Source organism: Alternaria postmessia (genome assembly GCF_024291825.1).
Source record: "Alternaria postmessia strain BMP 2775 chromosome Unknown scaffold_119, whole genome shotgun sequence".
In the NCBI taxonomy this organism is placed as follows: Eukaryota; Fungi; Ascomycota; class Dothideomycetes; order Pleosporales; family Pleosporaceae; genus Alternaria; species Alternaria postmessia.
Genome location: NW_026260192.1, coordinates 141 through 67556, shown reverse-complemented (window position 1 = coordinate 67556; position 67416 = coordinate 141). Strand labels below are relative to the sequence as shown.

General features: G+C 51.2%; 23 protein-coding genes across 23 annotated transcripts in view; 13 read left to right on the top strand and 10 right to left on the bottom strand.

The window, feature by feature from the left end:
• J4E82_010314 (uncharacterized protein) overlaps positions 1-1319 on the top strand; it is a gene marked incomplete at both ends in the record, with an annotated part of 1475 nt that extends 156 nt beyond the window's left edge. The window contains 2 exons of the mRNA XM_051736529.1: positions 1-268; positions 325-1319. The exon at positions 1-268 is cut by the window's left edge and continues 156 nt beyond it. Coding sequence (XP_051583733.1) covers positions 1-268; positions 325-1319 — 1263 coding nt within the window. The remainder of the gene's footprint in view (positions 269-324) is intronic.
• Positions 1320-2728: 1409 nt separating this feature from the next.
• On the top strand, positions 2729-3718 carry J4E82_010313 (uncharacterized protein; the record flags this gene model as incomplete). Its single annotated transcript, XM_051736528.1, has 1 exon — positions 2729-3718. The coding sequence occupies one exon, from the start codon at positions 2729-2731 to the stop codon at positions 3716-3718; it is 990 nt and encodes a 329-aa protein (XP_051583732.1).
• Positions 3719-4466: 748 nt separating this feature from the next.
• Positions 4467-5577, bottom strand: KAE1 (putative tRNA threonylcarbamoyladenosine biosynthesis protein kae1; the record flags this gene model as incomplete). Its single annotated transcript, XM_051736527.1, has 2 exons — positions 4467-5176; positions 5226-5577. 2 exons carry the CDS (start codon positions 5575-5577, stop codon positions 4467-4469), a joined length of 1062 nt encoding a protein of 353 aa, XP_051583731.1.
• A 738-nt stretch (positions 5578-6315) lies between these two features.
• On the top strand, positions 6316-7855 carry J4E82_010311 (uncharacterized protein; the record flags this gene model as incomplete). The annotated part of the gene is made up of 2 exons (XM_051736526.1): positions 6316-6436; positions 6543-7855. 2 exons carry the CDS (start codon positions 6316-6318, stop codon positions 7853-7855), a joined length of 1434 nt encoding a protein of 477 aa, XP_051583730.1.
• A 437-nt stretch (positions 7856-8292) lies between these two features.
• J4E82_010310 (uncharacterized protein) lies at positions 8293-10166 on the bottom strand (the record flags this gene model as incomplete). The annotated part of the gene is made up of 3 exons (XM_051736525.1): positions 8293-9072; positions 9127-9930; positions 10005-10166. 3 exons carry the CDS (start codon positions 10164-10166, stop codon positions 8293-8295), a joined length of 1746 nt encoding a protein of 581 aa, XP_051583729.1.
• Positions 10167-11077: 911 nt separating this feature from the next.
• Positions 11078-12068, bottom strand: J4E82_010309 (uncharacterized protein; the record flags this gene model as incomplete). The annotated part of the gene is made up of 4 exons (XM_051736524.1): positions 11078-11268; positions 11327-11643; positions 11706-11974; positions 12027-12068. The coding sequence occupies 4 exons, from the start codon at positions 12066-12068 to the stop codon at positions 11078-11080; spliced, it is 819 nt and encodes a 272-aa protein (XP_051583728.1).
• A 1031-nt stretch (positions 12069-13099) lies between these two features.
• Positions 13100-13945, top strand: J4E82_010308 (uncharacterized protein; the record flags this gene model as incomplete). The annotated part of the gene is made up of 1 exon (XM_051736523.1): positions 13100-13945. One exon carries the CDS (start codon positions 13100-13102, stop codon positions 13943-13945), a length of 846 nt encoding a protein of 281 aa, XP_051583727.1.
• Positions 13946-14350: 405 nt separating this feature from the next.
• Positions 14351-16129, top strand: J4E82_010307 (uncharacterized protein; the record flags this gene model as incomplete). The annotated part of the gene is made up of 2 exons (XM_051736522.1): positions 14351-14896; positions 14966-16129. 2 exons carry the CDS (start codon positions 14351-14353, stop codon positions 16127-16129), a joined length of 1710 nt encoding a protein of 569 aa, XP_051583726.1.
• Positions 16130-17378: 1249 nt separating this feature from the next.
• On the top strand, positions 17379-20211 carry J4E82_010306 (uncharacterized protein; the record flags this gene model as incomplete). The annotated part of the gene is made up of 6 exons (XM_051736521.1): positions 17379-17387; positions 17495-17502; positions 17627-18030; positions 18143-18295; positions 18350-19545; positions 19609-20211. 6 exons carry the CDS (start codon positions 17379-17381, stop codon positions 20209-20211), a joined length of 2373 nt encoding a protein of 790 aa, XP_051583725.1.
• A 2729-nt stretch (positions 20212-22940) lies between these two features.
• On the top strand, positions 22941-23989 carry J4E82_010305 (uncharacterized protein; the record flags this gene model as incomplete). Its single annotated transcript, XM_051736520.1, has 2 exons — positions 22941-23273; positions 23348-23989. The coding sequence occupies 2 exons, from the start codon at positions 22941-22943 to the stop codon at positions 23987-23989; spliced, it is 975 nt and encodes a 324-aa protein (XP_051583724.1).
• Positions 23990-24929: 940 nt separating this feature from the next.
• On the top strand, positions 24930-26882 carry J4E82_010304 (uncharacterized protein; the record flags this gene model as incomplete). The annotated part of the gene is made up of 2 exons (XM_051736519.1): positions 24930-26541; positions 26590-26882. The coding sequence occupies 2 exons, from the start codon at positions 24930-24932 to the stop codon at positions 26880-26882; spliced, it is 1905 nt and encodes a 634-aa protein (XP_051583723.1).
• Positions 26883-27590: 708 nt separating this feature from the next.
• J4E82_010303 (uncharacterized protein) lies at positions 27591-28958 on the top strand (the record flags this gene model as incomplete). Its single annotated transcript, XM_051736518.1, has 3 exons — positions 27591-27675; positions 27731-28593; positions 28668-28958. The coding sequence occupies 3 exons, from the start codon at positions 27591-27593 to the stop codon at positions 28956-28958; spliced, it is 1239 nt and encodes a 412-aa protein (XP_051583722.1).
• A 273-nt stretch (positions 28959-29231) lies between these two features.
• Positions 29232-30410, bottom strand: J4E82_010302 (uncharacterized protein; the record flags this gene model as incomplete). The annotated part of the gene is made up of 1 exon (XM_051736517.1): positions 29232-30410. One exon carries the CDS (start codon positions 30408-30410, stop codon positions 29232-29234), a length of 1179 nt encoding a protein of 392 aa, XP_051583721.1.
• A 1603-nt stretch (positions 30411-32013) lies between these two features.
• J4E82_010301 (uncharacterized protein) lies at positions 32014-34770 on the bottom strand (the record flags this gene model as incomplete). Its single annotated transcript, XM_051736516.1, has 1 exon — positions 32014-34770. The coding sequence occupies one exon, from the start codon at positions 34768-34770 to the stop codon at positions 32014-32016; it is 2757 nt and encodes a 918-aa protein (XP_051583720.1).
• A 1159-nt stretch (positions 34771-35929) lies between these two features.
• J4E82_010300 (uncharacterized protein) lies at positions 35930-37213 on the bottom strand (the record flags this gene model as incomplete). Its single annotated transcript, XM_051736515.1, has 1 exon — positions 35930-37213. One exon carries the CDS (start codon positions 37211-37213, stop codon positions 35930-35932), a length of 1284 nt encoding a protein of 427 aa, XP_051583719.1.
• Positions 37214-39095: 1882 nt separating this feature from the next.
• J4E82_010299 (uncharacterized protein) lies at positions 39096-40332 on the bottom strand (the record flags this gene model as incomplete). Its single annotated transcript, XM_051736514.1, has 2 exons — positions 39096-40228; positions 40281-40332. The coding sequence occupies 2 exons, from the start codon at positions 40330-40332 to the stop codon at positions 39096-39098; spliced, it is 1185 nt and encodes a 394-aa protein (XP_051583718.1).
• An 839-nt stretch (positions 40333-41171) lies between these two features.
• On the bottom strand, positions 41172-41876 carry J4E82_010298 (uncharacterized protein; the record flags this gene model as incomplete). Its single annotated transcript, XM_051736513.1, has 1 exon — positions 41172-41876. The coding sequence occupies one exon, from the start codon at positions 41874-41876 to the stop codon at positions 41172-41174; it is 705 nt and encodes a 234-aa protein (XP_051583717.1).
• Positions 41877-43324: 1448 nt separating this feature from the next.
• On the top strand, positions 43325-47209 carry J4E82_010297 (uncharacterized protein; the record flags this gene model as incomplete). The annotated part of the gene is made up of 6 exons (XM_051736512.1): positions 43325-44260; positions 44448-45364; positions 45413-46064; positions 46117-46290; positions 46347-46458; positions 46515-47209. The coding sequence occupies 6 exons, from the start codon at positions 43325-43327 to the stop codon at positions 47207-47209; spliced, it is 3486 nt and encodes a 1161-aa protein (XP_051583716.1).
• A 1480-nt stretch (positions 47210-48689) lies between these two features.
• On the top strand, positions 48690-50445 carry J4E82_010296 (uncharacterized protein; the record flags this gene model as incomplete). Its single annotated transcript, XM_051736511.1, has 4 exons — positions 48690-48835; positions 48898-50131; positions 50188-50296; positions 50348-50445. The coding sequence occupies 4 exons, from the start codon at positions 48690-48692 to the stop codon at positions 50443-50445; spliced, it is 1587 nt and encodes a 528-aa protein (XP_051583715.1).
• Positions 50446-51036: 591 nt separating this feature from the next.
• On the top strand, positions 51037-53724 carry J4E82_010295 (uncharacterized protein; the record flags this gene model as incomplete). Its single annotated transcript, XM_051736510.1, has 1 exon — positions 51037-53724. The coding sequence occupies one exon, from the start codon at positions 51037-51039 to the stop codon at positions 53722-53724; it is 2688 nt and encodes an 895-aa protein (XP_051583714.1).
• A 1390-nt stretch (positions 53725-55114) lies between these two features.
• Positions 55115-57826, bottom strand: J4E82_010294 (uncharacterized protein; the record flags this gene model as incomplete). Its single annotated transcript, XM_051736509.1, has 1 exon — positions 55115-57826. One exon carries the CDS (start codon positions 57824-57826, stop codon positions 55115-55117), a length of 2712 nt encoding a protein of 903 aa, XP_051583713.1.
• A 436-nt stretch (positions 57827-58262) lies between these two features.
• On the top strand, positions 58263-60156 carry J4E82_010293 (uncharacterized protein; the record flags this gene model as incomplete). The annotated part of the gene is made up of 2 exons (XM_051736508.1): positions 58263-58348; positions 58428-60156. The coding sequence occupies 2 exons, from the start codon at positions 58263-58265 to the stop codon at positions 60154-60156; spliced, it is 1815 nt and encodes a 604-aa protein (XP_051583712.1).
• Positions 60157-61472: 1316 nt separating this feature from the next.
• On the bottom strand, positions 61473-65630 carry J4E82_010292 (uncharacterized protein; the record flags this gene model as incomplete). The annotated part of the gene is made up of 2 exons (XM_051736507.1): positions 61473-61979; positions 63360-65630. The coding sequence occupies 2 exons, from the start codon at positions 65628-65630 to the stop codon at positions 61473-61475; spliced, it is 2778 nt and encodes a 925-aa protein (XP_051583711.1).
• Positions 65631-67416: the final 1786 nt, after the last annotated feature.

Sequence of the window (67416 nt, the reverse complement as noted above, 5' to 3'; positions counted from 1 at the left end):
GACGATGACGTCGGATACGGATGGCCAAAGTTTCAACATGAGATGATCATGCACGAGCTTCTCAAGGGCATTCCAACAATCAGGCAACAAGTAGACCGTATCCCACCCACAAGGGGTGGCCCGCCACGAATCGTGCTCGAGATTCTTCAATCTACCCTCTGGGATGCGCGAAGGAAGCGCCAGTTCAGTGACGTGGAACTCAAGGGCATCATGCGCTCGGCATTGTTGGGCCTGCGAGACGTACACGAGCGAGGTCTGGTGTATGCAGGTACGTTTACATGCAGTATTTACTTCAAATGAGCCAACACAGCTAACACGAACAAGACCTCAAGATGCAGAACATCCTCCTCAGCGGCTTCGAAAATGAACCAAGCGCCAACGCAGAGATCGGCGACGACCGCATCACCGCCAAACTCGGTGACTTAGGAATCGTCATGGAGCCAGCAAAAGGCCTCGTTCAGCCCATCGTATACCGCGCGCCCGAAGTGTACTTCCGCAACGAAATCAACCAACCAGCCGATATCTGGTCCTGGGGCGTGATCTACTGCCAGCTACTCGAAGCGCAAGCTTCCTTCAACAAATACGGTCTCTACGACGAACTCCTGCAGGGAAACTCAGGCCAGGGTCAGAAAGAACGCTCAGTTGAACGAGCTATAGCACATGATTTCGGACTGGGCGCCTTAGATTATTATGATGGGTGTCGACTTCCTTACCAGGACCGCTCACATCATGAAGGACAACACTGGGAACAACTGAAAGCCAAGGGTGTGCCGGAGAAGGAAATCAAGTTCCTGAGCTGGGTCCTCAACCCTGTCCCAACAGATCGGCCCACAGCCCAGCAGATTCTGGATGCGGGCTGGTTCACCATGGATACGGCCAAGACGGGCAAGATTGCCGACAAGTTGGAAGCGAGTGCTCAGGAGTCGAGACGCAGGAACATCCAGAGGAAACGCAGTGAGCCTTTGTTCACGTACTCAGCAGCGAAACAGCAGCCGACCGGGTTGTATACGAGGGAGCCTCCTACCACATTTTCTTCCACACATGCTTCATCCAACACTCCTTCGTGGTCTCCTACACCTTGGCAGCCACAGTCGTCGCAATCGTACTCGCATCTACCACCTCAATCCCAGTCGCAACAGCCGTCGCAACCGCAAGGACAAGGATACCAGCCTACGCCATACCAGCCCATGTCCTTTAAACCCGTTACTATCCAGGCGAGTGAGGAAATGGGGAACAAGGCAAGGCCTGTTACGCCGAGATCTAGTACGCAGAAACCGAGTGGCAGTACGTTTTTGAACTTTGGCTCTTTTATGCGTTGAAGAAAGAGGCTTATGGTGGGTTAGGTAGAAGTACTGCTGGGGATATTGCGATGGCGGTTTGGAGCTTGGGGTTGTAAGTGTACTGTAGTTGGGACGTTTTGTGTTTGGGGAAGGGAAGTGGAATTGAAGTTTTTTCATGAATTATGTTTTCTTGTTATGGAAGTTTGGTTTGATGAAAGGTGGAGTACTACTGTAATTTGGTATTCTTCTAAGCTGTTTTAGTCGTTAAGATATCCTCGACAAATTTTCTAGTCTCTTCACCGATACGATCAGGGTACCCGTCCTGCGGGAAATGACCAGAGGACCCAAGCCCAATGACTTTCGTAACGTCCATCCATTCAGAGTATTCCTTGACTTGGTACGGTGGTATCAGCATACCTGGCTCTACCCAAAACATCAGTTTTGGAACTTGATTGTTACCAGCCTTCAACCAATCCCAAAGTTGCCAAAGCAATATGCCCACCTCTGGCGAACGTCCTCCAAGTGGAATCTCGTTGGGAAACCGCCATATGGGTTCGCGATCAGAAGAGTTCATAGGTAGGACGATGTTGGATTTCTGTGCATGGAAACGACGGTAGATGCCGACGTGTTGGGAGTGCCTGTATCGATGTACGCCATGAATGAATCAAGGGTTTTGACAGTCTTCTTCTCGAAGGGAAAGTCTGGGGAAATTTCTTTCTGTCGCCATTTTCGATATATGGACAGTTGATGAGGCGCGGATTAAGTGGCGTGAGAGCAGGGAAGCAATTGGGGTTTCAGATATGACTTGAGCCCGGCAGCGTCGCGATGAGAGGGACTTATAGCCACGGCTTCTTCAATCCAAATGTTTGAGTATGGATCTGTAACTGTGCGAATGTGAACATGTCAATGGTATAATTTCAGCTTACTGTTCGATCACAAAGCGTGAAATGGTTGTTGGTAACGTCAAGACCTTGGAGCCATTGCTAATCATTCTTCAACGTAATGACACTACTTTTTAATCATTGTGCAAACCTCATCCTCTGATTGTCCCTGGGATACTACAGCAGCAGTGTGTAAATCGTTGTACGGCCGTAAGAGCCTCAGTGCGGAAAGGAACGGCGGTTCTCTCGGGACCCGGCGGCCCCGGTGTCAAGAGCTTCTAGGAATCACCAGGATCACAACGCTAGTTGCTTGGTATGAATTTACATCTCTCCAGAGCACGGAGCACACAAATCGAACCAGTTACGCCGTAGATATCCGCATGGAAATCAACAGACGTAAGAGATGGCACAGACAAGTTCGTCCGGTACTGTCTGCTCAGGAGGTACCTATGTCCTTGACCGATACGTGTCTTCCTTTATATTCCCATAAGAACGCAACACTCTTATCATGTACAATGCCTTCACCTCTTACTCCACTGCGATCGCCACACAAAAAGTTCATACAAAATGCCTACCCTCAAATTTCTCCTTGCCAGTCTTGTTGGCTCCGTCGCTTTCGGGCTACCATCAAGCCTCAGATCCGAGCCTAGGTCCGTATCCCAAACAACCTCGCACTCACCTGTCAACGTGGCTCAATTTGCCGTCGGGACATGGATCGAAAACCTGGCTATACGCCCGAATGGCAAAATCCTCATCACTATGATAGCTCCGTCTGAGATCTGGGAAGTCGACCCTTTTCAACCGCCTGCATCAAATGCCACCGAACTGGTCCACCGCTTCGATACTAGCATTGCCGATCATACTAGCGGAATCACCGAGACAGAACCAGACGTCTTCATGGTAGTAGGTGGAAATAGCATCTGGCGCGTCGACATGAACGAGGACCTTTCCAATCGCGTCTCCGAAGTCGTGAACATAGTACCCTCACGCCTCCTCAACGGCGTGACTACTCTCGACGCAAATGCTGGAATAATTCTTGTCGCAGACTCGGAACTCGGTCTCATCTGGCGCGTCGACACAAAGAGCCGGACCTACGAGATTGCTTTACAGGACGACACAATGGCACCAAGGGAGACTTTGAACCGCCTTATCGGTATCAATGGCGTGCGTGTCTGGAAGGATTACGTGTACTACAACAACAGCCCCCTTCAGCTTGTATGTCGTGTTCGCGTGGATCGAGCCACTGGGCAAGCCGCAGGGCCGTACGAAGTCATTGCTCAAGGCGTTTTGGGTGATGATTTTGCTGTCGATCAGGATGGTACAGTATATGTCGCTGAGATGACTGAGAATGTTGTTACGCGTGTTCAATTGGATGGTAGTCAGGCAGTTTTTGCCGGCAACCTTAATTCTACAGATGTAGCGGGCGCGACATCAGCTGTATTTGGGAGAATAGAGGGCGCTCGCAATGTCCTTTACGTTACTACCAATGGAGGGATCTCTGCGCCGGTGAATGGGTCGATCGTTGAGGGAGGGAAGGTCGTTGCAATTGAGTTGTGAGCGGCATCGATACTCCAAGTCGACTTTGGAGACGATGGTGTGAAATGCTTGACCATTCAGACCTATGAAGGGTAGTATTTCCTTTGACAGGACTTCTTTGAGATGCTTTTCATCATCTTCTTGCGTGCGAGCAAAAAGGTCAAATCGCTTGTCACCTGTATTTACTGGCACTTACGTAGTAGAATAAACTACACATATCACTAAATCTTTTGATCCACTATCGAGACTTTCTTCTATGACATAGTTCCGAAAGCTTGTTTTACACAATCTCAGATCTGTCTTACGCTAGCTACCTGGAGTCATCTATTAAATATGCCGGACAGGTCGAAAGCAATCATCAGAAGCTTTCACTGGTTCGATGTTCATGTTGGTGCCGAGCATGAGCCATCATTGGAGATCTTCTTGGTGTCATGCCTTACGTTGCAGCCACAGTCCGTAGTGGACAGTTCGTTCTAAGCGCCGCGATACTGGCTTCCTTGTGCCCAAGGTTACTGGAAGTTCAGCCATCTTCGCACCAAGAGTATACATATGCACCTTGGCGAAAAGGATGCGCCTTGGCCTAGTCTACATGTTCTTCAACCGTATATATGCCTCTCATGGAAAGGGTATGACGCCACAGGCACTTCGCATATCGCAATGGGCCGCGCTGGAATCCTATTCCGAACATGCAATCCACTGGTTTCCGCGTACACAACGAAATCGAGATCATGGGGTCGAACGGGGTATCGTATTAAGAAAAAAGCGTACCTCAGTCGGTCCTCCACCCAACATACACCTCGTCGGTCCTGAAGCGCTGTGTACATGTCGTATCTGTCAACTCCGTCTTCACTCCAGTACTGTATTCCAGCAACCCCGCATGTGCAATCATAATGCCGTTGTCGATACAAAACATCTCGTCTGTCGCAAACACATTTCCACCTCTGTCTCTTGCCATCATGCCCATCATTTGTTGTAGCCGCATATTCGAGCCCACGCCGCCCACGACCAGCACTTGCTGCGACCCGACGTGTGCCATAGCGCGCTCTGTTATCTCGACCAGCATGGCGAAAATAGTCTCCTGGAGAGAAAAGCACATGTCTGCGCGTGTAACCAGCTCCCCGTCCTCCGTCTTCAGTCGCTTCGCGTCCGGTAATGACTCGTCTAACCCACGCGCCAGCAAGTCCGCTGCAGCCAAAATACCCGAGAAACTCGCATCCATGCCTTTGACACCATATGGTAAATCGACCAGGTTCTTCCCCTTCTTGGCTAATTGTTCAACGTTGTATCCAGGAAATGGGTCGTTGGGGATCATCAGTGTGCGAGCGAATCGATCGATGCAGTTTCCTATGGCGATATCTAAGGTCTCGCCGAAGATACGATACCGTTGGGCAGAGTAGGCGATGACTTGGGTGTTGCCGCCAGATACGTAAAGGACGACGGGGTTATCGGCGCGTGTTATTGAGCGACCCATCTCGATATCTAGCATATATTAGCCAGTAGTTTTGACCGTGGAATCGCAATGACTGACGGCCGACGCAGTGGTTCACTCCCACCATGGGCTTCCCCCATAGTAGACTGATTGTCCTAGCTGCGAGCGCAACGCTTTGTAGTGGTGCACCCATGCCTGGGCCTTTGGTGTAGCATATACAATCAATATCCTCAATCTTGACTCCTGCTTGTCGCACAGCTTGCTTGATTAGCCTCACAACCCATGCTCGGTGATGTATTGCTGTGTCTTTGGGCAGGAAGCCTTCGCCGGGTGGGGAAACATATGTGTGTCGCAGGTTCGCAAGGATGATGGGAGGTTTGTTTGGGCCTGGATGAGAGATGACGCCCACGCCTATCTTGTTGGCGCTTCCTTCTAATCCTATGGCAATCATCGTGGCGGCAGTCGCGGTTTGATGTTGGTGTTTGACGCGTCGAGGCGGGGTGTCGTTGGAAAAAGCTATCGATAAGGGATGACATGCATGGTAGGGCTGAAGCCACCGCTCGGCAAGCAACAATGACCAGTTGCTCTGTCAAGCAAGCCGCATTTTTCGAATTGCCTCGTCCCTTATAGATTCAGAGCATTGACGACACGATACTTCACAATCGCAGATGTTGTTTGATCAATGGGCAAGATACAGCGAACAGGGCCGTCAGCTCGCGAAGGCGCAAGGATCTAGCAAAAGGAATATAAGACCAGTTTCTCTTATACACTTGGGAATCTACGCGATGGTCTCTTTGCCCGCACCCATCATGCCGCATACATTTGTGCGCATGCAGTGCGCATGCAGCGAGCAAACCGACGTTTGAAAAGTTCACGAGCAGACGTCACCGCCGTTAGTCATGTGCTGCAGGGTCTGATCATTACCGCAACAAAGTCCACTAATTACTTTACTCATCTTTACAATCACTTCAACAAATCCACGTCTTTCGAATTTCGCTTGCTCCATAAAAGCTTTTAAAATACAATCATTGCGGAGCGTCGCAAAACTTGCGTATCCCAGCCACAGCAATTCGTACTCCGCTCGGACCAAGCAGCCTCGGTTCCCCGTTGGAGCCGCTAAATAATATCCACCAAATATCCAATCCTCCAACTCTTCAAAACATCCCACATTGCACCAGAATCTCTGCGCATGGCAGACTTCGACGGCGCCAGTCAGAACTTTCTGGCATGGCTGAAGCAATCTGGAGCGGAAATCAGTCCAAAGATCAACTTAGAAGATCTGAGAAACAAGGATGCTGGACGAGGCGTTGGTAAGTAGCTACTCCACTCCAGTACTACGCCCCGACACCACAGACTCACTCTACGTCGCTACAAAGCTTTGCGACATGCGATAAACCTTAATGCTAATTCAAACAGTTGCAAACCAAAATATCGCCGAACATGAACTCCTCTTCCGCATACCCCGCGCCTCCATCCTCAGTGTCGAAAACAGCATCCTGAGTACCGAAATCCCCGCTTCAACATTTGCGCTTCTCGGCCCCTGGCTATCCCTCATCCTCGTCATGATCTATGAGTATCACAATGGCAGCGCCTCGAACTGGGCGCCTTACTTTGCCGTCCTACCCACCGACTTCAACACCCTGATGTTCTGGTCCGACGACGAACTCGCCGAGCTCCAAGCTAGCGCCGTGGTGAACAAAATCGGAAAGGAAGGCGCAGATGAAGTCTTCACGGAGCAATTACTACCCGTGATAGAAGAGTTTGCGGAGATAGTATTTAGTGGAGATGAGAGAGCGAAGGACAAAGCGAAGGAGATGCGCAGCCCGCAGAACCTGGAATTGATGCACAAGATGGGTAGCCTAATCATGGCCTACGCATTCGACGTTGAGCCAGCGACACCAAGCAAGGACGTGGATGACGAGGGTTTTGCTGAGGAGGAAGAAGACGCTGCACTACCTAAAGGCATGGTTCCGCTAGCTGACATGCTTAATGCCGACGCCGACAGGTGCAACGCGCGCCTCTTCTACGAGAAAGATTGTCTAGAGATGAAGGCGCTCAGCCCGATTACTGCAGGCGACGAGATTTTCAACGATTATGGTTCGCTGCCCCGAAGCGATTTACTAAGGAGATACGGCTACGTCACCGACAACTACGCACAGTACGACGTTGTTGAGATTCCCGCCGAGCTCGTCACTGATATTTTAACCAAGGAGGGTGTCTGGCACGCAGACAGGTTAGAATACCTGGACGAACAAGAGGTCATTGATACAGGCTACGACATCGCCGCCAGCACGCCCTTTACGCTTCAAGAAAGTCTCTCTCCCGAACTCGTCGTTTTGGTCGAAAGTATGCTTCTCCCAGCCGAAGAGTTCGAGCGCCTTGCTAGCAAAGACAGACTGCCTAAACCAGAGAAGATCACCAGCCAAGGAGTGGAGCTGCTACTGCAAATCATCCAGACTCGCATCGCGCAGTACGCTACAACACTGGAACAAGACTTGCAGACATTTGGCGAGGTTCCGCCTGCCGGGACGGCGTCGCCTAAGCAGCGAAGATTTGCTATGGCAAAGGCCGTGCGTATCGGTGAGAAACAGCTCTTGATGAACACGAAAGATGCGTTGGCAGAGAAGATTGCAAGAGATGGTGGTGCGGCGATGGCGAAGAGGCAGAGGGTTGTTGACGAAGAGGGAGATGTGGAGATGGGCGGTATGGGGAAGAAGCACAGAGCGTGATGAAGATCACTGCATGCATCAAACCCTGTCGTGAACCGCATCACAGATGATGGTTTGACAGAACGGTCACCAGGATCTGGCTTCCACCCGAAAATGCGAAACATAAGAGCGAGAAAAGAGATCGGAAGATAATTATGCGTAAGTTTCTTATTTTTTTTTTGTCGCCAGCCAAAGTCCTTGCGGCACTTCACCAGGCGTCTAAATATGTATATCCAAGTATCGACTTGCTGACTTGTTGTGTCCAGGTAACCTCCGCACCTCACTCCACGCGCACACCAACCATCCAGCATTGCCTCCTCCTCCCTGAATTTAAAAGGCTACTGTACATAACTTTGGTAGATCTTTGGAGCCAGCCCACCGAGCCAATAGAAAACAAAGGGTATAACTTGTCGATAAGTAAAGCGCTAAAAGAAGAAGAGATTGTAAACTGCGGGAATTTATCTCCCGGAAGAACCTCCAGCTGCGGCAGTTGTGGGTGTAGGAGGAAGAAGATGGCCGGACGCAGATCGATTGTGGTTTTCAATGGACCGGCGGTTTGGATTTGGTGGAGGCTGCTGAACCGCAGCCTTCTCACCCTGGCGCTCAATCATGATGCGATACCTGATGTGCAGATTGTCCGTCCAGTCGACGGGATATGTCTCCTCGTCTTCACTGCTGTCGCCGGAGAAGCGCCATCGATCGGCCAAGCGGTCGTCTACCCTCTCGGTCTTTTGACGCTTCACGCCTCGGCGATCGATCATCATACGCCCGCCTCGACCAATTCTACGACGGAAGCGAGATTGATCATGGAATGGAACGTCATCTGGAGGAGTGGCAAAACGTATGCGCGCACTTCTCCGGGGATCTGTCTGCTTACTCGACGGCACCACTGCTGTCGCATCAGCACCTTCACCATCAGACACGGACGCAGGAGGCGTGGGAAGCTGACTCTCCGTAAAGACTGTACGGAAGTCCGACTTCGCAGCAGGCGGCTCCAAAGGTGGCGTGATGGGCCGCCATGTTGCGTCGACCCAGCCCACATTCCACTTTTGGTGCTTAACCAGGTTGTCTTCGATGAAGCTATCGATGGCCTCGGTGCGCTTGGCTTGCTGCTCTTCGAGGTACACTATATCACCATCAACAAGACGCCCGTCTGGACGTGTGTTGGTAGGCTTCATGCCTGGTAGAGTCTGACGTTGTCTTTCAACATCGGCAGTTCTCTTTGGCTTAGGAGCAGGCTGGGACGAGTTAGTCATCTGGACAAAACTTCTGGTGAGTTCTTTGCGACATACCTTCTGAGTGATGAGTAGTTCGTCATCATCACCCTTGATACTGAGTCTGCGCTTGAGCTCCTTGACGGCATGGCGTTGTTCGAAGATCAGCTTGTCTGTGGCAAGCTGTTCTCTGATGACTGCCTCTCGTCGCTTGACTTGCGACATCAGCAAACGAGCCTCCTCCAGTTCCTTCCTCAGCTTCTTGAGCTTCTCCGTTACTTGCGCGTCGCGACCACGCGTCTTGCGGACCTGTCGGACCTCACGGCGTCGGAAGCAAACATACGGGTCAGCATCATCGGTTTCGAGATTCGTCTCGAATTTCAGTGAGGGCATCAGCGGGCGGTTGCCCTTTAGTAATCGTTGATTCTTCCAATGTGGGTAAATGTCTTTGGCGAACCGCCGCGCCGACTCGCTGATTGTCTCATCGAACTCGGCTTCAAGTTCCTCATAGGCAAGAGCAGACGAGTTGTCGACCGCGGCATACGGCTGCTTGATTGCTGTGGTTTCTTCGAAAAAGTTCATAACCTCTTCGAACTCGTCTTCTGAGCAATTGTTGTTTTTGCCCTTTTTCTGGTTGTAAGACTTGAGAAAGGCGAGATCATCACTGTTCATGCAATACGGGCAGCCGGACGTATCCTCCACGGTTGACGAGAACCGTATGTAAGTGGCAGGTTGTGTAAACCGTTTTGGATAGACATCTTCATATTGCAGTGTGCTGGCGACAGCATCCGGAGTCGGAATGTAGAGTTGTGCAATCTTCCCACCAGTCGCGCCTTGCGCAGCTGCCTGGGCGGCGGAGATGACGGCCTGTAGATGGTGTTCCTAGAAATGATGTAAGTATGTGTATTGTGCAGGGCAGGGGAAGTGAAAGCCAAAAGCGGACTAGCGCGACTTACAATCTCCTCGCCCTTCTCAACACCGGTCTCAACCTTGGGAATATGGCGCGACGCATCGTCATCAGCAAGCTGCTCAACCTCACTCTCGCGGACGACAGGTAAATTCTGTTTGGTCGAAAGCTTGCGCTGCCTAAAGCGCTGCCCAGTTGCGCGAGCCGTCATTGTTTGTTGTCGCAGCGAAGCGCACGTGACAAATGTTTGGGTCGTTTGGGCTGCGTATGGGGCGTGGTGCAAATCTGGCGCCTGGGGGCGGCCCAGCGAAGAGGAGTCACGCTCCCAGAAGCGCTAATCCGACCACCAACGCGCCTTAATACTGCTGATATGGGTGTCAAAAGTGTCGCACTGGCCTCGGCATGCGATTTATCGCGTCGAAAGTGATGAAAAGAGGTCGTGGGGTGCTGTTTGGCGATGGAAAAGGTTTCGGTGAGCGGCGATGTCGAGCGTGAACAAGCGGATGCGTTTGGGCGGGTTGAGAGGCAAGGAAGTTGCAAGCGAAATGGACCAATCAAATGGGCGATCGCCGGGAATAGGTGGGACCTGCGCGATCGTCTTACGTTCATCACGGTCTATCTACAGGCCACGCTGCATGTTCGCATTCACTGACCGCGAGCAGAGCTGCGAAAATCTGCTGCAACCCTACGTGTTTGCATATATCGTGGGTTGCGTTCCATGGTACCGTGTGAATGGCATCCCGATGGAGTTAGCGTGGCTTGGCATGGTGTCCATGGCTTTCCAGGAATGACTACCGTCGTAACTCTGATCACAACACTAGCATTACCAGCAGGACTGTCATCGAATCATGTCTCCAGAGAAGTGTACCTTTTTGTTCCGTACATTCGATACCTTGATATCTTAAGCTTCGAGAAAAGATGCCTCAGCGTTCTCCAACGTGCTTTGGACGTCGCTGGGTGTCAACGGCCTGTAATGACGAAAAAGCACGTAATGCTCAGCTAGGCCAAAGTATATTTGCTCCGAATATTCAGCGATTGTGATCAACCCTCTTCACTACTATCTAGGCTCAGCAGGAATGTGAACAGGTCCTGCTCGCATTCATGATATACAAGTATTCTGGTCTAAAGCCACTGCTTGGTTCCGTGGTGGGAGACAAATGCACCACCGTATCCATCCTCAATGCTGGCCTTCTCCCATGTCGACCTGATAATCGGAATAGCATCCTCAACAGGCGTTGCGCCTTTGAAATCAGGGGCGTAGATTGAGATCTTGCCCATGAAGTTCATCAGACCTTGCATCTGGTCGGGGGTGACTGCGAATCAGTGTCAGCATGAGTACTAGAAATCACCTAGATTCACCGGTCTACTTACGATTGTCAAAATGGCCTACTTCTACCACGCCTGGGCTCATGCTCATGAACAGAACGCCGTCTTTCTTATACTGCGCGTTGAACTTGGCGACAATTGCATTCAGGGCCGCCTTGGATGCGGCGTACAAGGAACTGTTCTCGACTTCAAGATTGTTGATGAAGTCGAGATCTGCATGGCCGCTGGAGATCGCGATGACCTTCTTCACCTTACCTCTCATGACAAAAGGCAGGAAGAGGTTGAAGAGATGGATATTGCCGACAACGTTGGTCATGAACAGCTTTGAGGAGACTTGTTCTAGTTCCTCGACTTTATCGCCCCTATCGAATGACCGGCGTTAGACATGGGCGAACTGATGAGATGAAAACAGATGTAGGCTTACAACGCGCCGATGGGGTCGAAAGCATCGAAGAGAGACGGAAATGCTCCGTTGCCAATGAGATAATCGACACCGCGTTCACCGATGATCTCGGTGGTCTCTGCAGCGGCTTGCTTTAGGCTAGCGTGGCTGGTGAGGTCTCCACTGAGGATATGGATGTTTGGACGTTCGCCTATTTCTGCGATCACTTTCTCCTTGGTAGACGCCTGGTCGCGAACCAGACCGACAACGAGATTCTCCGGGTCTTGTGAGATTTGCTTGAGGAGTTCAAACTGGACCAAACTTAGCAGAATGCAAGTACATCACCATACAGGGTATACTTACTCCAATTCCCTTGGACACACCGGTAACTACGTAGACTGACATATTGCGATTGAGGTGTCTGGAATATCTTGTGGATCAAATAGGTTGAGATGTGGTGCAGACATTGTGTTCACCTTGTCATCTTTATAAACGCAAAGATTCATCCGCTACACTGCACGTTTGCGGACTTCTTGGAGCTATCCCGCGCACAAATACTTGTCCGCCGCAATACAGGTAGGTAAGACTCTGACCGCTGCGGGTTCATGTTGCGGCGTGGAAGGTATGTAATGAATCCTGCGTCGCTGATATGTCAGCGCAAAGAACTTCGGCTTTGCGTGGTGTCTTTGTCGCGAAGCAGTAGGCATCTTGGCGGCTTACAAAGAGCGGTTCTCGGCGAATGTGAGGCAGCTTGAAGCTGACTGCAGTTACATACATATCCTTTCCGTAAGTTGGTCCTTCAGTCAATGCGATATGCGTCATTGAGGATTGGTAACCTTGTTTTACAGGATGCCGCATTGCGGACTAGTCTCCCGCCTTGCGGCCGTCTGTCCAATGAGCATGAACTCAGCGGATGACAAATGTGCGCTTACTATACCTCGACTTCCGCACAAGACAGAATCGACCTAATAAACCTCCAAGAAAGATACTGGGTAGCCATACCCTTGGTAATGTCGTTGCGATCCGAGTCAAACGCTTGCACTGCCTGCGCAAGAGCAAAGCGGAAATGCGGTCGACAGATCCCAGCTTGCGCTCGATGCGCGGACAAGCGCAAGTCGTGCATCTATCCGCCATCAAAAAAGCAGACAGTTTCTTCGTATCGACACTTGTTATCGGATGTGCCAGTACTGAGAGGAGAGGATACGTCGTTCGCCGAAAGCCCAGTCAGTACGTCGCATGTCAATGCGAGCCTCTACACCATCGATAATCTCATGTGGGATGTGGGATTACCGTCCCTTGGCAGTAACATCGACGCACCGGAGTCTCAGATCCGGATCCCCAGCGCAATGAAGACCGATTGGTTTCTTGCACCGGAGACGTGGACGATATCCCGCAGGTCGACAAATTCAGACGATGTACCAATCGGCACAGCAGCAATGAAGAAGTACGTGACGGTACTGCAGTCTTGGTTCAAAAGCTGGGTCACAACTGGTAGCAATCCCTTTGTACACTCCTGCTTGTACGGTGTGAACTTCCCAACATGCGTACAAGTCGCGTATGCCACCCTAGCTAGTTATGTGTATCGGACGCCTGCGAATACAGAAATCGTCCTCCGCATAGTGGAAGATCGATCGAACGACTTGTTACTGGAGAATGGAGCCGTTTTAGATCAAACTACTGCAGGGAAGTGGGTCGATGTTGCAGGTCGTCATGACGATCTATGGGGGCAACTGACACGTCTTCATGCCCTTTTAGTCTACCAGATGATCGGTCTCTTCGATGGTGACGTCCGCGCCCGTCATGTCGCTGAAGGACATATGGCGATACAGGATAGCTGGGCTGGAAAACTCTTCTCCACTGCCAGAACCGCATTGTCGAGCGAACAAGACAGCATCGCTCATCTCGCCAACTGCCTACCCAAGCTGTCTACTTACCTACAGCAACAGTGGTACTCGTGGATACTGTCAGAAAGTATCCGTCGCACCTGGCTCGTGGCCGTCAGTCTATCGCCTGTCTTCTCGGTCCTCCAGCAGCGCTGGGGAACCTGTCCTGGTGGCATCATGTACACCAATCGAAGTGGTCTTTGGGATGCTACGAGCGCTGGGGAGTGGGAAAGACAGTGTTTGGAGAAGAATGTGGCCTTCCTACAGCGCTTCGAGTGTGCGAGGCTTTTTCACTATGCGAAACCAGCTGATGTTGATGAGTTTGGCATCGCGATGCTCGAGATGACCTTCAGCGGGGATTCATTGGAGAACTGGAGGGATAGAACTGGCGGCTTGTAGTCTGCAAAAGATGTTTAGTAAGTTGTGCCAGCGCGATATCAGCAATCGGGTGTCACAACGGGTGGTGACTGGGAAGAAGGTATCTAGTACTTTCAAGGTTGTCTTTCTCCCTGTCTGTCAACGCCCGGAACGCGTCGGAACGTTCCGAGTAATGTTGTTTCCATTTATAGGGCTAGTACACATTAATAGATTCCAAGGACCACGCCGCAACGCCGCCCAGATCAACAAAAGTCGGGCCAGCCCTCACTCAACCTCTGTTACTCTTCGCTTCTACACAGCTCATCACTCAACGAATCAGACACACCTTGGACACACAGCCAACATTGATCTCTCGTCAAATCTGTACCTTCCAGAAAGCGTCAAGCACACCAATACCGGTCGATCTATTAGGCTAACCAGCGAGGTATGGATCAACTACCGCAGGAACTCGTCGAGAAGATTACTAGTTATGTACCCACGGAGGATCTCAAGAACCTTCTCACTCTCACAACGAAGTTTCGCTACAGCGCAGAAAGATACTCCGGCGCATTTACGGAATATACCCTGAACAAGCGCAATGCCGACAAGTTTGTTAAGATTTTCTCAGGGCACCGTCTGCTATATCTACGGGAAGTGATCTTTCGACCCAATCTTCCTCCACTAGTCTGGACTCCCCCAGCCGGCGAGGAGGATGAAGAAATCGAATGTCGCGAAAGTGCGGATGAAATACGAGAGAAGAATGAACACTTCACACGTCAGGTGCAGATTATCTATAAAACCCTTAGAACCGTCGAGGAAAATGCTGGACATCATGCCCCAGGACGATATCGACTCCTGGTGCACGGCCCTACGAGACTGCTCCATGACAACAGCATCACTTGTCCGCATCGCCAGTATAGCAGCTGGCGAGTTCAACTACTCAATACCGAAATGCCTCTGGTGTATTCCGTTCGTTCTCTAGAGATCTACAATGTATGCAAGGAAGATATGGACATCTGTCATGACTCTCATGATTACCCACCAGACTATAGCAGCTGGGAGGGACATGAATTGAAACTGGATCTGGGTGTCATGGTCAAACTAGCATCGAGACTCCCAAACCTTGAGTACATGGGCTGCAAGACCGGAGGGTTCGAATGGCACCCGCCCTTTTGCCACCAGGGTGGCGACGAAGAACCCAATCGTCATTTTCAACACGATTGGGACGGTCCACGTCGTGATGCAAGACATGATTTTGCAAGCGCCGTTACCAGACATGAAGCTCAGCTCCCAGCTTCACTCCGACGGGCGAACCTAGACTTTGTCCACCCACTATATCGCACACTGCATACTGTACAGGACAGGATGCTACCTGACCTAGTCAGACCAGCGCTGTACGACCCATTCAGCTCCAGTCTTCGTCTCTTAACCAACAACGTTCGGCAGCTCCGCATACGGGCCATCATCGATGAAAGCTTATTTCACATTGACGATTCTTCACAGCCGGCATGGCCTAACCTGGAAATTCTAGAGGTCATGTTTCATCCATCACGGCCTGACGGATCGTGGTACTTTCATGGACCTAGAGGTCAGGGTCGCGACGCTGTAGGTTATGCAATTACTGCTGCCTCCTACCCGCCTTTCGAAGCGAATGATCTCGACGCTGAGATGGAGGGGCGATTACACGATCAATCTGTTCTTGTAGATTTACCTAATGGTCATAGCAATGAATTCCGCATCACACCAGATGAACAACGACTCAGACCGCTGCTGGAAGGTTTCGCCAGGGCCGCAGTACAGATCCCTTCCTTGAAGAGAGCCATTATCCGGTCGCCGTTGTTCTGGGACCCGACTGAGGGATACGATGACGGAATTCAAAGAAAAAGTCTCGCATGGGGTATACAGTATTCCGATGAAGATATTGGTGTTAACATGGCAAAGCATGATCCGACAAGCCAAAGAGAGCAAGTTCATACAGCGACACGTGCTTTGACTTGGATGATGAATGATTGGCATCCTGATGCGCAGCTGCACAGCCTTTTCCAGCAAATTGGACGCGAGAAGCATGGTGAAGATTTGGTTGAGCATTGGGAACAGAAGTACATGTATGCCGACGATCTCCCTCACTGGATGTTCATTAATGCTTTTTGGAGTCATGATCACGGTCATTGGATCTACGATGATGGGTATGATGATCCGGGCCGTCTGCCTACTTTGCTATTGTAGGTTGGCGATCATAGGCTCAAGATTAGGCACCAGTTGTGCCTTTAGAAATCCTGACCACCGAGCATCCAAATTTGATCACATTCAGCGTAGCCTATCCTACTCTGTGTTGACGTACAATTTGTTCAGCACTTCTAAGCTGCGGTCTATGTCGGTTTGCGTACTAGAAAATGAGATGAATGGTATCTTCGTTCTATTAATACCCACACGAACGCGATCTGAAGTACCCTCAATAAGAACACAGAAAACATGACAAAGGTTGCATCGAAATATGCTATCCACAGATGCCACCCAGGGCAGATACTGGACGAATTGGGTCGCATGTCTTGGTCGTCGCTGTAAAGCAAAAGTGTAGGCATGTATTGAGAGATCCATTATTTATGACTTGCATTTCGCATATCATCTTAGAATATGCTTTCTCTTTTCTCTCTCGAGTTCACGACTTCATACCGCGGCCGAAGCCTTCAGACTAAATTTCCATGCGGCGTGGGATTTTCTCCGCTCTCAGTGATACGACCATACTCGCTCATCAGTGAGAACGGCGGCGACGACAATCTATTCTTTGTATCTAGATGTTTTACAATGTAAGCATTAGGCCCATTCAGATGTTCGCTGACACCCGTGTGATGCGCACCTGCATCGTTCTGGGGCGTAGCTGGTAGCAAGCGAGCATAGTACTCGCCATCGTTGAGCCGCGACAACGCCGCAATATGGAGAAGATGACAGTCAAGAGTACGGTCGCGTTCGCGGTTGTTTCAGAAGAACTTCGCGAAGTTTCGGCCTCCAACCCTCACAGAAACTGGGGCTGAATTACCTCGCCACCGGATATGCAAGACCTTGGCCATGCGCGTTCCTGTACCCATGTAGAGTCTGTTCGAGCCCGAGATAACACATAGTAGCGCTTGCTCGGACCTTGTCACACACCCTTCACAAATGAATCGATTTCTGTTCTTATTCTTACACTCTGGATTTTGCAATGTGATATCGTCGCAGAGCTGCAGTTTTGCTCATATGGAACTAAGAACCTTTGAATAGTGACAGCAATATTTCTGTTTTCCTTGCTTGGCTGATGTTCTTCCGCATCTGACCACGCAGTCATCATAATGGTGATCCTGACTGTGGCATGGATGCAGGATCTGCTCGGCTTCGTCGAATGACACAGCAGAGGTAAGTCGGGCTAGGCTGTTCGTTTAGAGTCGCATTCTGAGGCCCCCTCATGATCCGAGACACACAGAGGTTCGTGTTAGGCATCATGCTCTTTGTAGTGGCACAACGTACTGAGCTCAGTGCGGCAGTGTTTGACTAAGCCTCAGAGGCAAAGGCTGCTTGGCCCAAGTTAAGTAGCATATCGATACTGTTGATGGTTAGGCGCTGCGGTGTGGTTGTTTCGAACTGTGTCTTGAGTTGAGTTGTGACTGGGGGCGTGATTTCCATAGTTATGGTCGGCGAAGACTTGAAGCAAGTATTTAGCTGGATTGTGTCCTAACAAGACATGCGCAGGTCATCTCTCAACTTCACTTTATACCTTGATAAATCTGAGGTCGAAATTCCCAAAATGCGTTGTCTTCTTGCGCTGCTAGCTATACGAGCTATTTTCGGACTTGCTGAAACTTGCGATCCCCAAGCCTACGAGGATGGCAATCCATACGGCTTGGAAGAAACCAACGATCCAAATGTAATGTCAAAGTTGAACGAGTATCTAGTCGACAATCTATGCATCAAGTATTCCGACGGAACCGAGCAGAATATCAAAGAACAATGCAAAGACGTCTGCATTCCGAGCCAAAGTGCAAGCGAAGGCCAAGCTGTCGTATCATCTCATAGTTGTATCTTTGGCGACAATCCTTGGTACGATACAAGCAACATGACACCTCTTCTGTGTGGCGCCGACGAGGCATTGAAAGGTATGCTGTGTTCTGGGTTTGTCAAACTTACAGACTGAATTCGAGCAACTAATTTTCAAATCAGGTCTAATGATAAAGAAAGGTTATTGTTCCTGTGACCTTCCCATCCTAGAATTCGCTGGTGAGTTCTTCATTGAGGGACTGATCGAGGCAGGCAAGATCTTGGAGAAGGTCATATGTCCAGCTCTGAAAGCTCTCGATGTTGTCGTAGCTATAGGCATGGCAGCAATTCCCCCTCCGGGCCACGTTATCACGGGCGGAATGGGTAAGCATCCAAGGTCCTTTTTACTATGTATCGGGTACTGAATGAAAGACACAGTTGCGGCTGTTCGATCGGCAAAAGCATACAAATACGCACACGAAGCACAAGACGCTGCTCAAGAATGGGCCGACTTTTTCCTTAGTGGGGCAAATTTCGCAGAACAGGCAGGATGTGGACCACTAATACCTACCAAGAACAATCTGATAAAGAAGGCTTTCACACCCCTGGTCGATGCACCAGACGAGCTTGTACCAGGAGGGATGAATTACGAAGACCTACCGTGTCCCAAAAGAGGTTGTAAGGGCTGCAAAGGCCCAAAATGCACGAATGGAAGCGGCAACGAAGGCGGCGATGCTTCCAAAACTAACATCCAACCTGCTCCGACCACTGGCAGTACAGTTCCCCCGCAGGTCACTACAATTGTGTCGAAGACTTCGTCTGGTTCCCTGCTGTCTACCGCGGCTGTGTCGTCAATCATCTCCTCTTCTTCATCTATGTCTTCGATAGCAACACCTTCCCTGTCCTGTCAAGACCTCGCTACGCTGGACAGGGACGAGGAGATCGTGGAGCCAGAGGTTCTTAGGCGAAGTTATCCAATTGATCTAACATATCATAGGCTGTATAAGCGTGAGCCAAAGAAAGGAAAGCCTTGCGAACAGTCTTTGAACAGTTTCAATTATCCGAGCACTTCGGAATGGGGAGATCACCCACCGACGAGATATGGCTTCAACAAACGAAACTCATGCGATGACTATAGTTTCGACAATCCAGACGACGATGGAAGCGTTGATTATCAGACTGAGCACGTTCTGGAATGGCAAACTGTTTGGCGCTTCTTTGATGAGATGGATGGATTGATCACGACCAAGTTTAGTCATCCTCAGCCCGGCAATACTGCTAAGCTCAGCTTTTGTGAATACTGGACAGAGTCCTGGTTAGTGAGTTCAGTGCACAAGGACATCCCAGAGCCACTCATGGAAGGTCCTTCTTCCGATCCTGCTGCGACCCCAGATCCTGCTGCAACCCCAGATTCTGTTGTCACTCCAAATCCTGCTGCCACTCCAGATTCGAAGTCCACTCCTGATGCGGCAGCGACTTCTGATCCAGCGGCGACCCCTGGCCCACAGACGAAGAAACTTCCTCCGCGTGGTTGGCTCGCAAGTCAATATACATATCGGCAAAGTGGAAAGGAAATGTGGCTAGATGAAATGACATTATTGGAGAGCAACCTCAACGGAAGAGTTAAAGGCATTGTACGTACAGCGCTTTACGTTGACTGAGTAGAGTGAATCATGTTAACAAGAGTCTTGCAACAGTTGTTCAACCAGAAGAGAACTAAGAACGGGCTTTATATACAGATTCGCGACAAGAAAAAGATGAAAGAACTGATAGAGGGGCGAACAAAGGAAAAAGATCTCAAAAATCTGAACCTGAGTCCTGGAGATCAAACCCGCATAGCGATCCAGCGGTTACGGGAGACGATTGGAGCTCTCAAATACATGCAGGATAAGAAGATCTCAAAGATATTTGTCGACCAGAAGAACAGAATGGGAGCGATGATTGGGCATATCGATCGAGAGCTGCACAAGACACCCCGAGTGTATAAGGGTGACGTAGAGGGTCATCCGTGGCAGGAACAAAAACTCGAAGAGAAATGGAATGCCTACATGGACAACGTCTTTTCCGTGGCAAAGCAAAGAGCTACAGATTACATGAAACTCAATATTGGTGTTTTGAAAGATGAGTGGAACTCTGACAAGAAGAAGAACGAGTTCAAGGCCGATTCGAACGATGATCAGGCGAAGAAGGACAAAAAGAAAGGACTAAAGAAGACCCAAGAAGAAACCCTGGCTCTTATCAAAAAACTAAGCGACGAGTGGGACAAGGTCAACGACTGGCAAAAGCCAGAGAACTGGTAGAGTGACTGCTTTCGATGCGTGAATGCCGCAACGGGATGCGTGGAAAACCTGTGTGGCGTTGGACATTCACGTGTTCAGAACGATTGGGATTATCGTCTGAGGGGAGGAAGGAACACGGCTGTTCCTCGCCCCTGCGTTAGCGCTCGGAGTGCTTCGGATCGTCTCATACTGGCTTAGCGTGCTCCTCATCTGTCACACAGGGCGTCCCTGAGTCGCAGATATAATGACAAAGTATTGTTGTTGTGACTACGCCGCAAACCCGCTCAGGTCTTAAAGTTGCCAGGTGCGCTTCCAACACGGTTATTGACTGTCTGACATAATTTTGCGAAACCCACACAACAACCTGGTCGCTACCTGTCATCGAGTGTACAGATCTTCCCCAGACATCATCACAAATCTTCGTCACATCATTTACAGACAACCAGGATATGATGGAAGGACTCCCACAAGAACTCATCGATAAAATCTCCAGCTATCTACCCAGGCGAGACTTGTGCAATGTCCTTACCCTAACTGGCAAGTTTCGCTTTGCTGCTGAGAGGCACTGCGGAGCTTTTTCCAAATTCACTATCAACGAAAACAACTCGGTCGACTTCCTTGCGCGCTTCTCTAGTCATCGGCTTCTCTACCTGAAAGAAGTGATATTCCGGCCAACCTTCCCAACGCTGTGTGGTCCACGCGACAATGAAGATGACAGTAGCGACGACGACCAAGTCCTGTGTCGAGAGCCTGCTCATGAGGTGTATGAGAGGGACGAGTCTTTTACACGACAGATACAATTCCTCTTCCACATTCTTCAACTAGTCGAGAAGCAAGCCGGTGAAAAGCATGCCCCAGGCAGATATCGTCTGTCACTTTACAGTCCAATCAGAACAGTACGTGCCAAAAACGCATGTCCCCATCGCTATCGAACTAGCTGGCGTGTTCGGCTACTGGAAGCCGAGCTATCTCCAGTCGCGTCTATTCGGTCGTTCGAAATCTACAATAACTACGGCAACGAATCATTCGCTCCTTATCTCCATATAGACAGATCTGGTAAACAAGAGTTCAAGCTCGACTTGCGCGTTCTCATTGATCTAGCGATCAGAATGCCTAATCTTGAATATCTGGGCTTCCGAACTGGAGGATACGAATGGTGCGAATCGTTCAATCCAGAGATGAATACATGCATCGAGCACTACGAGCACGACTGGGCAGGACCTCGTCGAGATGCTCGACACGACTTTGCAGATGCTATCATCCGCAGTCTCGATAAGATACCAAAAACGCTAAGGCATGCCTCGCTTGATTTCCTGAGCCCTTTGCTTCGTGCAACTGATATACATCATGGCAAACCATTGCCTGATCTAGTTGGTCACTTGACATACGATCCATTCACTTCGAGTCTTGGTATGCTATGCAACAATCTTCGCCACCTGCAACTACGAGCGATGATCGACGAGTCTCTTCTTTTGACACCGTCAAAAAGCTTGACAGAGTTACATGTCTCTTGGCCACGCTTGGAAATACTTGACATCATGTTTCACAACGCACGCCCTGATGGAACCTGGTACTTCTCAGGGCCGGCAGGGCAAGGTCATGTTCCACGTGGATATCCGGTGACCAGTGCCTCCTATCCTCCTTATGCACCCACAGAGCTCGATGAGGATATGGATTACGACTTCCTCGACGCTCCTGATCCGCGTACGGCATTCAATAAGCAGTTTCGCGTCGCCCCTACTGCTAATCTCACCCCACTTCTTGAATCCTTTGCCAAGGCAGCAATAAACATGCCGGCACTCAAGGAAGCTGCTATATGGTCCCCTTTAGAATGGTCCGGTAAAGATTTCACAGGCAACGATATTGATTACTGGTCTAAAACCGAGGGCGAAGACGACGACAAGATGCTATATAGTCTGGAGTCTCTAGCCTGGGGTATCAAATACGCAGAGCCGGGACGACATACAGATTCCAGGTCATGTCGTCGACCGCAGTGGGTAGTCGGGGATTGGCATCCTGATGGAGAGCTGCGGAGCCTATTTCAGGCGATAGGGTACGCAAAACACGGTGGAGAGCTTGAAGAGGTCTGGACTGAAGGCCTCGCTTATGATGGGGGAAGGATTTCGGGAATCGGCCACCGGGGTGAGTTTAAAAGGATAAAGGCGTAGTAATGATATGAAGAGTGGCTATCAACTCATGAAGTCGCACGCCTGAAGTTGCACTTTGTAAGTAATGTCATGTTGTATATGGTCCAGAATCATCCTATGAAACATTCTGGTCTCATGGGGCTGTGGTCAACCGTGATTGCCTACATAGGCAGAGAAGCTAGAAGGCATTGTCGATGACGATGGCGACGGTATGGCAGATTGTTCGCAGCACTTGGCATGGGAAACAATATAGGAAAGAGCCTCACATGATTGAGATCCAAGGTACTGTCGTGGACGAGATAGCATGTCAGGTGATGGTGTGAGACGAAGAAAACCATCAAATTGAAGAGGATTGCCAAAAGAGAACTATCGAGGCAATTCGCTATTTCAGAGACCTGACTAGACTTCGGATCGGCACTGTACACGAAGCTTGCAGACTAGTGATGCGGGCCGTACGCCACGATCAACGGCCCTTTACCCAAGTGAGGAAAGGACTATCCACTACCTGCGCATGTGACGTTGCGGCGCGCCTGAACATCCTCGAAAATGTATAAATGTGCGAAGTGAAGCCCGCATAATGTGAAAAAGCATCAAGCCACGAGAATGAAGGCAACTTTATCTGTTCTTGCGGCGCTGTCCGCAGCAGCCGCTGCACTTGACTCAAAGTCCAATTCTGACGATGGCTGCCAAAAGCCACTTCCATCAGGCGTCAAGCTCGATCAATCCGTCGACTTGACATTGAATAGCACGAGCGGTGTCTCGCCTCGCAGGTACCGCTTACATATTCCGTCCTCATACGACAGCAACACCCAAGTCCCACTCATCCTATCCTTCCATGGCCGTGGCAAAGACGCAGAATACCAAGAAGCCCTGAGCCAGTTCTCGAACGCAAGCTACGGTTTCGATGGGATTGTCGCATACCCCGAAGGCGTACCTGTATGTGAATCATCTCTTCAAAACCTGGCCGACGAGGTGGAAATTGTCGAGATGACAAGCTAATGCATCCCCAGAACGCAAAAGGCACGCAGCAATACCAAGGCGACCCCGACTCCCCAGCCTCAATCAACGACGTAACGTTCACACTTGAACTTCTCGACCACCTACAGTCCGCCTATTGTATCGACCCATCCCGTATTTACGCGACCGGGAAATCAAACGGCGGAGGATTCACTGGCGTATTGGCTTGTGATGCAGAAGCCACCAAACGTATCGCTGCATTTGCACCCGTGTCTGGTGCGTTCTACCTAGATGCAGACCAAAATCTTCCTCCTTGCGAGCCTAGTAGGCGTGTGCCGATTATGGAATTCCATGGGTTGAAGGATAAGACAATTCCGTACGCAGGTGGCATCAACACGCGCGGAAACGCTAATTCGACTGATGTAACGACTTGGGTTGATGACTGGGCTAGGCGCGATAGATTTGATGTTAGCGCAAACGAGACGAGTTATCTGTGTGAGAAGGACGAGGGGAAAATGGTTACGCGCTATAGTTGGGATGATGTGGTCGTGCACTACAAGTACGAGAACTTAGGTCACGATTGGCCCAGTTCGTTCCCCAACGGCGACACGGGCGATGATGAGGGCGTGTTGACTTGTAAGGAGGCGGAGGCAACACCTATCATTCTGGTGTGGTTTGGCAGATGGAAACTGTAGACCTGGTTGCGAAGTAACTGTTGATCGATGGGCGCGGCAGTCGGCCAATGATCGCGTGAGGCGAAGGTACAGGTGATGCGCGCGAAAGATGTTGTTTGTGTGACGCTCAGCAGCTGTAGTCAGATTGATGGAGAACTAGAGCATCTTTTGCCATCACGCGATCCTGTCATGCATGGAAGATCAAAGGTTGAGACTAGATGAAAGGAATTCACAAGAAGGAGTTGGAGAGGACAGAACGACAAGGTAGACGTTATGATGTCATGACCACACATCACTGATAAAGAACATCGTCTCTTCATCTCATCTCACCTCCTCCATCCGTTCTCCATCTAACGTGCCTGCGCGATGGATCACTATAATTCCGTGCTTGTGTTTCATCACCTCCAAGTCGTAAAATAGCTGGCTCCGTCGTGGCCTCGGCGATGCCTGTGCAACGGAACTCTGGAAAGCTTTCACGCGGCAGTCCCAATCAATGAAGCATTACAGAGAACGGGTGGATTATTTCTTCAATCATGTTTTAGTATTAACAGGCTTCGTGTACAAATTCTCTTGTAAATATCCATAATCATATGGTTGTGTGGTGATGTCTGGTCACCCTCACCAGGCAACTGCCTCGCACGTGCACCACAGCATGAACGGTAAACACGCGGCAAAAACTCAATCTCATTGTCGATGATACATGTCACGCAGTCGTATATGTATGGAAACACATTCTGCACTAGAAATAGTCACGCTCGCTCTTTCGCTTTCCAAGTTCTTCTCCAGCGTATACCTTTTGAACTCTGGCGCAATCTCAGTGTTTACCTTGACAATAACGTCTTTCTGCTTTTCACCCAGACCAACCCCAGCAACTTTATTCTAACCACGACGGTGGACTATCGTTAATCATTGCGACGATTTCCTGCCGCGTCAACAGGACAATACCGACACGACAATATCGATGCCTTACGAAACGGCGTATATTGGCATTGCGACAACTCCGAGCGGTGGTTTCGATCATTTTGTACGACAGTTAAAGACGTCACATTTAGCAGGCGGCTATTGGAGATTTCAGTCTACCGACGATGACCGGCGCGCCTATGCTCGCGGCTTCACTACACCGGAGGATGTACTTTGCGCTGCCGAATCCACGAGCGAAGGCTTCGATGAGATCTTCATTCGATGGATAAGGGGAGCCAATGATCCTAATATTAGAATGGCTTTATCAGGCACTCCATCACAGCATCTTCAGACCATCTATGAACTACGCTTGCTGCTTGGTCTACCGGTATCATCGCGAGGACAGATTCCGCTGTACCCTATCAGTACCAAGCCAAGATTGAGACAGTACTGGGAAGCCAAGTATAGAGCACAGCGACCAGATATCGTCGATACAGCGAGCCAACTGCCAGATCAACCGATTGCCTCGCCTGTGACACCACGCCCAGAAACCTTGGTTTCGCCACAACCCCAACATCCGGTACAAGCTACACCAAAGCCTCCTGTAGGTCGAATCACGAGAGCTCGAAGTAAGGAGATATCACAGGTAGCACGAGCGACGCCTGCGTCCAAAACTACGTCTCTACAACACCCATTCAATGCTACTACGGAGCACCTAACACTGTCTCCCGCAGCGCGCGCGTTGTCCCGTGAAGTTGCAGTTTCGAGCCTTCCCAGCTCTACGGTGAGCCGCCACCAAGTCACTCCTCGGGATAACTCTTCACTGGTATCAACGTCCATATCACCCGCTCCGTCTGCCGGTAGGTACGTGCCATCGATACCTCGCGCTGCATTGGAGTGGGGTTTACAGCCGTCCACGTCACCAACTTCGTCGACTCTAGACCAAGGTATTACACAGCATAACTGGGTGCATCCATCTGCTCGTAATCTGAAGGCTATCGCTACTTCGAATACACCATACCGATCTCCATATGCTGTGAGCGGGACCCAACCAGGGCACACGATTCCAGTCGTGGCAGCTCCAAAATTGCCGCTGGAACTCAACAAGAACGCTGCATCGCCATGTGGCGGGGCGACCACGTCTGTCACTACTGCCAATCCTGCTCCTGCTAAAAACTTCTCTAGTCCGGTAGCTGTTACGGCCGAGCCTTCTGCTCCTACCGAAAATGCTTACGACAGTCAAGTCCTAACAAGCCCTGACACTCCTCGCCATGTCTTCCCAACGACACCCTCCAGAAGATTGCATGCCCCTTTCTTGGATAGCATGGGAAGCCCGATTCCGCCTCAACCAGGTTCGCCACCTTCTCGCACTGGAGTCGCACAGCTTGGGGAATCATTCACACCAGAAGATACTCTCATAGAACCGCCTGACAGACCAGCTTCTGCTGATAACGAACATAGGCAATTGCCCGAAAACAAGCCCAGCTCTCAGCAAGAACTTCGCCAGCTCAACATAGGCTCTGCAGACGCAAGTGGCGCAAAAGAAGGATCGAGAGCGCAAGCGACCGAGGCAGCTTCGGAGTCATTGCGCACTTATATGGAAGGTTTGAACAATCTTCCATGTATGGACTGTGGAGAATACGATGGTCATACGTGGGACTGTCATCTTGGTAGTGAGTGTCATGACCGCAGCTCGTCAATCTCTTGCTAACAACATCTAGACATTCAACCGATGCAGAACCTTACCATGCTCGATTACCGTATCTTGGCCGAAGCTGTGGATAAATTCGATCCCGGCCCATGGACAACGCACTTTGAAACCCATCCCGAGCCCGAGGTAGAAGACGCAGAAACACAGATACGAGGGATGGCGGAGGTCATCCGGAACGAAGATAGCTACAAGATGGACAAGGAACTTCACAACTTGCCGGACGAGTTCATGATCATGCTGTGGGCATTCAAGACTTCAGATAAAGTTCGTGTTATCGATCAGTATGTTGGCGAAGATTACTGAGCACCTGCGCATGAAGGCCCGATACTGATTTTTAACGCAGGTACGACTGAGATTCTGGTAGCGGTGAGGATGATATCGGGGAATCGAATGGTGTTTTGCGAGCCTAAGGAGTATAAGTTCGAGGTTAGATTGGCGGGTGCGCTCCACATTTGATGTGTCTGTCGTAAAGAATATGCGATGTCGCGAAAGTCAACAAGTGTTGAGACAGGCGGTACATCGTCCAGATGTTGCGCGTGATGCGACAGCTGCGATTTGCGGCTTGGCGGGAAGAGAAAACCCAAAAGCAAGAGAGATGGCATTGCGTCCTTCTCATGCTTTCTTTGTTGCTGCTTCGTTGATGAGCCCGTGCCGCCTTGTCGACGTCGTGACTAACGGCTAGAACATTCAAGCCCCGCCCGTAGTGAACCGAGGTACACCATCGTAGTGTACAACGGACGAAAATCCGACAGCGCATACCAGGCGGCACTGCTACTATAAAAGCTTCTTTATGTCAGTGTGCCGCTTCTTCCATCCGTGTCGGTTGTGCTAGGTCTGAAGTGGGAATTCTGACATAGTGATCCCTGACTTTCTGACATCGGCTACGTCTTTCGGGCTTGTCCCAATACTAGCGTATCTTTTCGCACTTATATACCAAAGGAAACACTAGAAGTCTACTTCCAATCAACTGATCCCCCAACAAACAGTCTGAAAGCCATATTCGTTGCAAAAATGGTAGACTTCGAAACCGCCATCCAAGACGCCGTCGCTACGCAAGAGATTCCTGGCTGTGCTGTGGCAGCTACAAGTCGCGATGGTAATCGCTCTCTTCTCTTTGCAGTCCTTGTCCACCATTTTTTAACAAGCAATAGGCTCATTTACCTACTCTAAAGCCTTCGGCGCCACGTCCATGGACTCTTCTCGCGCCAAACCTTTCGATCTCAATACCATGATGTGGGTAGCATCCTGCACCAAACTCATGACTTCCATCAGTGTTATGCAACTCGTTGAGCGCGGGAAGGTGACCTTGGATGAGCCTATCTACCGCATCATCCCCGAACTAGAAGCGTTCAAAGTACTGACCGGCTTTACTGACGAGGGTGCTCCAATTGAAGAGAAGCACAAGAAACCGATTACGCTACGGAAACTTTTGACGCATTCAAGTGGTCTGGTGTACGAGGGCATGGGCCACCCATTAGCGGCGGCGTGGTCGAAGTACCATAAGAAGCGTCCTAGTGGCAGTGGGAAGTTACTCGAGCGGTTTACCTGCCCCCTCATGTTCGAGCCCGGTACCAGCTGGACATACGGCCCTGGGATCGACTACGTCGGTCTAGCCGTCGAGCGCATATCCGGTCTTACACTCGAAGAATACATGAAGAAGAACTTGTGGGGGCCACTTGATATTACTGATGTTACATTCTTCCCTTCCACGCGCCCAGATCTGCAAGCTAGAATGGCAGACATGAGCGAGAGGACAGAAGAGGGAAAGATGAAGCATAGTGATTCGCCGATGCCGTATCTAGACGGGGAGGGTAAGGAAGTCGTCGATTGCATGGGTGGCCAGGGCAGTTTTACTTGCGTGGGAGAATATATCAAGGTATTGAAGGGCGTGTTGGCTTGCGACGAGGGTGGAGAGGGGAAGATCCTGAGTAAGGCGAGTTTGGAAGAATTTTTCAAGCCTCATTTGAGCGAGGGGAGTCGCAAGATGTTGAATGCTGTTATGCAGGACGATATGGTATGTTTCTCTTCCCCACCTCCTCTATCCTGCTAGTTCACCTCTAGAAGACTTTTCTGATAAACGACTCTAAGGCGAATAATGCGATGGGCAACACCCCAAAGCATTTGACCAAAGACTACAGTCTTGGCGGCATAATCATTACATCCGATGCGCCCGATGGCAGGAAAGCGGGGACTATGCATTGGGGCGGCTATCCCAACTTGATCTGGTGGATCGATCGTAAGACGGGGCTTTGTGGGATCTACGGTGGACAGGTAGTGCCACCGGGTGACCCTAAGTGTGCCGCCTTGACGACGAAGTGGGAAGAGGGTGCTTATGAGTTGTTTGAAAAGCATGGGCGAAACGGTGAATCGAAAATCTGAATGTTATATCCCAGGAGATGATGTAACACCGGACGGGACAGAATGGAGTATGTCTATATATTATTCTATCAATGTTTCACTCAAGCGCATCCGCTGCTCAACGATGAGTCAATGTGAGCGTTTTATGTCCGTATCTTTCTTCGTCCGCTGCGCTCATATCCATAGTAGCTAACCGGACGTCATGTCAATCAGCTTGACCTAATCAGCTTTCCAAAACCGCGCCGTCAACCAAACAGAACAATGAAAAGGAATACCACCACAGCATCCAAAACTCTAGCGACGACGACCAGTAGCACGAAGCATGGCATTGCGTCCAAGAGCTTCTTGCTGACGCTTCCGTCCATAGTCGCCGGAAGGAATCGGCATCTGACCAAGCCCAGTGCCCATCATGTCAGGTAGGTTCAAGACGCGGCCGGTATTGCCGTTGTCATTGGAAGTCGTAACCTTCTGGATTGAGTTGCCAACGACACCGTTACTATCGGGGCCACCAAGTCCCTGGGTAGCAGGCATAAAGTTATCGAAGATATCCCAGTTGGTTTCATCAAACTCGAAGTCGGGCATGTCGAAGTTGAAGTCTAAAACGGTGGGGAGGGCGTTCTTCTTCTGCGCTTCGTGCTGAATGTTGAACGCCTGGCAGGCGCGGAAAACAGCGATATCCTTGTCGGAGAGGTCGAGATCATCGCCAGTGAGGTCGATGGTAGTACTTGCAGCTGAAGTTGAAGTTGACAAGGGAGAAGGCTCGTCCATGAAATTGGTGCCATCGTCGCCGGTGCCGAAAACATCGTCGGTGACCATCTCGAAAGAGGGCGGAGGAAGGAGGCTACCAGCTTCACCGATCCTTTCACCCGTGTTTGGATCGATTCCTTGGAGAAGAGGGAGGAGGAGAAGGCCTTTCTCTTCTTGGGAAAGATGTGACCAGGGTAGGGTGTAGAGTGTTTGCACACTACGAGGTCCGCTGGAGGGCGCTGAAACAGTGCGCTTGTGAGCCTTTTCAGGCTTCGTGGTCTTCTTAGCTTTGGTGACCCTGGGCTTCTGTGTTGTCTTGACAGACATCGAGGTCTTCGCCTTAGGCGCACGATGCTTGGTGGGAGCACGGGAGGGAGTTGGAGTATCTGGCAGAGCAGCATTGATAGTATCTAATCCTATCAAGGGCCTCCAGAGAGTCTCGATGGTGCCTGAGGAGGGGGATGAGGAGGTGAGATCGACGGGATCAGCCTGACGATTGTTGCTACACTCCAACAGACCATCGGCAGGCCAAACAGACATATCAGAGTGGAGGCTCTCATTTTCGAAACCAATGTCAAAGGCCGAGTCGAAGAAGTTAGCCGGGAGGTCTTCGGTGCACTCAATCGAAGGGAGAGGGACGTCGGCACAGGGGAGGATGTCCTCGTCGAAGTAGGTGCTTTCGGTGAACATATCGAAGGCGTGCTCAGGAGTCTGGCTGGAAGACATAGTTTGAGATACTTGTTAGGAGATAGCGTATCAAAGAAGTCGTAGGGCTGTTTGAATATGATCAGAAAGTGGCGTGAATTGTTGGAAGAAAGGATAGATACTGCAGTCGGCAGCTACTATGAAAGCTCTGAAAAGAGCAGGCTGGGCATTATCTAAGCCATTAAGAGGCTGATTAGCAGTCATAGGGTATAAAACATGTCAAATCCCTCACTTTTTCCTCAATCTTGGGGAGTGCTCGTTGCGGTCGTGGGTACGATACTACCCCATTTGGCAGCGCGAAAGGCAGCGGCGGGACGCAATTGGCCCAGCCTCTCCAGATTCCTGATTTGTCGCCATGGCGTATCATTGCTTTGCGTAGAAAGGGTGGTTGGGTAGGGAAATCGTGTTTCAGGTCACCTTCACTTTGTGGCGCAGGCGGACCTGACTGGCCTGGAAAAGGCTCAATAACGCGACAATGCCAAAGCATACGCTAGGCGATGAATATTTCAACAAGCTACGTCACCGTGACTTCGGGTGTCTGTTGGCCTGATCGCGGCGATGCGGGTGGGTAGGTGAAGGTAGGTGAATGGGTGACGATACAAGCACGGCGAGCGGCGAAAATACAGCGGCGCAGCATACCTCCGGATGGCGTCCAAAACCGAAACCAAGGGAAAACAAAATTGAGCATGATAGCATACTTATGTATGAATCTGGAGATGCTGAGTACAATCGCACCTCAGTGACCGATACTCTTGTTAAAAGTGAGATCAACATCGTCACTTCAAGAATTCGCGCTCTTAGCAAGGTAGCGTTCACCTACCCGGAAAAAAGTAGAGTGAAGGACGCGCTGAAGATCGCGTTTTATATGTGCCCGTTTGCTGTCGCACCTCCGCAATTTAGTCGCAGAAGCGGCGGTGAGGCCTCTTGGTGAGAGAGACCGATAAGGTCGTATATCACGGCATGTGCCGATTAGCTCGAGCGAGGCTACATAACGATTAATTGATAGAAAGATTTTGGATGATGCCTCGCAACTCCGACATAGCTTCCACTGCGTCGTTGTGATATATGGCATTAGCATATATGTGAGAATTTTGTCGATCGGATGTGTGGGGTCGTGGGTGAAGACTGTGGCAGGCTCATATAGCAAAGCCATCATTCATGCACAGGGCCAGGAAATACGGCTGGTCCATATTGATGATATTGCCTGATAAATAGCAATGTTGGCTCTAAGAGACGAAACAGCGTTGACATGTCAAACGCCAGTCAACATGTGTGTCATTCCCGGATTGTCAGGTCCTACCCGAAGGATCTAGCGCGAACATGGGCGGGCAGAAACATCCCCCGTGAATGCCACCTTGCCCGTCATCCTTCCCTGGCCATTCACAATCCCATTCTACCATAGGTGTCTCCCAAATTTCGCGCATCTCTGTGTACCTCTACTCATTCACAGCTGTTACCTTGTACATATACTTTGCATACTACGGACGCGCAGTTGCTGCCTCATGCGGCGGTCCAGGTTACTTCATCGCACCGCATCGCCACCCATTAGTTACTCCATCTGTCTTCGTCGCATCCAAACAATGAAGACTATCTGTTGAGTGCAACAAGCCGCGTCTCCAGTGGTTTAATCATCTTTCTTCGTGACGTAGAGTCTGACCCAGTTGACTTTGAAATCGTCGTCAAGGTCTTCATCTTCCCACGCTTCACGTGTCATCCTGCTATCAATCTTCAGCCACGATGCTCGCCACTCAGGAACTCGTGATTTGTCCATGGTGGAAGCCTGCGCAGTCCGGTATGCCGCTTGAGGCTTTGACTTTAGCGCTTGCTTTGTAGTCGGCCGCCTTGCTTCGCGTCTAGCAGCAACTTGGTTGCCGCGCTTCGGAATGACAGGATCTTGCGCTTGTTTGCTCGAAGTGTTCGTCAGAAACAGTGCCAGCAGTTTCAAACGATGCGCCGACAGGCCGTTGTATACCATGGAGTTGGTAGGAATCTGAGTGTTGCGTGACCTGTACGTGTCGCTCATCGAGAATTGTCCAGGGCCTGTGCTACTCAGATCTCCGTTGTGATGGCCAATCTGGATCTGCATCACGGCATCATCCTCCACCAATGGCTTCACTATCTTCGATAGCCAGACTTTGCCCGCAACGACTACGGGTTGCCAACCTTGAGGTCGTAGCGTTTGCAAAGCTTCTATGGTCGCCGAGAGATGTGTAACGCCCTCAGCATCGCACACAGCCGAAGTGATCAAATGAGCCGGAACGCCTGCAAGACCGTTCATGGCAGCGCACGGCAACATCTTCCGGTCGAAAACGACCGGATTCATAGGTGGAGCTGGCTCAACAAAGTGCTGCTCACCCTTTTCTGCTTTGAGGGCGGCAATCTCGGCGTGTAAGCGTTCTGTAGTCGGGACAGCCTCGTTATGGTAGAGATGCCACCAGTAGTCACTCAAGTCCTTAGCCTTCATCACCTCGCTCTCAGACTTGTCTTCAATGGTCGCGCCATACTGTTCGACCTCCTGCACCTTTGCCTCCATCCTAGCGTTCGATTCGACGAGGCTCTTATTTTCTTCCGTGGTTCTGCTCACTAGTCTCAGCAGTTCACTATGATCTTGTTCACCGAGAGCACCTTGCTGGCCCTGGACCACTTTCCGGAGCATGTTCAGCTCGTGCATCGCTGCCTTCATGCTATCGTGAAGCGTACTGCTGGACCTTTTACTCTGGATCAGCTCGGCGTCAATGCTATCGTACTCGATGGACAGGTTGAGATTCTCGCTGTCAAGCTTATCTAGCTTGCCTTGCATCTCAGCTTTGTCATTTCGCTCGGCTTGAAGTGACTCTCGCAGGTGTTCATTCTCTTGCTCAAGTGCATCAAGCGCCGCGCAATGCGCACCCGCTGGAACAGCACCTTGCTGTATCTTCTCGAGCTGATTCGCCGCATCGCGAAGTTGAATTTTAGTGAGCGCCAGCTTGTCTTCCAAGAGCTGGACAGTATCATGGGCGCGTTTTGACGCAGCTCGCATATCCTGCTCGGATTCTCGGTGACGTTTGCACTCATTCTGGATGTTCTGCAGCGTATCGAGAAGATTCTCATTGTACTGTTCCAGCCGTTTCACCATCGTTCGGAGCTCCTTGGCCTCTTCTCTGCTCGCGGTGCTCGCCTCGATGATTTGGTTGAGCTGATGTAGCTCGGACCCTTGCGTGCAAGTTTGTTGTAGCATTCGACACATGGTTCCATGCTCCAACTCCAATTGCTGGTTTCGAGTGACAAGATTGACGATAGTCTCCTTGTTCTTGGTAGTAGCATCAACACAATCAGCGGACATCCGATCGTATTTCGTCTTCAATGCCTCAAGCTTCTCTTTCAGGTCATCAGTCTTGTTCCTACTGGTTGCCCAAATCTTTCCCTTTTCACGGATGGCCTTGGCCCGAGTCTCGTCACGCTCGCTAACTAGCTTTGTCACCATTTTCTGGAACGTGGAGTCCTTCTGCATACAGGCTTGGTGCCACTTCTCAATTTCCACGTCCTTGGCCGCGACATTGAGATCATGCATAGCCTTTAACGTCTCGATCTCGCGGTCTTTTGCTTCGAGATCGATTCGATGCTGTTCTTTCGCGTCGGCGAGACGATCTTTTAGGACTTGCTTTGCGCCTTCAACTTCTTCGCAGTCAAATCTCGCATCAGCAGCTTCCTGGGCCCAGTGGTCCACCAAGTGCTTGTCGTTCACGCGCTGACTGCGCTGCTCGGTGTATTTCTGCTCGAGTGACTCGTACCGAGAGTGTTCCTCGCTCAACTGGTGCTTCACACTGCCAAGTTCGTCTTGTAGCTTCACATGCTCGCCATTCAGTAGCATCAAGACCTTGCTGAGCTTCAGTGCTGTCTTGCCACCGTCGCTTTCACAGTGCGAGGTCTGGTCAGTCTCGGAACTTGAGCTGCGCTTGTCGCTTTCGGGCTCAGGGCTCGACTTGTCGCGATTGCTGGAGGAGTTGGATGTCATTTTGGTTGTGACATCCGAGTTGTCTTCCGCGTTTGCGACCAACACTGTTCGTTGAACCTTCTTGTTTGCGACGGTGATACGGGCAGCCACCTGCTTCTGTGTCTTGTCAGCCACCGAGTCTTCTTCCATGCTCATCTTGATACTGACCTTGTCTCCCCGAGTCCAGTGGCTCGGAAGTTGGTTCTCGATGCGGCTGGTTCTGTCCTGATGGGCCAACCTTTTCTGAAAGCGTCTAATGTGCGCTTGTTCAGATGATCGCTGGCGGTGTGCGATGTTCTCTCGATCGGCCCTAGGCTTTGCGAAGTGTTGCTGAATGTCCATGGTGGGGATAGTGGTTTTGGCGCTGGTGCGCGGCTTGTTCCTTTTGCCAGCTACTATGCTCAACATGGTTGCGACCGAAATGGAGGGCGTGGTGAGAAGAACACGATGGCACCATTCGCAAATTCAACTGGGCAGGTTAAACAAATTTACCAGTGTGAAGATGTAACAGGGAAAGATTTGGACAAAGGATAAAGGGTTGCTTTGGTCATTCACGCATCGCACAACTACCATGACGTAGGCGCATGACTGCCATAACATTCACCAAACTCATGAATTTCCGATTCGACCTCTTCTATGGAGACTTGAGCCGACCCACCTAAGAAGCGCTTATTCACGTGGTCTTCGTTCTTGGGAGATTCTCATTAATGTTGTGGTCTTTGTGGCAAAGCAGCATCAATTCGATGGTGTTTCGATCTGGGTTATGTTCGATTTTGGTATTTTTAGTGCCTCTCTTATGATGTAAACGAAAAAAGTGCTTGTCAAGCAGGGCTGATATTGATAAAAATATCGAAATGGGCTCCTATGTTCATGGCTTTCCCGTTCAAAAAGAAACCAGATAATCTCTAGCAGAAGTAAATCGACACTCTGGGAGGTTATCTCCCCACTCGTGAGAAGAATTTCATAAGACTTAATAGACACCTTTCAAAGAGAATGTAGTAACCATCTTCGACGTCACGTCTGACCAGTCTGACGGAATCGATGAATGAGATACTACAGGATACTACGAAGCTCTGAATTTCCCCGCCGTCAGATCCTTGGAAGAAACCTTCTCAACTTGGAAGGGGCCTAGAGGCTGTTGGTTCATACTGGAAAGGTACTATGAGCATACACACCTCGGATCTCGTTCCCCAATCGAATCAACCCGGCTAGTGTGATTTCAGATTCAGCAAACCTGCCCACAGTCGGCCATCTAACAGGATAGTCAAGTGCTTCGGCTACTACACCAGCCAGATTTTACACTGTGCTAAAAAGGTGTTGGATAATCTTCTCTTTGTCTACTGGATCGAAGCATACTCGACATTGCGCGATACAAGTTTACAGTATGTCGGTCTAGATGGCCAAGACGGTTTCATTGACTACGACATTCGACAGGATGATTTGAGACGAAAATAGTGAATATTGAGTTCTGACAGCAGCTACACCACAGATCTATAACGCCGTTATGCTAATTGAAGCGCTAAAAGTAAAATGCTCGAGGAAAAGAGAAAGCCTCCATAGATGATCGTCATGCAGATGTTCTCTTCTCGCTCATAGACTGAACCGCGGGGAAAGTGCTGTCCACATCCACATCCTGCGGGCCCATGGCGGGTGTGTCTTTCCACCTTAGGTTGGGTGAGTCCAACAACGCCATCCTGCCCTCAGCCCTCATTCTATCAGCGGTGATTCTCTCCGGGTAGTTGCGCATGAACATGTTGGTGAAATGGGTGCCATAGTGAATACCCTCAGTAGGCTCCTGGCCTGCCTCGAATCCAGGCAAAGGCTTCATGACAGCCGAGAAGTTGGGCTCGTGGAAGTAGGCGAAAGCGAAACGCTCGCGTGTGTTGAGGCCAACTTTGTGGGGAGTAGAGGGTAAGAAAGAGTTGGTGATGTACTGCATCATATCGCCCGGGAAAACAGTGAAGACATCAGGGACAGGTGGGACGTAGACCCAGCCATCGGCATCCTCGTTCTTTCCAGCGGCTGTCTCTTTCCAGTTTGCGTACGTCTCGCCTTCGATGGGAGGGCGGATGAAAAGACCGCCTACATCGTCCTGCGCGGCAATGACAAGAAGACCGTAGTCAGTGTGCGACCCGATACCACGACCTGCCTTACCCTTGCCGTTGACTTTAGTGTCCTGAGGGAAGCGCAGGACGCGCATGTGGTGCCAGCCATCTTGCGTGTACCTTGTCAAAGCATTTCCGTCCTTGAGACCAAGGCCCCAAGCGATGAGTTGCAACATCTTCTCGCCACTCTCGCCGAGGTAATCCATGTACGCTTGCATGATAGTTTTCATCTGCGTGAACGGCCAGGGGCACGGTCCATGGCATGGCCACTTCTGTTGAACCCGGGGATCAGACGGTGCGAGATCTTTTGTAACAGTGAAGATCTCACTGTAGTCAGCGATGTTGTCCGTAATCTCCTCACCAGAAGCGATATAGCCCGCGAAACTCTGATCATCGAGACAAGCAGCCTTCTTCTTGTGGTCGAGAGCAAAGAATTTCTTGCTCGTCAGGAAAGCGGCGTCGGCGAGCTTACGGTTGATGGGGTCCATGGAGATTTGCAGTATGCCGTCGCGCTTCCATGCGTCGATCATGCTCTTGCCTAACGCTTTGTCGGAGGCACTTCCGCTTAGTGATTCAGGTAGTTCGAAGGTCTGGAGGTGGCCGACTGTGGCTTTGTGACCCGGGGGCATAGTGCCAATTTTAGTGTCGGCCATTGTTGCTAGGCGGCGGAGTGCTACAGTGCGTGTGGATGCGTGGGAGAGGGTGCGGACCGTTGCTGGTCGCCGTATCATGGTGCGGGCAGACATTGTGAATATTTCGTGATGTATATTGAGAGGAGAAAAAGAGGACGATAATGGTCACTCCAGATGATTTGGAAAGATGCTCTTGTATACTCACTATCACGGATAGAAGTAGCCGGGAAGATTTCAGAGTGCGAAGAGTTTGAAAGAGATGGTTTCTTCGTGGTTGATCCATCTCAATGGCATCTGTCTGCTGGACTTATATACACATCTCTACCATCATTGCTCTGGTCTCGGATGCTGGCGGCTGCTCTGAAGCTGCATCTCTGATACGATTCGGAAGTTTGCAGTTCTGACACTGACCGGAGGTCAAGTCTTGGTCTTTCCTGTGCTACCCCGGACGGCGAATCTCTGTAGTGTTGAGTGTAGGGTCTGAGAGTCTGGACTACGCGGCAGATGACCGTCACGGGCCCTCTGAAGATGCTTGCATTATATCCGTGCTTGGGTCCATAGCGTGGATTTCTCGATCGAATACCTTCCATTCGTTGATGTCCTTGTAGAAGGTCTCTGCGTACCCTGCCTTACGTATGCGGATACGGTCTTATTCTGGGAATATAATTCCCTTTTAAGATTTGTGAGGTGAGGCTCTGTATCGCGAGTGCTAAGGCTGACGGTACTGGGATCTGGGGTTTTTAAGATTTGGCCGACGTCGAGGTTCGACCGCGTTCGGTAACACTATGTTTAGCAAGCTTTCGGCAAACGCCTCACAGGTAACGGTCGCGGATGATGTCATATTTGACCGTACGTCACTTTCAGTCTCAGGTAGGAAGACGGTAAATTTTGATGCTGTACTGTTGCAGAGATGAATCTACCACAGATCTTTTGCATCACTGCTTCCCCGGACTTGGCTGTTACCGGATCAATCGGACCTTCTTAGTCATCTAGTGCGCCGCCTCGCACGGTGCGTGTCTCATCAAGTACCCCAGCATCAACCCGGGAGATCGGTGCTTACTTCGCAGATTCTTGTGTCGAATTGTAAAACTCGATGGTTCGTTGCCAAGAGAACAACTGAGGAATACCTCGGGATAAGATGTCACCGAGATTCGTCTTCTTTCACCAAGCGATCTCGGGAGCGCCGAACATCGTTCGAGGCCTAGCAGACCGTCAGTGTCTATATCTAGACATAATCCCAGAACCAAATGCAGACCGCTCTCAAGGAATAGAGTCGGCCGCATATCAGCACGGCTAAATCCTTTACACCAATCCGATGCTTGCAGTGCGACAAGACCTTGGAAGCCTCTCAGTAGCAACTGCCGGCGCAGTCTCAACAGTCGAGGGCTGGAATCAGTAATCTTTTCTCCACCGCTCTTCCGACGGAATCAACACCTTGAAACCGCTATCTTACGAATTCTTGTCAGCCTCCTGCAGATATGCACAGTTCGGAAAAATTCTACATGGACGTCGCATTGCGCGGGTCAAAGCATTCCGCATAAGCTGGAGTCTAGGCTTTGTCTTCTATCCTTCAGTAAGATATACGGCGCGGATTCGGCCTCTCCGTATTCTGAGGTTTCATATAGGGAGGTGTAGGTCTCGGTATTGTCTTTGCGATGGGTTTAGGTACGATCGCATTCGCATTCGGACACTGTATTCGCCAAGGGTAATAAAATAGTACATCGACAGGGAATAAAGAGAATCAAGGTGACCAAGGGTTTCTAACAGGGGAAGTAAGCTTGGATAATGGTTTATGAAGGCTCTTGTCGACAGACCTTGCAGTGGAGACGAGCCCAAAAGCTCGAGTATCGATAACCATCATTTTCAGCAGCAGAGTATGAGATAAGAATTGCGAACAATGTATTGCAATAGCTAGCGAAGAAGAAAGATATCTACAAGAATTTGTAAGGTGCCAACTGGCTGACTACTCAAAGCGGAGCGTGCACATGGCGTCTGCTTAGTTCTTGCCAGTCTTGGCCTTGAGCCAAGCGACGAACTGGCTGATGGTGAACTCCTCAGGGAGCTTGGCGTCAGAGCCGGCTCCAGCAGTAGGAGTAGCGACGGGAGCGGCAGCAGAGGTCGAAGAAGCGGCGGGAGTCTCAACGGGAGCGGCGCTAGAGATAGCGGCGGCGGAAGAGGAAGCAGCCGGAGTCTCGACGGGAGCAGCAACGGAAGAAGCGGCAGCAGTGGAAGAAGCAACGGGAGTCTCGACAGCGGCAGCGCTGGAAGAGGCAGCAGGGGTCTCGACAGCGGCGGCGCTAGAAGAGACCGGAGCAACAGCAGCCTTGGAAGAAGTAGCAGCAGGGGCAGCAGAGGAAGCGACCTTGGAAGGTGCGGCGGCACTGGCAGCAGGCTTCTCCGGGGCCGCGCCGGCAGCTCCACTGCCAACCTTGGTAGTGAGCTCACCATCCTCGATGTATACACCGCTGAAGAACCAATCCTCAGCGCCGTCCTTGTCGGCGTTACCTGGAAGCCTTAGGACACCAAGATGCCAGTCAGCACCGTTGGATTGGGTGCTCGCGTCGAATGGACCAGCGGTCTGCTTCAACTCATCAGCACCGGTGGAGTGCCAGAACGAGACGGAACCAGCATCGAAGTCAATCTCGTAAGCAACGTTGTGCCACTCGTCGGCGACGAGCTCAACGTCCCACTTGGAGACGCCACCAACGTGCCATTGCAAGTTGGTGTTGGAAGATCCAGACGCACCGTACTTCAGCTCAGTGAAGTGGCTCTCAAAGAAAGCAACCTGATGCTCGTTGGTGGCAGTAGGGGCGTTCTCAGCCGTGGTCTTGACGGAGAAGTGGTAGTAGACCTTGCCCTTGTTGATGGCAGCCTTGGTCTGGGGGATGAGTTCGGTGCGCAGCATGGTCTGGCCGTTCCACTTCGCGGTCTCGTCGATGGTGATCTTTACACCTTGCTTCGACGCTGTGTCGGCGGGGTTCTTGTAGGTGGCATCGAGGTTTACGTAGTCGGTGACGGGACCGGAGCCGTGGATGTAGTATTGGTAGCTGCCGACGGGGTTGGAGAAGGACCAGTCGGAGAGCTCGGAAGAGGAGGTCATGTCGTTGAAGCGGCCATCCCAGATGATTTCTGGAGTAATGATCAGTAGCTGCTCTCGTAGGGAAGATAGAAAAAAGCTTACCAGCAGATGCAGCGCTGAGCAGCGCGCTCATGAGAGTAGTTTTGGCGAACATCTTGAAGTATGTGTTTGGAAGGTAAGGAACAGAGACCAGCTGTAAGTTGATGAAAATGAAGGAAGATACTACGAACACGAAGAATGAATGACAGTAGTGAGCGATGGAACAACACGAACTGAAAAGCACGACGAGGCCCAGCAGATAATATAAGAATTCCACTTGACTCGGCGCATGCTCCTCCAAAGCCTAGTTTGGCTTCTAGACAGCGCGAACGCATCGCATGGCTAATATCCAGGAAACGTGCGCAACTACATTGAGTATCGCGCAAGCGGCATCTGCAGGCATGAACGGTTTTGACAGGACGCCAGATGGCATGACAGCCGTTTGGTGATGGAAAGTCCGGTGTGAAACGTTCGCGACGGAGACGCTAAGCCACACCGAGCCTTAGTTAGACCCGCTTTCTGCTTGTTCAAGGCTAGTGCGGGCGGCTTGAAGATGAAGGATTTATGAAACGCTCCCTGCTCATAGAAGCTTGTTTCACCGTGATTCGCGAGACCGAAACGGAGATTAGGTGAACCAAGGCGGATATTAGTGCATTCTCTTCCTCACAGACTGAACATTGCTATTGGAATTCCATTAAGCCATCAAGGAGACCAAAAGGCTGCTGTGGCAGTAGTCGCGATATCGCGTCCAAAGCATATGAGAGACCATACCGGTCGGCTGAGGACGTAAGAGAAAGGCTCAACTGCGCTTGTGCAGTAATGACTGCGCAGCATTATCGAGCCAAAAGAAAAGAACTCATCATGTAATCTTTGTTGCCGTGTTCCGGTTTCCTGGAAGTGGATAAAGCCAAAAAGATCTGCTCCAGGTCTGCTTCTGTCGCGTATTGTATACAGTTATACCCTGCCGTCATCGTTTCCTGCAATCTTGGCACCTTCAACCGCAGGCTCGTGTGCTTCCAGTTCAGCCGGTGGTCCAGGGACAACATGCACCGCCTTCGAGTCAAGTTCGTTCTGAGTCGCTTGAGTATCAATCTCACTCCTCCATCGCCCGCCAAAGTACCACTTGCGCTCGGTATGGGTGTGGTCTTGATCTTCCATCTCTGGTATCACGACATCCGGCTCCTCGGTCGTACTAGCTTTTCGACGACGTCTCAGACACCAGAAGATCAACAGGCCTCCAGCAAGAGCAGCAGCAAGTGCTACCCCTACCCCAATCCCTACTTGTGTGCCAGTGCTAAGACCATCGGATGCGGGTGCGGCCGTTGGCTCTAGAGCGTTGTTTGTTGGTGTAGACGTACTGGCTGGAGCAGGTATGCTATACCTCGCAACTAACGACTTGACGTATTCACTCGGGAAGGTTTCGATGTCGTCAATCTGCCAGGCGACTACGACAGGATCAGCAACCGCTAGGCCTGTTGCAATCGTTGTGATACTGGAGATCACAGTTGTCCCGTCAGAACCGTAGTTAGATGTATATTCCCAGACCGGAGTGATATCCTGGCCTTCAAAGGCGGGTTCCGTTATGATCGCAGCGTAAGCACTGACGGGGGTCGAAAAGCGGCTTAGGCAAAGATCTGGGTACTCCGGGCCAAAGGTCATATCGCTATTCGTCCCATGTCAGCTAAACAGATATTGACAGACAGAGAGCAATAGTGTCAAACCTTTTGCAACAGCTCGCTTGCCAGAATAGTTTGGTTCCATTCAATGCACTACTTGCGTACGCGGTTACTTCTGCAATTGTTTGGCCGCTAGGACATATCCCAGGACTATAAGTAGCCGTTCCGTAGAGCTGGCAGTTGCTGTACTCGACATCGGAGACGATCGATCGCGTAGGATTCACGGACCAGACGGTATCAAGGCCAATGGCCGTGTCATCTATACCGCAAGACGGCGTGGGCGCTAACAACCATCTGTCAACACATGATGGGCTTGGGGTAAATACAGATGTAAGGTCTGCTACCCTCCCTGATCCTATAGCAAGTGAAGTCCCGTAGGGTGTGACAAAGACCTCGCTGTGAGACCATTGTAAGGCGCGTTTGACGGGCGTCCCGTTCGCTGTAGGATGTTGTACAGTTACAGTCGCCGATGCCGCACATGTCGGCAAGTAGGTCGACGTACCGATGGCGGTTACGTTTGTAGGGCCTATTATAGGCATCTCGTGTTCTGACTATCGCCACGAGAGGCTATGATCCGTGGAGTATAGAAGCACGCAAGGCTGGGGTATTCGAGTAGGGACGCTCCGTCTCTTAAGGAAACAGCCAGTCCACAAGGCTGAGTTGCGCTAGAAACGCAACGGCAGAACCGATAAGCGTCCTGTCCGATTTGATTTACCGACAGACATCACATGGCACGTAGTGGGTGCGCCTCCTAAATCATGGTTGGTTGCGGCATCAATGCAAAGCCTTATGCAGGATTGACCATCGGTGAGAGGCCTGGTGTATCAATTTGAATGCGCGATCTTCAGAAATGGAGATGCATGAAGTCTGTTAAAGGTGCGATTGTTACAGAGAAGCTCATAGCCCACATTGAAAATAAGTCCGTCATGGTGATATTGCGATATAAAAAGCGCTCATGTCAGATCTTAAAATTCACCTCGAGGTGATCTGCAATCTGCGAAGGCGTGGCATGGTGCTGGAGCGGGGCTGTCTGGCGGAGGAAGGGCGTCATTGGATGATATTTTACGCGAGCGGTGAACTGTCATCCATGGCCTACTGGCTTATTCGCATTTTGCCTGTGGGAGAAGTCGCGAGTGGTAAGAAATGATTTGGCAGTTGTAAGTGATGGAGATGTATCATTGTTTCAAAAGATGGACGCGTCCTCAAGCTATCACGAGGGATCGGCGCTAAATCCGGCTAGCGGCATGCGGCTGATCCACGTAGCCGGCCTAGGCTTCTAGATCCATTCCACTTTTCCAAGCCCACCTAGAATACATGACAGCGCTTCCACATGGCTGCGACGAGAGCAACATTTAGCACAGCATCATCATCTATAGTGACTGCGCAAGAGGAGGGCAGACGGCCATATGCAGCGCTAGGATCAGCGCAATCATGACAGCATTGCCTTCACTCGACAAGCGACCCCTCGAACCATCGTCTCAGAATGGCACGTCACCCCTGCATCGTGTCGGCATGCTGGACTTGCTGCATCGAGACCCACGACCAACCTTCATTATCGACACTTCACCAGATAGCTTAGCCACGGAGAATGGATGTCTTCTGGAATACTGGAATTCGGCCATGGCTGCAATCGACCCTGGAGGCCTGTTGCAACAATTAACCCGCGATGGCGGCGCGTCTGGTGCTAGCCAAAAGGGCTATGCTCCTTTCATCGCGTTTCGAAGCTGGTCTCTGGAACAGGACACGACGAGTAAACCTTTTCTCTACCACGGATTCAATTGGACGAGGGTTCACGTGGCTGACCGGTGGAACGTCATTAGCGGTATCTCCGCTGCTACATGCGCAGAAGGGGAAGGCTCCGAAATGATGCCTTTGAGTCGGAAGACGTCCAAACCAAAAGCACCAAACTTCGATTGGACGGATGAGCTTCCTCCTCTGCGGTTGACACCACATGCGGCGTGGGCTCGCAGCATCGATTGGGCTTCTACGCCTCTTGGGCCGATGTCGTCCTGGTCATCTCAACTACGGAGCATTGCCAACCTTGTTATGCAGGATCCAAGGCCAGCGGTAGTCTTTTACGGACCGGATCTGATTATGATCTATAACGAAGCAGAGATAGAGCTCTTGGGTGGCTTTCATCCTTGCATGGGAATGAGTGCTCGTGTCGCTCTTGCCTCCGTCTGGGCCGAATATTTTGAGCCCATCATAGACGCGAATCTGGCGGGGGAGACGGTGGAGAAGACTAACACGGTCATACATATGGTGCGCAACGGCTTCATGGAAGAAACATACTTCTCGCTAAAGTTCATACCTATATTCGATTCCGAGGGTGTCACAGTTGGACATTATGAGCCTTTGGTAGAGACGGTAAGTGTTGCTTCTTGTATTCTCATTCTTTTCTCTTGCCGCTTCGTCTTCTACAGTCAGATTCGGTCCTAATCTGCAACGGAAAGCTCATGCAACTTGGGGGACTACGGGAACGCAGGCTTATGGCTTCTGGAAACGATTTGTCCATACTGTAAAGCTGCCATGCAAGCTACTGACAAACGCTTAGACTAAACAAGTCATCACGCAAAGACGTTCACGCACGCTCTTGGAGCTGAGCGAGGAGATACCGAGAGCACGCAACACAGACACTTACTGGGTTCTCGCGACCGAAGTTCTATCTCGCAACGACAAAGACGTTCCTTTTGCATTACTGTATTCAGCCGAAGCCGACGGCCACGGGTCAGAATCAAGCAGGACGCGGTTTTCCGATACCAACCAGCAACACTGCAAACTGCGCGGCTCGTTTGGTCTGCCGAAAGGCTCACCCGCAGGTCCCGATCATCTCGACTTTCAACAAGACCACGGGTTTACACCGTACTTTCGCCAGGCACTCACAGCCCGAAAACCGATCATAATTCGGTTCGATCAAGACCCCGTGGCTGCAGACTTGGTGAAAGATGTCGACTGGCAGGGCTTCGGTGATCCCTGTCGTGCGGCGGCCATCTGTCCCTTGAATCCGACCTCTTCCAAAGACAACATCCTTGGCTTTATGGTTATTGGAATCAACCCTCGCCGTCCGTTTGACGAGGACTATCTTCAGTTCATTCTAGTCGCAAGTCGACTTTTATCTACATGTTTGACGTCCATTCTACTTCACGAAGAGGACATCGGGCGCCGAGAGCGGACTATTGCTAATGCTGAAGCGATGAAGTTCCAACTCAAACACCAACTGACGCTGTCTCAGCAAGAGTCTGAGCGAAATTTGTCCAAGTTCAGACGCTTTGCGGAACGCGCCGACATTGGTATCTTCTTAATAGGCATGGATGGTGTCTACTCGTACAGGAATGAAGCTTGGTTCCAGATGCTGGGCCCGGTAGACCCCTCGACTGATCTTGCCGATGCATGGGCAAAGATCATTGATGACGAATTCATTGAAATGGGTCAATCGAAGTTTGAGGAATTGATAAAGACCAAGCAGCATCAGTAAGTCATGTCCATCTCGTTGTATACGATTAAACTTACATCCAATAGGTCATTTGAGTTGCGTCTCAAGAAGAGATGGAACGCACCCAATCAGAATTTCGATGATACGTACCCCGAGAAAGAGCCAATGTGGGTCATCACATCGATATTCCCCGAGCTCAACGACGATGGAGAAGTGATTGAGATTATCGGCTGCTGTACCGACATCAGTCAGCAAAAATGGGGCGAGAAGCTGCAAGCTACGCAGGCAACAAGAGCTCGAGAGTCCAAGCGCAGCCTGGAGAACTTCATCGATACAACGTCCCACGAGATGCGGAACCCGCTTTCTGCAATCGTTCAATGCGCGGATAGCATCATCGCAGCGCACAAGAGCTTCGGCAAGTCGACAGATTACCAGAAGGTGTACCAAAGCATACTGGAGACTACCGTCGACGCTGCCGAGACTATTGTTCAATGCTCGAAGCACATGAAGACCATTGTGGACGATGTGCTTACGATGTCTAAACTAGACTCTGGATTATTCGTCATGACCCCCGTCGACGTCAAGTTCGATTCCATCGCAAGAGATGCAGTCAAGATGTTTGAAGGCGAGGCCAAGTCCGCAGGCGTAGACCTGCGATTCCAGCTTGAAGAATCGTGCAAGAAGATCCAGATCGACCATGTATCGCTTGACCCAACGAGGGTATTGCAAATACTCATTGTAAGTGGGGCGCGAGATCTAAGAAAGTTGCAATGGGCTAACAGCAAAACAGAACCTCATCACGAATGCTATCAAGTTCACGCGGCTGGAGGAAATACGTGAAATCTCCGTGAGCCTGGGCATCTCTCTTGAGCAGCCCACTCACAGCTTCAGTGTGCCATTCTCGCGCACCTCGGACGCTTCCGAGGCAGCGACATTACAGGCGGATTGGGAAAAGGGCGAAATCGTGAGTCATTCATTGAGCAAACATGTTGCTAGGGCTAACTGCTAACATGAAAAAAGGTCTATGTCATCTTCTCCGTGCAGGACACGGGTCGTGGCTTGAGCGACGAAGAACACGAGCTTCTCTTCGCTCGCTTTTCCCAAACCTCTCCACGAACACACATCGACTATGGTAACCTCTAACCGTGAGATGAGAAACTGTTGATTTTCGCTAACAAAGCACACCAGGTGGTTCCGGCCTCGGCCTCTTCATCTCACGACGCCTCACCGAGATGCACGGCGGCGCCATCGGCTTCGCATCCAAAGCGGGCGTCGGCAGCACCTTTTCCTTTTACGTCAAGAGCCGCAGGAGTGCCTTGCGTCCCGACTTCAACCGCACGCAGAGCGATGCCGCCGTCAGCTTGAGCATACGCGCCCAAGAAACGCTGCTTTCAAGTCGAGCTCGCAACGAGACGGACGAACCGCTTGAACCGGCCACTCTTGCAAACGACATACCGCACAAGGACCTCTACGTCCTCATCGTCGAAGACAACCTCGTGAACCAGCGCGTCCTCGCCAAGCAGCTGCGAAACACGGGAATGCAAGTCGCCGTGGCAAACCACGGAGGCGAAGCGCTGGACTATTTGCGTACGACAAAGTACTGTATATCGGATGGCTCTGGGAAGGCTCTCGCGCTCATTCTAATGGACTGGGAGATGCCTGTCATGGATGGTTTGACGTGTGTTAGGAATATCAGGGAGTTGCAGAAGGAAGGGGTCGTAAGAGCACACGTACCCGTCATAGCAGTGACGGCTAATGTGCGGAGTGAGCAGGTGGAGGTGGCACTCAAAGCAGGAATGGACGATGTGATTAGTAAGCCATTCAGGATACCAGAACTCTGTGCTTGCATACAGAAGACGTTGAGGAACACGGCTAGGGCGTAGTGGTTTGGAATGCATGTTATCAGGTTAGGTAGTGCCTTCACTCAGTAGACTTATTAGATCGAACTGGTAGCGTCTAGACTCGAGGAATTGTAGTGGATTCACTCGTCGGATTGAATCAAGAGCGCGTGGGAAGTGTTACTCCTAATTCTGAAAAAGACTGGACGAGAAGACAGCTGAGGCAATACCCATGTACTCAATACATCAGATTGGCGCTCCGACAGCAACAACAAATATCACGCTTCGGTACCGCATCAGCCGTCTATTACTGGCCCAGATTAACCAGTAGTCTGATACGTGGACTGCGCCTAGTAATGTCGCGGATGCTCTCTATCGCTCGTGCGCGCTAGCGTATTACCCGCACGGCGACTCCAGGTCTCGGTGCTTTTCTCCGCCATACGTAACTTGCGCCTGTATGTACTCTCGGAGAATTAGTAGTCTGTATAGGTCTTGTAGTCCATTGTGTAAGAAATCGCCAGCATATTGCGAGCCATACCCGAACCTATCGGAACGGGCTAGCTGCAGAATGGAGAAGCTAGAAGGTCGACATGCCCATGCACTCGTTACTTTTAGAAGTATCTCGTAGGTTTTACGGAGATTGTTCTGCTGTAGAGGGGTATCTTGGGTCTAGATTCGCTGGAATCTCGGGTTAGGATTGGGTATTGGTAGATTAGGAGAAACCCATGGACGTGGGATACTAGTTGGGTTTTGTTGTCAACGGGGATGCGCGTCTCATTGATGGGTTCCGCGTGTGGGTGGTGAGGTTCCGCATCATGTCGTAGATGGTGTTCCGCGTGTGGTTCCGTGTCTTTCTCGTGGGTTCGTGAGGGTCCGCATCTCGTTGTTGAGGATCCGCGTGTCCAACATGTGCTCGCGAAACGTGAGTATAGTCACTGTCAGGTCATGTGCTGTGGGCTAGAGACAACTAGAGACTGTTGTGGTTGCAGTGGTGTTGCACGGCGGATGCACGAGATAGGGAAGCCAGGCAACGAACCAACTGCCGATGGCCCGGACTCGCGACTACCGGGCGCGGACAAGGGCAATTTATCAAGGCGCCGAGATGCGATGACAGCTGTCAAGTGTCACAGAGGGCCAGCAGACGTCGTGTTCATGGGCGGATGGCGAAGAGTGCGGTGCAGGGCGGAGTAATCTGGGTGCAGAAGCATCATTGGTTACCGAGACGAAGAATGCATGCGCCGACCCGTGCCGTAGAGTTTTGTTTCTGCCGGTTCAAGGTTTGTGTTGTCGTGGTTCGCGGGCGTGCGGTGCAGCCGATTGCGGCGGGAACATCAACTTTCTGACTCAGGCCCCACTAAAAGACATTGAGAATTCCCTCACTTGCTCTCCACTACTCCATACTTTGCTCTACACACGTCATTGCATATAGATACCACGTCTTGCACCCCTTCCCACCCTACACCAACCAGCAGAAAACCACACATTTCCAATTGCATCGCCACAAGCACAAGCACCCTCGCCCAACATGTCTGCATACACAAACGGAACCACACACGAGTCGGAGCGGATAGCGCACACGGAAGAGAAGCACCTGCCGGGCGGCTGGGTGGTGCTCAAGTTCGGGGGTACGAGTGTGGGCAAGTTCGCGGAGAACATAGCGGGCATCGTCGAGTATGTCTTCCTATTTACCTGGAGAAATATCTCCTACTCGACAGACACTGACAGGACAACAGAGCTGGCCTTGAGACGAATCGCGCGGCTATAGTCTGCTCCGCACGCAGCTCCAACACGAAGCTCGAAGGAACCACCAACCGCCTCCTCCGCGCCGCTCGCGCTGCCGAACAACCCAACCACCGCGGTTACGACGACATTGTCGAGGCCATCCGCACCGACCACATCCAGGCCGGCAGGGACATTCTGAAGAACCCCGAGATCCTGGCTGCTTACATCGACGACGTGAATGCCGAGTGCGAGAGTCTGGTCAAGATCCTCGAGTCGGCCCAGCACCTGGAGGAGGTGACGAACCGCGCCGAGGACAAGATCATCAGCAAAGGCGAGAAGCTGAGCTGTCGGTACATGACTGCTATCCTGAACGATCGCGGCACGCCGGCGCAGTTCGTCGACCTGAGCGATGTGGTCAAGTTCAATGCGCCTGTCAAGGGCGGTCTGTACGACATGTTCTACAAGGACCTGGCCGAGGATCTGGGCAAGGAAGTAGCAGCATGCGGCGACAAAGTCCCCGTCATCACCGGCTACTTTGGCAACGTGCCCGGCGGACTGCTCAACTCCATTGGCCGTGGTTACACCGATCTCTGTGCTGCTCTGGTCGCTGTTGGTACCCGGGCCAAGGAGCTCCAGGTCTGGAAGGAGGTCGATGGCATCTTTACTGCGGACCCACGCAAGGTCCCTACTGCCGCTCTGCTTCCCACCGTCACGCCCTCCGAGGCTGCTGAGCTGACCTTCTACGGCTCCGAGGTTATCCATCCCTTCACCATGGAGCAGGTAATCCGCGCCCGCATCCCCATCCGCATCAAAAATGTTATGAACCCTCGCAATGCCGGCACTGTCATCTTCCCCGACAACCCCGGTTCCATTGACGACCGCGCGCCTCTCCGCGACGGAAAGCTCTTCCGTACAAGGTCTGCCAGCCTGCTTACGCAGCTCGAGGGCCCAAAGAGGCCTACGGCTGTTACTATTAAGCATAATATCGTCGTCTTGAACGTCCACAGTAACAAGCGTACGCGCGCTCATGGATTCCTGATGAACATCTTCAGTATTCTTGACCGCTGGCATTTGTCAGTCGACCTCATCTCTTCCTCTGAGGTTCATGTATCCATGGCGCTGCACTCTGAATCTGCGCTGTTGAGTGGTGGCGGTGAGGACGAGTACAAGATCCAGAGCAAGGATCTTCAGGGCGCTGTCAACGACCTTGGACAGCTCGGTACGATTGACATCGTGCCTGATATGGTAAGTTGTGGTTGCATGAAATGCTTGTGAGATGTATACTGACTATATGTCTGCAGGCTATCGTGAGCTTGGTGGGTAAACAGCTCAAGAACATGATTGGTATCTCCGGCAGATTCTTCAGCGTGTTGGGCCAAAACAATATCAACATCGAGATGATTTCGCAGGGCATGTCGCGCTGTCAACAACTATACTTGTGCGATTGCTAACTTTTCCCAGGTGCTAGCGAGATCAACATCTCCTGTGTCATTGAAGAGCGCGAAGCCGACCGTGCTCTCAATGTTGTACATACAAATCTTTTTACCTTCTTAGACTAGATGTCGCATCCGCATGAGCGGAGTTTAAAAGGTTGATACCACCTAGATAACCTTTCTGGGTCAATTATATATTTTCATGTCCGTCTTGCTTTCAATGCTGTACTCGTGTGGACGTTTGAACCAAGGAGCTGGAGACTTGAATTCTGTGGCATGATATGCGGGCTGTTGCGATGTCACAGTGACAATCTGTTCACGACTTCATCTAGTCTAGGGGACCTGGACGGAACGATGCTTTCAACCGAGTGAAATCACCAGTATCTCACATTATGTCTCACTTTCACATCGTCATACTCGAAGTACGTTTCTCTTATCGCGGGTGCTCTCTGCGTCATGTCCACGATTGTTTCTCTTCACCGAGTATGTTTTACCTCGAGTCGGGCCTCCGAGCGTTTGCTTTCCAGTTCCCGCGAGTGACTGTTGCGCCACGCAACAAACGCCGGCCGTGATATCTTATTTCGCCATCACATTCTCTCCAAGACACTGGTCTGCCCTTATATCACGCGCATGACTCTCAATCTTCTCGCTCAGCCTCCACCAGTCTCGCCTCGACTGCGCCCACCACAACCACACCCGCCATGCGGTAACTTCATCATGCCAGGCGTCACAACTACCACTTCGAACAGCGTGATATCGCCTATCACCGGCAAACCCATAGCACGACACGAAGCCGCTGGCCTAAAAGGCCTAATTAGAGAGCAATACCCCAAGTTCTGGGAAGAAGTCAGCAACTGGACCACCGACCACTTCTCCTCAGCCAAATGGCATCAAGTTGTGAAATGCATATGGCGTAGGAACCAAGAAGACTACATGATGGTCATAGGTTGGCGTCCGCCACCCAGACCAATCCACTCCATCGCCGCTCCCAGAGGACGCCATGTACTACTTTACAGCTCATCTTCCTTCACCGCACCGACTGGCGCACATCCGCTCCGCCCAGCAAATCTCCCACGCATCGAGACTGGGTCCCCGACTACACCGCGGCCACGCTGGGACGTCGTATCTGCAGGCCCCGCAGCCCCTCTTTCTGCCACAGCAGCTGGCCCCGTCAAGAACGCTTTCGCTGAAGGAGGGCACTGGGCTTCGCTCACGCCCAAGACGTCAGCGGCTGGGACGCCGACTGCGACGACACCTGTCACGGCTGTACCGGTTGAGATGTGGGAACCAGGCATACCGACTGACCCTGCTAGTAAAGCCGTATACGAAGACGCCAAGAGCGATGTGAATAAGATGGCTCTTCAGCTGTGTGCCAGCAGACATGCGCTACGTCGCTCTTTCAGCGCGGAAAACGACGTCATCCACCCGTCCATGGTGAGACCGAGGGATACGTTGCTAGCTGTTGAACTCACATTGGAGAGTTACCAGATGCCTGGTTCGTTGGCGGATTACATCGATGCAGTGTTGCCGAGTAAGCTTGAGGCGTATGCGGATGAAGAGGCGGCGGGTGCGCGACAGTACAATATCACGAGTGGGGAGATGCTGGAAGATAAAGATGCTTGGTTGGGGTATGATGAGCAGACTGGACAGTTCACTACTATCCTGGAAGCGAGACGCGATTTGCTCAGGATGAATCGGGAGAGGAGGAAGGGGAGGGACGTTGCAGTCGGAGAGGGCGGTGTCAGACTGGCGTGGGTGACAAAGGTTGTCTGCGATATTGAAGGAGAAATGGAGAGACGGAAGGAGCTAGATGGTGAAGATAGCGACGACGAAGGCTATGATTATAGCAACTTTGTTAGGAGTCTGAGTGCTAGGGATAGCGCGGAGACTGTCGATGAGCGATGGAGTGGGTCGACGTTGGATTTGACACTGACAAACAGCTCGACAGCATACAGCAGTAGCAGGGAATCGGAACTGGATATTTCGCTCGCTCAGCGGTCATCTAGCAGTCCCATTAAACCCACATACAGCCACGATACGCTACCGCTTCGCAACAGGACTTTTACGCTTTCTAACCTCCTCGCCGGCGCAGCTTCTTCTGACCCGCATACCCACAGCCATGCGGACTCGTATCCCGCCGAGAAGACTTGCAAATCCAGATTCTCACCCAACTACGCACATAGTGTTCACAGCCTCCGTCGCAGCAACACGACGAATAGATCTCGCCACAGCCTCAGGATCGACACTTCTGACCAGTATACTCCCTATTCCTACAACCGGCAAAGTCCCCTGATCAGCCCGCAGGAACGTGGCACCCGTCGCCGAGGTCCCAGTATGCAGGCTCTGAATAGCTGGGCTGATGAATTGAAGAAGATGGAGAGGAAGAGGGCGGAGATGCGACTTGGTGTTGGTGAGAGTAACACGGCATTGACGGATCGTAGGGAGATTCTTGAAGAAGAAACTGTACACGAAGAAGAAGATGGTGGTCTGGTGGTTGGTATCAAGGATGATGTGTCGGTGGTCGATGCAAAAGATAATGGGTTCGTGATTAATGGATGTATGCATCCTGCTTTACGGGGAGGCGGGGAGGGTGAAAGAGAACAAGAGGAAGGGGGGCAGGGCAGAAGGAGTAGAGGGGCTACGGGGAGTAGTACAAAGAGCTGGCGTTGCAATACTGCCGTGGAGATCGAACGGAATAGCCACAAGGAGTACAACAACTCCATCTACAACTCCAGTTCCAACGACGACGAGGTCCAGGTCCACGACTTCCAGTACGAAGACCACGTTTACGACAATGACTACCACGGAGAAGATTACGATGACGACGACGACGACGACGACGATGAACACACAACAACACCAACACCCAAGCATACAGACCAGTCATCCCACCCCCTCCGCTCCTCATCTTCACCCACTCACCCACCCATCAAACGATCCTCTCTCCAAAATGCCTTGGCCAAACAACGTCTCTCGCCGCCCCGTCGCCCGCCCCGACCCTCTCCTCTACTCATCCCACCACCCAAGCCAATTCCACACCTACCAGTGAGATACAACAGACACGCCGCAACATCATACGAACGACAGGCTTCAAAAGCGCGTCGAGAACCATGGTTTTTGGAACCGCGGCAAAGTGACGAGGTGGGAGAGGAGAGTGAGATGGGCGCTGGTGGTGGTGGTCATTCACAGGTGGTAGTCAGGAAAGCGAAGTTGTTGGAGGAGAGTGCTATGAGGGCGAGGGGACATCAACGAATGTGCACACAGCGATCGACGAGTAGAGTGGGTGAGAGGAGTAAGAGAGAGGAAGAGGAAGATGAGTGGGATGCGGAACTTAGGGCTATGGAGGGTAGGGAGAAGAAGAGGCAGTTGGAATTACTGCGTATGCATAGGGGAGAAGGAGGGTGATTCGTTCTTTGGGGAGGTGGGGTGCGATGAGTAGGTTCCGGGGGTTGGTGTTCGGATAATAGGTTGGATCGAGGTTCAAGGGATTAATTGGACTGCGTTCTTGGATATGCATGTTCTAGTTGGTTAAGATTGTAATTCAGCTATGAGCGAATCTCAGATCACCCAGTCTTATCTTGCGCGAGGCTGAGGTCTCCTCTTCCGCGCTAAAGATTGCAGTGCATTCGGCGTCAGGCCTCCCACGGTCTGATATCCATGCCGACAGCAAGGCTGAAGTTTAGTCTTCCACACTAAAGATTGCAGTGCACTGCACTATTCTGCGACACGCATACTGAACGCAAGGCAAAGATCTTCTCTTCCACGCTGGAGATTGCAGTGCATCTGGCGCATTGAGGCCTGACGGAAAGGAGGGCAGCAAATGAGGCCCAGCACACCACGCCGGCGTCAGGCCTCCCCCGATCTGAGGTCCATGCTGACAGCAAGGCTGAGGTCTTCTCTTCCACGCTAGAGATTGCAGTGCCCGTGAAGAAATGATTCCTATTGGCGGTGCATTTTGATAGCAAGGCTGAGATCTTCTCTCCTACGCTAAAGATTGCAGTGCAAATAAGTCCCGAGGTTGTCCCGTCCCGTGTTTACTGGCGTTCCGCTCTACGAGGTGCATGCTGACAGCAAGGCTATGATCCTCTCTTCCGCGCTAAAGATTGCAGTGCAATAGTCCGCCCCACAACCATCATCCACCAATCGACATCGTAACGACAAAAAATTAGGCTTACACATCGACCACAATCTGCCTTTATGCCCAGCCATATCGAATGTCAACATCACACGCTCCAGGAATTCACTTGCTATCCCGCTAATATAGAAAATATATCACCATTCTTATTACCCCCAAGGACCTAATGAGGTATGCACGTAGAAAAAAGCATGATAAATCATAGCATCCTGATCATCAATATTACCGACTGAATTCTAGCAACACGACAACATCACAACCAACCATCCAGCATCATAAAGGAAAAGAAAACGGGTATATCCGTACTCCGCCCAAACGCCGGTCCTTCATCCTCATCCTTTAATCTCGTCCCTATCCTCACCCTCATCCGCATCCGCATCACCCGCTAACTAACAGTACACCATCCACAAACCGAATCATCTCCATCCCTAACAAGAGCAAAGAAAAAGTCAGCAAATCATCGCTACAAAGACTGTCCTAACCTTGCTTCTCTGCTTCTTCTTCCTCCGGCTCCTCCTCTTCCTGCTCTACCTGCTCCTCCCCATCGTCTCCCACCCGCTCCTCAACCCTCCCCTCCCCCTCTTCCTCATCCCTCCCCTCCTCCCACCCCCCACACTTCCCAATCGCCCACCACAACTCGAGTGAAAGCGCCGTCGAATTCTACATAACAACGCACTTATCCCTATCCTCACCCTGCTGTTGCCCCTGACCCTGCTGTCCCTGCGAGTGTCTCCTACCACCTCCTCTCCCACCCATCCGTCCTCCGGCAGGCATGTAACTAGAATGATGCCGGCCACCACTGCCGGGCGGTGGAGGCAACCCCCCACCAGTCGACTGGTACGCCGAACTCCCCTGTCCCGGTACCGGTGCAGCAGGATTGGCCGGATGTCCCGCTGGCGGATTGTACTGTGGAGTTTGAACAGCTTCTTCGTACAAAGGCGGAGGAGCAGGTTCGCCTGCTGGTCTGTGTCCTGTAATGTTGTTGTTTCGGCGTGGAGGTATGACTGGATTACCCTGATTACGGGGTGGCTGTGGAGGCGCGTTGTCGCGGTTCCTCTGTTCCGTTTCGCGTCGTTGGCGATCTTCTTCTTCTTCCTGTAGTTGGAGTGCGAGGGCGAGATCATGATCTTCTTGCTCTGCTCTGCTGAGAGCTTCCGGAGATGTGGCGTCAGGGTCTTGTGGGACGCCGGATTGTTGGTTGTTGCCGCGACGTCCTTGTACGGTAGTCCAGCCTTGCCCATTGTCGTAGTCGTGCGGCTGCTGTTCCTGAGCTACTGCTCCGGTGTTGCCCGTACTGTTATCCACGCTTCGGAAGTCTCCGGAGAAGAGCTGACTGCCCTGACCGTTCACATCCGTCAGACTCTCCCACACAATCTCATCGTGTGTCGAGTACCCCTGATCCGTAACCAGGGTAACCAGCTCGCCGTTTCGCGGATTCTTACACAGTGTGGAGAAATGGTCATTTCGGAATAAGATAGCGACTTGGCCTGGCTGAAGATTGTCACGGATGACTCTCAAACCATGGTCCGTCAGCTGCGTTGGCCACCTCATCAAAAACTCCTTGATAGCATGAATATCCGTGAACATCTGCTGCTCATCCTCATTCAGACTCTCACCAACACCCAACTTCGCATTCAACTCCTCCTCCTGGAACTGCACAAACTGGCTAGTCTCATAACTGGGTGCAACGCGGTTGAATGCAGCGTAAGCGTCACTTCCAGCTTCTGGTAGCCATCCATGCATCAAAGGTATGTTGAAGGTGCGGTATAGTTTCATGTCCTGTGTGTTTTCGAATGCGCCAGCTCGATTCGTGAGTGTAGCATGGTTGTCACTCGGGATGTTCGAGTCCGGGACGAACATGGGGTTGACGTTGAGACCGGTGTGGAGAGCGAGGAGGAACTTGTATAGCTCGCTCACGTCGGGCAAGGCTTGCGCAGCGTCACCTCGTCGGCCAGACATGAGCTCGTCAAAGACGGCATCGAGAAGTAATCCTAGGCTGACCGTCTCGCGTGTGCGGAGTGTTTCGACGAGAGCGGTGTCGAGTCTGGCGGGGGTAGAGAGGACCAGTGCATTGACGAGAGCAAGCAAAGGACATGGACCGTTGAGGTTCTGCGTCAGAATGGGCGAAATACGCATGTCCTCGGTATTGTTGTCGAGCCAACGGATGTGCTTGATTTGGTAGTGTTCTTTCCGCTGCCTCTCCATCCGAGTGTTTGGCGACTCTGGGCCTGGCGCAGCTGTAGAACTCGCACCTGTATCAATGGGCCTGGGTGGCATGGCAGGCGTCATATCTTCATGTGATCTACGTGGTGGCAGAGCTGGCGGAGGTTCTTCCAGGGTAGTTCGTGTCTCGTCCGGAGTGTAGTGTGGTGGAGGAGGTGTTGAATCTATGACATGCGTATTCTCAGGAACGATGGGTGCTGGCGCAGTGTACGAGCTTGTAGCATTAGCGGCCGCATTACCTGTTGGTACTGGCGCAGTATGCGAGCTTGTATCCGAGAAACCTGCTGGCGGTGGCGGCGCCGTCCATGCTACAGTCTCAGCACGACCATCGTGCGAGACGGGCTCCCATGGATTTGTATCGAAAGACGCCTCTGGATGTTCCGAGCGAGGCGTGGGCGAGTTCACCGCAATCACGGGCGGCTCTTCTACAGGCTTCGACTGAGCAGGCGGGGGATGATCATCTAGTCCTAGATTCTTCATCTCATGGGAAGGTGTACTTGGCGTTTGGAACGCCGGCAGCTCTACAGGTGCCTCGTACTTGTGTGCCTGGCTCGGCGCATCACCCCAGATGGCGTCGCTGCTCTCATCGCCCCACCCGCTTTGCCCGGTTGTCTGCATCTTGAGATATGGGTTGTTAGTCTTCAGCGGGATGGATCCGTTTGATTGCTCGGACACGGTGCTACCATTGTATGAGGCCGCACTGGCACCGGTGGGCATGGGCGAAATGTTCTCCTGCGAGCGTTTGATGGGTATTCCGGCTGGTGGCCCTGGCTTCAAGGCATCTGGAAGGTCACCGCTGATGTGTGCGGTCGAGGGCACAGGAGGCCTCTTGCCTGCAGCCGGCTTCAACGCGGCAGGCACGTCGTTGTGATTGACATCTTCAAAGTCGTCGTCGTCGGACTGGTTCCACTCGTCTTCGCTAAAGTCGGAGTCGCTGTTGTGTTTGTCGTCAGGCAGACGGGTCTCTTCTGGCGTCTTGATGTTGAAGGCTGGCGACTTGCTCGTACCGGGTGGGTCGGCGGCATGGTCTGGAGATACGGGAAAGGCAGGCGGATGCTCGTCGGAAGGTGTTGTGGGGTACGGGGGTATCGCTTTAGAGAGCGGCGCTGGCACGACGTCGTCGGGGTCGTTGGACTTTCGAAGCACCATGTTTGGCGGTGCTGGCGCAGGCTCGATGCAGTCTATGTGGTGAAGCTTACGCGGTAGTTGGCGCAGCGCGGGCTGCGAGGGTTGTAGAAGACGCGGTTGAAGGGGAATTGATAGCAGAGTAGGGCTTCTGGGCAAGAAGCAATGCAGGCGACGTAGTAGACCCGAGTAGCATACGCGGCCAGGGTATTGGATATGCGGAAGTCGCGTACAAGCGGAAGAAGATGACGTACGATGTGGCTGGGGCCTGTGGCTGTGCTTGAAGCGTGGCGTTGCGGCTCGGAATTATTCCTTGCAACAAATTCACTAGCTCAACTCACCTCGCGATTTGCGCCAACCGAGCAACCTTGGGACTCTAGTGTCAAGAGATCCATAACGACACACACAGTCGTTGTCGCACATGGTATAGTGAGACTTGACAGCCGCGACCAAGTTCGCCATGCATTCCTGCGTCCGCCCAAACACGCACGTCGCCTTGCGACTGCCCTCCGGCCTTTTCAAGATAGTCGAGATCACACCGAATACGTACGTCGCATAGCTGGCGTGAGCCCCCTACATACTCCTTCGTATGCCCATCTTGCAGCTCCTTCTGACCGCCTCCCAGTAACATCAATCTTGGGAAATTCGGCACCTTCAACTCGAACCTGCTCCTCGGCCGGCCATACTACCTCACCTACGAACTCCTCGACAAGGACGATGGCAAGTCCAAGACGGAGCTGCGCGTCGTACCCGCCTCCGAACTCCATGCTGAAGCTCTAGGCGAAGACCATGCGCCAGCTGCCGAGACCGGCGATGAGAATGCCGAGGGCGCTGCCGGTTTCGACATTGTTGGGGAAGATGGGCAGGTCATAATGCGGAACAACCGCCTGACTGTCGATGATGCGTCGCGCCAGGCGCTGTCCATGGCTGAGATTGAGGAGCTGAAGAAAGCAGGCACAGGTTCCGGCAAGGACATCATCGCCAAGATCATGGCCTCCCACAATGCGATTGACGAGAAGACGAGCTTCTCGCTCGCCAAGTACACGCTAAGGAAGTCGAAGAAGTACATGAAGCGCTTCACGGCGCTGCCCATGGATATCGGGCTGCTTACAGAATATGTGCTGGAGAAGGAGGCATACAAGATTATGGAGCTGAGGGAAGATCTACTGGGATTGATCAACAGCTGGGCGAACGTACACTCGGGAGCCACCAACCAGATTCTCACGGGAGAAGACGGTGTCAGCCAGATAGGAGGAGGGCGATGGCTCGTGGTAGACGATACAGGAGGTCTCGTTACGGCAGCGCTCGCAGAGAAGATGGGCATCCTCTACCCCGAGGAAGAAGATGAAGACTCGGAAGACGAGGCCGAAGATGTCGAGATGAATGGTACGGCAGCGACAGAGACAGCGACGAACGACGCCCCAGAAGCAAAGGACACAGATACCGCCATGCCTGACGCCGACCCTTCAGATCCTCCTGCGCGTCCCCGAAAACCCCCCCGCCCACACATCCCCCAGATGTCCGCGCAAACCAATACTCTCACTGTTCTCCACCCGAACAACCAACCGAACCTTTCCTACCTCAAATACTTTGGCTACGACTACGGCGCTCCAACCCCCGAGCACCCACTCTACAAACACCTAAAGTCCATATCCTGGCTCGCGCTCCTCCACCCAGAAGACGACCCCACATACGACGAGCCCGAGGTAATCTCTGAAGAGGTGCTGGCTGGCATGAAGAGTACGAAACGGGGCACGTACTACAAGAAGAGGAGGAGGTGGGAGAGGGTAAAGGGTGTCGTAGATGAGACTAGACGGGGTGGCTTTGACGGGTTAGTCGTAGCTACGGCCATGGACGCAAAGACTGTACTCAAGGAACTCGTTCCCTTGGTCAGGGGAGGAGGCAGAGTCGTTGTGTACAACCCCAACGTCGAACCCCTCGTCGAACTCTGCGATCTCTACTCCAAGGAACGGAGGGCGGCGTACATAGCACGCGAATTCGGACCGCCGCCAACTACGACACAGACCAACGGAAACAAGAATCGCAGGGGAGAAGAGCATGTCGATACAACTGCTAGTACACCGGAAGGTGGCAATAACGAAGAAGAAGACTTCCCGGTCAATCCTACCCTGCTGCTTGCGCCCTCGCTGCAGACGGCACGTGCGAGACAGTGGCAGGTTCTTCCAGGCAGGACGCATCCTATGATGACGAGTAAGGGTGGAGCGGAGGGATATTTGTTCACTGCTACAAGAGTGTTACCGGTGGAGGGTAGAGTGGAGGCTCGAGGACATCATGGGAAGAAGAAGAGGAAGGTTGAGGAGAATGGGGAGGTGCCTGCCAGCACGTTGATATAAATCTAAGTTCTTGACATGTGAATTTTTTGTTCCTTGCTTTGATATGCTCAGAATGAAGGAGTAGATGGCAAAAGTCTTTTTACTATAGGAGATTTCCACAATGGGCCTGTATTCTTCACGCCGATTACATGATGATTTTCTAGGGTTAACCTAACCAGTATGTCTCCTGGTTCGACAGGGCTTTTTGTTTATGTAGTAGCGGCCTGCTATAAAATATTCTCTCGGGTAATCCAAAAGCATGCGGGTAGCTAGGGAAGTCCGAAGGAGCCCTACCTATATGTTGCTCCTTCCTCGGCCACTCGAACGAATTTGAACCAAATGGAATATCCCTGTCCTGTTCCTCGTACCCATCAATATCAAGAACCAAGTCGCTATAATGGTAAACTCAGTAGGAGCAGAAGACAAACGCAGTAAGCCCAGCTATGAAAATCGTGAGATATATCGTCGCAAATCTATACCAGTTAGTAAGCCACAACAAATCAAAGACGGGCGTTTTAACATTGTGCCCAGCACTCCAACTCCCACTATTTTGGATGTAACGGTGTACATACGAGAATCGTCAGTCCACCGAGGAATGCGCGAACAGAACACGACATGACCATCAATCGCCCTCACCATGTACAGATCATCTCCCCCCTCTTGAGACATAACCACCGGCTGCATCGCCTTCAGAAGATAGTAGTGGAGGCTTCTAGCTTTTGAAGCCGGCTTCCCTACCAGTAAGTCCTTGATTTGAGTCCACGAGTTCTGAAAGAGAATTGGTGAACCAGGAAGCAAACACTTCTCCGACATGTTTGGATGAGATCAATGCTTCCGTGGTATTCGATACGTGTTTCTAGCCGAGGTGGCTGGAGCAGCCTTGCTTCTCGTTTAGCCCGATTGGGCAGAATGGGGAATGGGTATTTGGTATCAAACTCCTTGCTGTGGTTAGGCTAGAGGTACACAGGTAGCCAAGTGCGACCAGGAAGACGCCACAAAATAGGCCCTTTAACCCAATCCATGCGCCTCTGTTCCGACCATCCGCATTCGTCCTGTGAATACTCAACTCGTTCATCCTGTATGTCTGCTTATTCGATGGTGCCATTCAATTCTGACAGCCTCTGATAGGTTTTGTCACCGCACCGATCTGATCCGTTGCTATTGCTACCTATTTATAACAAAACCCTTTTAAAAACTGTGAGCATCTGCTGTTCGAGAGAGAGAAACCCTCATCGGTGCTCGTTATAGCACTAATAAGGTGTATTACGTGGAGACATACTATGGCATCATTGCTTGCATGTCATGCTGTAACCCGATAAATTACCTGCGATCAAGCCTTATGCTTGTTCCGATGTCCTTCGAATTTGTGACGCAGCTTTAATCGGATCCATGACCCAACTTTGACGGAAGTCGTTTGGATCATCTCCCTCGGAAGTAAACCAGACAAGTTCAAAACCCAGGACATTGCCATGATCTGGAAATACAAAGGAGGATATCTTGTCGCCGTCTGCATTTCCAACGTAGAATGTATCAGATTCAGAGACGATGACTCGGTGGCCCTTGTTGAGCACCTGTTGAGTAGCACCGTTATGCCAGGTTTGTATGATCCACTCTTTCGATATGTCTATATTCTTTCCTTCGTCGGTGAGGGGATCGTCCCATAGAATTAGCGTTTTCTTTGGTTCAAGGCTTTGGAGCCAGTGCAGAAATGTCTCGAACAATTTGTTGTCGTCTTCGGTTTGCCAGATATATGCCACTTCGTCGCCGCCAAAGTGATGCAGGGGAGACCCAAAGTATTTGTCAACCGTTGAGACCAGATTGGTTATATGTTCGTATGTTTGGCGCTGCCTGATATCCAGTTGGGCCGTCGGTTGTTTCAGATCTGGCGTGCCTATTACCAAATTTTCTTTCCACAAACCCCTAGAATGTTGTCGTCAGAGCTCGTGATGGAGAACTTTGGATGGGTGATTGGATAACGTACCATATGTCACTATGCCCAGGCATGTCTGTCTCCGGATAGACAAGAATACCCAGTCGTTGTGCATGAGAAATCACACTCTGAATGTCCTCGGAAGTATAGTATTTCGAAGTATGGCTGTGCTCTATGCTCGTGTCCGTCAAACTACGATCTGCCGGCCAATGCAAGGGGAAGCTTTCTGCGTCGTATATATGCCAGTGGAAGACGTTGAAGTTGTATTGCTGAAGTACAGTCAACAGATCGAGGATAGTCTCAACAGGAAAAAACTTCCGACCCGTGTCTAGCATGAAGCCTCTATGAGGATACAAGTCGGAGTCCATCTTGGGTGTATTTCACACGACAGAGCGCAACAGCTGGAGGCCTGAGCTAGCGGAGTTGCTCTCAACTTGCGTACTCGCAGGGCGACTAGCTGTCGGGATAAAGCGGGTCTAGTGGGTAATGTACCCGAACGAAGAACGTATTATAATGGATGACACAGTATAACAGAATGCTCAGTTGCAGAGGAGTAATAATTAGACCCGCGGAGATCGTAGTTGACCAGAAAGCCTCGGCAGTACCAAAAGTGACGATTCGCTTTTGATAAACGAGCCTTGTTGTGGAGAGGCCAAGTATTTTAGGCTCCTGCAGCATAGCATCTCCGACGTGTGCGGCTTGCAGGTCTCGTAAAAGCAACTTCGTGGTCTCATCCCAATCCTTCGTGTTTGGCTGATCGGACCGTAAGAGCCGAGGCTAGGCTGCCTTAGTACGATATTGGTGGCGGTCTCAACAATGGTAACTGTCAACTCTGAGTTATCGTTGCCTAATACCAAAACCGCATGCTAAGGGATCCCGTTCACATGACACAGACGGCTATCATTTCATAGTGATCATTATACCGTAATTTCCACAGCATTTCGCTCAAGGTCAGTTGACACATCTAACGTACAGACTTGTCTATAATGTTGGAAGACTAGCATCGATTGATTGAAAATAATTGGGCTTCCTAATTAACATGAATAATGCAAAAACGAGATATCGTGCTAATTGGGTACCATTACCCACCACGCGTTTTACCCCATTTTATGTTATCTTGATTCCACATCGAGAATATAGGTATGATGATACTAAAGACGCCGATCATAGGAAAGAATGGGAGATAGGCAGGAATGTATGTCCAATCCATGCAGAGAACACATAACAACACAGGTAAAAGCAAGAACACAATCAATATTATCCAAGCATATGGTGTCAGTAACACTGAAATCACTGCAAGGGCGACTCCAGCCGGCAGTGCGAGTGGCAGGATGAACACCATGAAGAGTTCTGCACCAAGGACGAAAAGTAGCTTGACTTGAGTCCAGAATGATGCCTCGAAGGGAAGGACGTTGAGATGAGCAAAGTGACAGTGGATCAGGGAGTTTGTCCATCGTCGTCGCTGATCCAGGAGCACGGATAGCTTGTCAGGAACCATGGTTGTGCATGTTGCAGCGGAGAAATATTCAAGTCGACAATCAGATACGAAATAGCGGATCGCCAGAGTTGACAAATAACGGTCCTCGCCAATGGAAAACAAGTTGTGTTCGTGCAAGGTCTTCTCGTGGCTTCCTGCATAGTCTTCCAGGAGAAGTGGATGCAGAAGCGCTGGTCTGTTGTTTGGCCACTTTAGTCGGTAGATGGTGAAGCATCCACTGAGGACAAAGACACTAGAGCATACGCTCTCCACTGCTTTCAAGACGGCATGAGTAAGCCAGTACTCAAAAACCTGGGCGCTGGCGACGAAACTGCTCATACCGTTGCCCACTCCTGTGTAGCCGCATACTCCGACGAGCTTGTGGTCTTTTTGAAGTCGGTCCACAAGGTACGATATCCCTGTTCGATCAACCTCGGTGTCACAATCGATGGCCAGCATATACATAGCATCGCGAGCATCCATGTTGAGGCAGACTCGCATCTGAAACTCAAGGTTTTCGAAAAGTGGGTTCCAGAACCTGCGGTAATTGACGTAGTGGAAGAAGTTGTAGGCCACGAGCTGGGAATCGCGTTTTCCTCTGTTTCCAGGCTTCGGGCTGTCTCTTTCATCGGCTCTCCCAACCTTGACCACAATGACGTAGGGTACTCCTCGGTAGTGGCCAGTACAGGTGAAAGCTCGATTCTCCGAAGCGCCATCCCCGTCGAACGATGTGTACGAGTGTGCTTGATTCTCGATACCAATCTCCAGGTCTGCACTGTGGTCGAAAATGTCTTCTAACAAGATTCTGTAGGTTGGCTTCTGGCCAGCAGCTGCAACAGTTCCATCTGCGACAATGAAAAGAAGCTTGCGCTTTTTCTCATAACTTGACTGGACGCATGATTCAATCGTTTTCCGAAGAGTGGATTCGTCCTCGTTGTAACAGGGAATTTGCATCACCAGCAGGGCGTCATGTTCTTCGAAAGAACGGCTGGTATAGCGAACACGAGCAACGCAGAACATGACCAGGAGCATAAATCCGCCGCCTAGACCCATATAGACGTAAACAATGTTGCTGACCATGCTGCAGAAGGGACTGTGATTCGAAATCATACCGATGTGCACTTTCAGAATGCAGCTGGCCATGGGTTGGATGATGAGAAAGTAGCATAGAAGTGCGTAGATGGCGGCAAGCAGGAGGCAGAAGAACACCTTTTGTCGGAAGGCCAGACGTTGCCGAAGGTCGTCCATCTTGAGATATCTTTTGAGAAACCAAGAAGGAATGTAGAAAGTCAAGCAGCGCGCAAACCATTTCCAGAATCCGCGATAGAGTCCGGGAGTTATATGCTCGTCTGTTCGATGGGGCTTTGCCCAAGCTCGAAATTCAAGAACTTGAGATTCCATAGTCTTGTTACGCAGCTTCTTTTTGAGCTTGCGTTTATCGAAGCTTTGGGAACTATCGGAAAATTGTGACTGCTGCCGAGCCTGGAAAGCTTGGGGAGGCCGGTGAATAGTCGGGGCCTCTTCTCCGATTGAATCAGCCAAGGATCCATCGTTTGCGTCGCCATCAGCGTGCGAGTCTTGACTGTGTCCGCTTACAATCGATGTAGGCGGAGTGCAGTTTCGACCGGCAAGACTTGAAGCGATGGAACTTGATGTTTTGTTGATGGCTTCAAAATATCCTCGATGACTGTTGCCAAAATATGCTGATTCGGGCGTACGGACGAAGGGCACAGCAGAAGGGATCGATACGACGGATTCGTTCGGCGAGATAGCGTAGATTGTTTCTTGATCCTTCTCATGGTATGGACAGGGTGTGTCATCTTTAGGATCGTTGGGAAAGCAAGTGGTATATATGACCCTCCACATGTCCTCCTCCGAGGGACAGTCCGTCGTGGTCTTTGGCGATCGAATCTTCTGTAAAAGACTCTCGAGTCCTTTGATCGGCTCATCGGCCTCAACAAGACTGTGGTCACAATGTGATGCCTCATGTAAGTGGCGCGTGAAGGTTCGGCTAGATTCGAAAGTCTGCGAGCAGCTTGGGCACTTGATGGGCAGAATATGGCAGCGATAAACATGTTGTCTAGACATACGGTCAGTCTGACCACAGGGTATGGAGATGATGGTTTACCTGACACCGTGAATTGACGTCCATCCTGACTTGGAACATGACTGTCTCCCTGCGTATTCGCATGGATCACGCTTTAGATACGGACAAGCGAATAGCTTGTCACGAACTTTCTCATTACCAGTTTCTGTGCTTTCTGTGGCATCTTCAGATACTATGCCGATGGTAGAACGAGAAGATAGCCAGTGGTTTTCGGGTAGCAAGTGTAAGGCCATTGCAAAACCTAGAGCGATTGACAGGTAGTTCAGGTAAAGCCTTCGTGACGACTTGCCAAGGATAAAAATACTTGTAAACACAAGCTTTGGATCAGTGATAAGAAGTTGAGGTGAGATGCAAGAAGCTTCTGAGGCATTAAGCAGTACACAGAAAACACAGATATATGCATTCAGTCACCCTCACTCAGCTCTTTCTACGCCACTTGATACTTTTACGTGCAAACGTGGTGATGGGTGCTCCAGGAAAAGAATTCGAATTTCTCTCATGGTCTGGACCCCATGTGTAGGCTCCTCGTGTATGATGGCGTTCATTCTCTCCGCTGTCGCGCAAGCCTGGGCCGGACACTGCCTTCAACGTGGCTTGCTCGTGGCATGCCTGCTGCGTGGTTTGAATCCCGACCTGGGAAAATCCCCACGCTCCTACACAAGCAACTGCTGAAAGGCGGCTTAGGAGTTCGCCCCCTTGGCTGGAGAAGGCTCCCAGCTGTCTTCGATTGCACGTGGCTGAAGTTCTCGATCGCAACGTGCTTCCATCTGTGCGAGTTCCCGCCCTTGGCTGATGCGGCTCTCGTTGGGATTGAGTAATGTGAAGCAGCCAGCTTTTGCTTTTTTTTTTGCGATCGTAGGGCCTCCCTACTTCCAAATCGAGTGCAAGCACGGGCCGTGAAGCCGTAAGGGATTTAGAGGAGATTCCAGAAGGATCCAAGCTAACGTGTCTGAGCATAGGTTTGGTGATCCATCGTCGGGGGTACAGTACCCAGATCGAAGTGGAGCCCGCGAGTGGGTCATGGTAGTGGGCATAATTGTGTATTACGGAGACGCCGTACATATTCGGGGGATAATGGAACATCGTGTTGATGGCTTCAGGTAGTTGGAGATGCCCTGAGAAGCGCTGGCGTATGCTTCACAATGACATGTGACCACGTCAATGTCCGTAAGCGAGAACTAGAACTGCACGTCAGCGAGAAGGATCAATCATGCAGACAACTCCGCTTTACTCACTACCATTTCCAGGTCTGTAGTTGAAGTGCCCTTGTTCTTTGGCCACATCTCTTTCGCGTTCTGTATTGCAACATGGAAAACAACAATAGTTGCAGTCATACCGGCGATGTTATCGCACGCAGCATCGAAAATTATTCCGCTGTCTAACTTTGCTCTATCGCCACCATCCACGCTTCTTTTGAGTTCGTGATGCTAAATCGATAAGCCTAGGTAGCCTAGACGCACACTACTCTAGGTTGCGAAGCCGATCAGGCGTTGAAAGTGCGTACTCCGCAGTTATGTCCGAGCTAGCGGCACATGTCCTCGGCTAGTTCGTTGGTTGGTGGAAGCTTGTTTTCTAACTACCGCAAAAGAACTTGTAGTGGAGACACTGAAAGTAATAAGGCGGGCTGAAAGGTTACCAGATTCGGAAATAGTGCGGAGGAGTGGAAGTCAAGAATGTCTTGGCTGGGTTGGCGAGGCCAACTCGAGGCTGTTCATATGTCTGAGCGATGCTTTTGACACTGCCACTTATGTCATTCCTGCTTTGTCA